The 65,001-nt window shown below is 41.4% G+C and overlaps 2 protein-coding genes across 4 annotated transcripts; both read left to right on the top strand.

The window, feature by feature from the left end:
* Nucleotides 1-13,623: 13,623 nt before the first annotated feature.
* Nucleotides 13,624-16,816, top strand: LOC124144411. Of its 2 annotated transcripts, none has more exons than XM_048402788.1 (2): nucleotides 13,624-13,865; nucleotides 14,178-14,776. In XM_048402788.1, the coding sequence occupies exons 1-2, from the start codon at nucleotides 13,828-13,830 to the stop codon at nucleotides 14,425-14,427; spliced, it is 288 nt and encodes a 95-aa protein (XP_048258745.1). In that variant the 5' UTR covers nucleotides 13,624-13,827; the 3' UTR covers nucleotides 14,428-14,776. The 2 variants fall into 2 exon arrangements, with proteins under 2 accessions (XP_048258745.1, XP_046369735.2); XM_046513779.2 differs by lacking the exon at nucleotides 14,178-14,776 and adding an exon at nucleotides 15,734-16,816 and having other exon boundaries at nucleotides 13,626-13,865.
* A 9,593-nt stretch (nucleotides 16,817-26,409) lies between these two features.
* Nucleotides 26,410-64,783, top strand: LOC124144410 (matrilin-2-like). Of its 2 annotated transcripts, none has more exons than XM_048402787.1 (14): nucleotides 26,410-26,547; nucleotides 28,342-28,401; nucleotides 29,325-29,413; nucleotides 32,722-32,793; nucleotides 34,564-34,744; nucleotides 54,484-54,569; nucleotides 55,819-55,890; nucleotides 56,226-56,316; nucleotides 57,190-57,540; nucleotides 59,187-59,762; nucleotides 61,450-61,515; nucleotides 61,976-62,304; nucleotides 63,260-63,494; nucleotides 64,578-64,783. In XM_048402787.1, exons 1-14 carry the CDS (start codon nucleotides 26,526-26,528, stop codon nucleotides 64,652-64,654), a joined length of 2,307 nt encoding a protein of 768 aa, XP_048258744.1. In that variant the 5' UTR covers nucleotides 26,410-26,525; the 3' UTR covers nucleotides 64,655-64,783. The 2 variants fall into 2 exon arrangements, with proteins under 2 accessions (XP_048258744.1, XP_046369734.2); XM_046513778.2 differs by lacking the exons at nucleotides 54,484-54,569; nucleotides 55,819-55,890; nucleotides 56,226-56,316; ... (4 more) ...; nucleotides 63,260-63,494; nucleotides 64,578-64,783 and adding exons at nucleotides 36,014-36,099; nucleotides 36,439-36,510; nucleotides 37,810-37,915; ... (4 more) ...; nucleotides 42,617-42,851; nucleotides 44,009-44,130 and having other exon boundaries at nucleotides 26,411-26,547.
* Nucleotides 64,784-65,001: the final 218 nt, after the last annotated feature.

Here is a 65,001-nt window from a genome sequence, read left to right as displayed (position 1 = left end):
TAGTAATGGTAAGCCAAGGCCAATATGTGTTCAGTTTATGAGGTTTAAACACAAACAACATGCCCTTGGACAGTTTCGGAAGAAAAAGCGTGAAGAAGGTGAACAAACTGTTTTCTTGAAAGAGGATTTCAGCGAAATGGTAAGGGACAAGCGCAAAAAACTTTATCCATATCTCGAGAAAGCCCGTTACCACATCGGCGAATCAGAAAAGATGTTTATGAGGTATGAAACAATCGTGGTGGCTGGCAGAATATACACATTCGACATGGAAACAGGAATACGTGCCAAGGATGGGAAACCCTTACCCCAGTGGATGGAGGAATAGGGGTGCGGCCAAGGCCAGAGTACATGTAAATTAGATTTTGGAAGTCTGAATGTTTTCTCATGGAATGTTAGCGGGCTAAAAAAGTTTGTAAATAGTGATATTGTGAATATGTTTATGAAATTTGACATTATTGGGTTGTATGAAACTTTTAGTAGATCAGAGACTGAATTCTCAGACTTATTACCTGGATATTCTCACTATGGAGCTGCAAGGAAGTACTCAGGTTCAGGGCGTGTAGCTGGGGGAATATATGTATATGTCCGGAAAAACATTGCCCATTTGTTCCAGAGAATATGCTCAAATTATGCAAATGGAATATTCTTATTGTTTGATTGGACCACTTGTACATTTGACATGCAAACAGTATTTTGTTTCAATTATATCCCTCCAGAAAGTTCAACGTATTACAGGACTGTAGATGAGACAAATGGGATTGAGAGCCTCCGGAGTCAACTAATGACTGTCATATCTGAGTATGGTGACAATATACAGTTTACTGTAATAGGTGATTTGAATGCGAGGGTGGGACTTTAGCAAGATTTTATAATTGATGATGACATCACATACCTGGATGCAGAATATGATACTGACTGTTTTAACATTAGAAGAATATCCAAGGATAATGTTGTGAATTTATTTGGACGATCACTACTATCACTATGTCGAGTGATGGGGCTACACATGCTAAATGGAAGATCTGGAGGATATAGGTGTGGTAATTTCACTTTCATCTCACATACGGGAAAGAGTGTAATAGATTATGTCTTGGTTTCTACAAGTTTGTACAAAAGTGTTTCAGATTTTGACATACTTGCCATACCAGAATCAGATCACCTACCAGTGACATGTAGACTTAATTTAATCCCTCAAGTTAATCCACACAAGACAGGCCAGCAGTTAAAGTCATGGAATAAGCTAAATTGGAAACCAAACTTCAGCCAGCTATATGTTGACAAACTTGTAAATGAAACATGCAACAGCGAGCTGCAAATGACATTTGTAAAGAATCTGGATGATAATGACATTAATGCGGCAGTAAGCAACTTGTCTGAAGTTATTTGTAAATGTGCTATTTTAAGTGGTATGAAATCAAATAAGGGGTCAGAGGGGCGCTACCCTAGTCAGCCCAAGTGGTGGGACCATGAATGTGAGATTCTCAAAGGTGAAAAATATAAGTGTTTAGACAAGTTTAGATTATCTGGTTCTAACATTAACTTCAAGAATTACATTTTATCAAGAAATAAATTTAAGAATGCATGTAAACAAAAAAAAGCCAGATATGACATGGCAGATAAACCAGATGTAATGCGGGTGATAAATAATGCGGGTGTGACCACACGGGACTTATGGAAATTCATCAAACGCTACAACAGGCAAGGGAGGTCTGGCAGTGAAGCAATTTCACCAGAGGAATGGTATAATCATTTTTCATCACTGCTCAACAACAGTAACTTTGATACTGACCCTGACTTCTGTGAACATGTACATAAGTTTATCAGGGATAATGAAGATGACACAGCCTGTTGTGACAATGTTGAGGGTGTACAAGTTTTAGATAAGACTATTACTATGGAGGAAATTAGATCTGTAATTAATGATCTCCCCAATGGCAAAGCGCCAGGACCTGATGGAATTTTAAATGAACATTTAAAAAGTGTATCTCATATACTTTTATCATATATCCACAGGTTATTTAACAAGATATTATCTGTTGGAGTTTACCCATCACAATGGACAGAGGCAATAAAATTTCCTATTCATAAAAAAGGTGAAAAAACAGATCCTGACAATTATAGGGGAATATCTTTGTTATCAGTAATTGGAAAGGCCTTTACCAAAATACTAAGTAATAGACTTGTTGGCTGGTGTGAAGAAAAAGAAAAGCTGTATGAGGAACAAGCTGGCTACAGAAATGGATATAGCACCATAGACAATATATTTGTATTACAATCGGTTATTCAGAAATACCTCTCCAAGTCAAAAGGGCGCTGCTATTGTTTATTCATAGACTTTTCGAAGGCATTCGACAGCGTCCAGCACCATTTATTGAAATATGTACTTTTACAAAAAGGTGTTAAAGGTAAATTTTTCAGTTATTTCATCTCTGTATAGTCAGCTAAAATCATGTGTTCTAGTTAACAAGTCCTCACTGTCTGAGTTCTTTGAATGTACAATAGGAACCAGGCAAGGGTGTATGATAAGCCCACTGTTATTCACCCTGTTTTTGAATGAGCTAGTAGATAATTACAGGTTTAATGATTGCAAGGGTATTTTTGTCAATGAGTATGCTGAAAACATCACTTTGATAATGTTTGCAGATGATATTGCTAATGTTGAAGATTCTGTTAGAAGGTAACAGCACCAGATAGATTGTTTAGCAGGATTTTGCAATCAGTACGGGATGAGGGTTAATTTTGAGAAAACGAAAGTCATGGTATTCCGAAGAGGTGGTATAGTAACAAAAAAGGAAAAGTGGCATTATGATGGTATTCCTCTGGAAGCAGTATCCGCTTATAAGTATCTTGGGGTGTTTTTCACCCCTAAGCTCTCATGGAGTTTGGCAAGAAGTACCCTGGCACAACAAGGAGAAAAAGCTCTGTTTATTTTGTTTGGATTCTTGAAAAAGTCTAAGCTTAACATTAAAGAGTCCTTGTTTCTATTTGATAGGATGGTTTCTCCAGTCTTATGTTATGCATCATGTGTTTGGGGATTTGAAAGTGTCCAAGTTATAGAAAATGTGCACTGCAAATTTCTTAGAAAAGTTCTCCATGTTAATTCAAACACTCCAGCAGCAGTCTTGTATGGGGAGCTAGGACGGTATCCATTACATGTAACAACCATGTTCAATTCAATTAAGTATTGGCTGAAAATATTAAACATGTCCACAAATAGGTATCCTAAGGCTTGCTATCTGATGTTATATCAGTTAGATGGGGCTGGTAGAGCCACATGGGCAACTAGAATAAAATATCTGTTGAACAGACTTGGATTTGGTCTAGTTTGGTTTGAACAGGGTGTTGGTGACATAACCCATTTCCTTAGAATTTGTAGGCAAAGGTTGCAGGATTGTTGGAAACAAACATGGGCACTATCTATAAGTGAAACAAGTAAGCTTTATAATTATTCTATTATCAAATCAGTGTTGGAGCCTGAAAGGTATTTGCACAATATGAAGAGTAAAAATTTAAGAATTGTTCTTAGTCGATTCAGATGTGGTAACCACAAACTGGCTGTTGAAATTGGGTGTTGCTAGAGAGGATAGAGTATGTAAATATTGTTTTGATAATCTGAGTGTATCAATTGTGGAGGATGAAGTTCATTTTATTACATCATGTTACTTGTATAACAAATTCAGAAATATGCTTTTGCCAAGTATTTGTACTAGTAATCTTCGTACTCTAGACAAATTTGAGAAAGTTATGACAGATAATTCTTTGTCAGAATCTTTAGCACTTTATATTGTTAAATGCACGCAGGCAAGGCAGGTTTATCTCATAGGTTAAAGGGAGACAACTCTATATACAGTTTACGAATGCTTCACCTCCTCTTGATGATTATAGTAGATCTCTTCTTAATGATTGTAATTTTTGTTTGTAACTTAAAATTGTTGTGACTTGATTATATACACATGTACTCTGGGCTGGAGGCCTTTATTACAGAATAAAAGAGTCTTGAAGTCTTGATATATATATATATATATATATATATATATATATATATATATATATATATATATATATTTCTTTCTCTCTTTCTCTCTCTCTCTCTCTCTCTCTCTCTCTCTCTCTATATATATATATAAATCATATAAAACAATATACAAAAAATATACAAAATAATCACACGACACGAAGTGGTCTCCATGTTTCATTTTTTTCTTCACAAGTCGACACAGAAGACATTTCTATGGCAAGCCATTCTATTGATAATCAATATTTATTCAAACTGTAGTATACGATACTATTGCAATCGTTATTTATCAGAACAGAGCTGAACTTTATTTGCACTCAGGCCGGGATACTCGGCATACGAGGTACAAATTTACAAACAATATATACATAAGATGGCGGGATGTTTTACGTGGAATATTTTAGTTTTCATGATGACATTACCGAATGTACAGATTGCTTTTATATCACTATTTTGTTTGCAATTAAAGAGTTATTTCAATTTAAGCATATTTTGGTTTTAAACATATGAATTTTGAACACATATTTTCCGTTGGTGTTCGAAAAAAGGACAGAAGAATGTAATGGAATTCATCACCAACATCGCTCATGTTGTAGAGTTTACACGTTCGTTCATTGACAGGGTACCCGTGAAGATCGTGGGTAGAATAGGTCTTCAGCAACCCATGCTTGCTGTAAAAGGCGACTATGCTTGTCGTAAGACTAACGGGATCGGGTGGTCAAGCTCGCTGACTTGGTTGACGCGTGTAATCGTATCCCAATAGCGTGGATCGATGCTCATGATGTCAATCACTGGATTGTCTGGTACAGATTCAATCATTTACAGGCCGCCGTAATATAGCTGGAATATTGCTGAGTGCGGCGTAAAACAACAAATAAGCATATTCGCCTTTTACAGCAAGCATGGGTTGCTGAAGATCTTTTTTACCCCGGATCTTCACGGGCCCCATATAACATGTAAATAGATGTACTTTTCTTAATGTGAACTAATTCACGAAAAAATCGATATTGATAGTAATCTTAATTCTTATTTACATCGATATTTGTGTTACATATGCTTTATGTGTATAAAGAGGTGAAATTCACCAAACCAAGCGTGTCTAGATCATAGAAATATTCAATAAACGATTTCAAACCTTCCAGATAAATGAATTTCGAGTGTGTAGAAACACGATCTGAGACTCTTTGTTTCCATGGCAACGTATGCAACATACGTAATGGGAACGCCACAAGATTGTCTCACTTCAAGTCAGTGTTCGCTTTATGGAGATTATTTAATATTTCGATGATCTGGACACGCGTGGACTGGTTTGGTTTATTTGTTGCACTTAGGCCGCCGTATTCCAGCTATACGACGGCGGTCTGTAAATAATCGAGTCTGGATCAGACAATTCAGTGATTGACATCATAAGCATCGATCCACACAATTGAGATACCATGACATGCATCAACCAAGTCAGTGAGTCTGACCACCCAACCCCGTTAGTCACCTCTTACGACAAGCCAAGTCGCCTTTTACGGCAGATATGGGTTGTTGAAGACCTATTCTAAGCCGGACCTTTACGAGTTTACACGCGTGGGGATTCTAGTGTAGAATAGGTCTCCAGTAGCTTATGCTTGTCGTAATAGTCAGCTAAATGGGTCTACTGGTCAGGCTCGTTGGCTTGGTCAGTTGCATGTCACCGTGTCCCGATGGGCGTTGTCGGTTGCTCATTCTTTCTGTCACTCGTTTGTCCAAACTCAATTATGTACAGGCTGCCGTCAGTTAGCTGGAGTCTTGCTGTCTGGTGTTAAAGACGTGTATCAATGAATAATATCATGCATATAACCATATAATTTGATTTATTACATAAATGATACGAAACTCTTCCTAACTTGACGAACATGTACTATTTTGGACGTCTATGTGTACGTCGTGTGGAAGTATGTCATCATGACGTATCATGTACTATTGACGTATTGTGTCCTCGTGACGTATCATATCTTCTTGACGTATTGTGTCATCTTGACGTATTATGTCCTCGTGATGTATTGTTTCCTCGTGGCGTATCATGTCTTCTTGACGTAATGTGTCCTCGTGACGACTCATGTCCCCATGACGTATCACGTCCTCTTGACGTATTATCTCCTCGTCACGTATCATGTCTTCTTCGCGTATTGTGTCCTCGTCACGTAGCATGTTCTATTAACGTATTATGTCCTCGTGACGCATATGTCCTTTTGACGTATTGTATCTTTGTGGCGTATATGTCCTCTTGACGTATTATGTCCTCGTGACGCATTATGTCCTCTTGACGTATTGTGTCTTCATGACGTATCATGTCTTCTTGGCGTATTGTGTCCTCGTCGCGTAGCATGTTCTATTGACGTATTATGTCCTCGTGACGCATATGTCCTTTTGACGTATTGTATCTTTGTGGCGTATCATGTGGTCTTGACGTATTAGTCCTCGTGGCGCATTATATCCTCTTGACGTATTGTGTCTTCGTGACGTATCATGTCCTCTTGACGTATTATGTCCTTGTGAGGCATTATGTTCTCTTGACGTATTGTGTCTTCGTGACGTATTATGTCCTTGTGAGGCATGTCCTCTTGACGTTTTATGTCCTCGTGACGCATATGTCCTTTTGACGTATTGTATCTTTGTGGCGTATCATGTGCTCTTGACGTATTATGTCCTCGTGGCGCATTATATCCTCTTGGCGTATTTATCTTTGTGGCGTATCATGTCCTCTTGACGTATTATGTCCTCGTGACACTTTATATCCTCTTGACGTATCGTGTCTTCGTGACGTATCATGTCCTCTTGACGTATTATAGCCTTGTGAGGCATTATGTCCTCTTGACGTATCATGTCCTCATAACGTATTGTGTCCTCGTGACGTCTCATGTCCCCATGACGTCTCACGTCCTCTTGACGTACGTTGTCCTCGTCACGTAGCATGTTCTTTTGACGTATTATGTCCTCGTGAAGCATATGTCCTTTTGACGTATTGTATCTTTGTGGCGTATCATGTCCTCTTGACGTATCATGTCCTTGTGAGGCATTATACCCTCATGGCGTATTGTGTCTTCGTGACGTATCATGTCCTCTTGACGTATCATGTCCTTGTGAGGCATTATACCCTCTTGACGTATTGTGTCTTCGTGACGTATCATGTCCTCTTGACGTATAATGTCCTCGTTACGCATTATGTCCTCTTGACGTAATCTGTCTTCGTGACGTATAATGCCCTCTTGACGTATAATGTCCTCTTGACGTATAATGTCCTCTTGACGTATTATGTCCTCATGACACATTATGTCCTCTTGACGTATTGTGTCTTCATGACGTATCATGTCCTCTTGACGTATTGTGTCTTCGTGACGTATCATGTCCTCTTGACGTACTGTGTCTTCGTGACGTATCATGTCCTCTTGACGTATTGTGTCTGCGTGATGTATCATGTCCTCTTGACGTCTTGTGTCTTGGTGACGTATCATGTGTTCTAGATGTATCGTGTCCCATGACCTGTTGTGTCCTCTTGATGTTTTATGTCGCCATGTGGCTGAAATAATGCCGAAATAATGCGACGTTAAATTTCAAATTTTAACTCACTCACTCTTGACGTGTCATGCCCTCTTATCATGTACTCGTGACGCACCATGTACTTAGGACGTATTATGTCATCGTGTCATATGATGTCATCTCGATTTATAATGTCCTCGTGACGTGTTATATGTTCTGGATGCACCACGCTCCTGGTACTTGTCCAGAGTTTAGAAGGCTTCACAGTTGTAGCCCACTGACATACCATGCAGCAGTTTAACACGAATACCCCTTTCAGACACATAATACCGACTCCGACTCCTTGTTTTATCTTTAAAGTCGAGCGCAAGATAGGGTAACAAGTACCATATTTTAAGGTCTTTTAACGATAGAACCACTGACCTCCCGCGTCGCCGGACAGACACTTGGCCACGGCGAAGGCTGTGTGAAACGTCCAAGGGGGCGGTTGGTGGAGTAGCCGAGTTGTTGTAGCGTAACTCGCGTCACACTGAAGACATTAGACTTGCACAAGTCTCTAAGGGAAAAATATTAATTTAACTAATAATTTTAAGATTATATAAATAATACGAACAAGTGGTCCCCATACTGGCATCCTGTACCGTCCGCTTATCTAGACTTGCCTACTTTAAGGATATAATTACTGTACTTAAGTCTACAATGATGGGGTGGCCCCTTCCTGGACCCCCCAGGCAGTCATGGGCTGTTGCATAGGCCCCTCCTGATCCCTTTGACCATGCAAAACCCCATCTAGACAGAAAAATTTCATTCACTCTCTCTCCCATTTCAGAAAAAATGGGCGGCTTCCTCGGCGCGTCAAGGCGACAGACAGTGTGCACCTCAGAGGTTCTTCCAGCTTGCCAGGTGAGCTTCAAACAGTCCAAGGCACCCTAGGAAACTGGCAAAAAATCAAATCCACCTTCTTTTTCTCTCTGTCTTTTTTTAAAGGACTTGTGTAGACTTAAGACCTTCAGCAGGTTTAAAGGCAGCTTTTGGAGCCCTTAAACCTTTCATTGTAGTCTTAAGTCTACAATGATGGGAAGGCCCCTCCCTGGACCCCCCAGGCAGTCATGGGCTGTTGCAAAGGCCCCTCCTGATCCCTTTGACCATGCAAAACCCCATCTAGACTGAACAATTTCATTCACTCTCTCTCCCATTTCAGAAAAAATGGGCAAGAGAAAAAAAATGGGCCGCATGAAGACGGACAGTCAGTAAATCCCATTTCTAACTTGAGAGCAGAATATGAATGCTATGGGTCAATATTTCTAATTTTAAGAGATTTTTGACTATATTATTACTCATGTCCCCTCGACCAGAAATGGGATAACGCCTATAAACTCGACAAATAATGGAATCTTCAGATTTTCTTTTGGCTACTGATAGTAAATAACATTTCAAACCTGTCAGCAAAGCCTGAATGCTATGGGTCAATATTTCTAATTTTAAGAGATTTTTGACCATATTATTACTCATGTCCCCTCGACCAGAAATGGGATAACGCCTATAAACTTGACATATAATGGAATCTTAAGATTTTGTTTTGACTACTGATAGTAAATCCCATTTCTAACTTGAGAGCAGAATATGAATGCTATGGGTCAATATTTCTAATTTTAAGAGATTTTTGACTATATTATTACTCATGTCCCCTCGACCAGAAATGGGATAACGCCTATAAACTCGACAAATAAAATTGAATCTTAAGATTTTCTTTTGGCTACTGATAGTAAATAACATTTCAAACCTGTCAGCAAAGCCTGAATGCTATGGGTCAATATTTCTAATTTAAGAGATTTTTGACTTTATTATTACTCATGTCCCCTCGACCAGAAATGGGATAACGCCTATAAACTTGACATACATGTATAATGGAATCTTAAGATTTTCTTTTGGCTACTGATAGTAAATCCCATTTCTAACTTGTGAGCAGAATTAGTTAGTCATGTGATATATTGTTTAATAACAAAATTTATCTAGAACTCTATGGTTACACTACATGTCACTAATGTTCGAATTTCTTTTCATATGGTTGAATAAAGATATATAACTTAAGTTACCTTCAGTGTATGCATGACCAGATTGTTTAATTCATGTATCTAAATACGTTTTGCATGTACTGTGGTAAAAGAAAATCAACATCGGACATTTTGTATCTCTTGAAATAATAGTGGGGTGGGGCCCCCGGGTAGTAAATTTGGACTCGTCCCAGCTCTAGAATTTATGTACAATTATTTGAGAGAGATGGTTTGATATTTGTGTATATTGGATGTCGCCATGTAATGACCATCGGAATAATAAAGTGATGCCACATTTCTAGTCTGTCTGAGTTCTGCTGAGTAGATCATGAAGACTGCACCAACTCTATGCATGTCTGCCAAGGGAAGCGTGGGAAACTGTGGCTTTCTGCCACAACTCAGAAAGTTGTTGATGTGTAATTTTTATATATGCACAGAATGTCTGATGTGTGACATTATGCTGTACAATGTCTGATGTGTGACATTATGCTGTACAATGTCTGATGTGTGACATTATGCTGTACAATGTCTGATGTGTGACATTATGCTGTACATTTTCATATTGTTATGTGTCAGTTTAGATTCCTAAAAGTAACCCTCATCATCAGTTGGTGTGTCTGTGACCTGTAATAATAATGTCTCACATTTTTACATATTGTGTTTCTTTTGACCATTTTCTAAAACGATTATTTACTGGTAAAGAACATGGACACTTAATACGAACATGGAAGGTAATACAAGTGGTTGTATGAAAGTAACTATTAAACCACTACACAAAGATTAATTACTTGGGGGATTATTCTTCACAGGATTTTTTCAAAATGTTCCTGGGGAGTTGTTTTGGTAAAAATTGGTAAATGACACAAGACAAACACATTTGTGGTTACGCTTTGCAAGTAGGGGGTATTCATGCATTTATCAAAATTGTATATGCCTTCTTTATTATTTCTCTGTAGACATGAAACTATATATGTACATCTTTACAAATACTGCCACATTAAATGTTAGTGCTATATATGTCAATGTTCAAGGTGACATTTGAGGTTATTGGGACACATGGTTGTAATACACTACATACACTTCTTTCTTGTATTAAGTTATCATTGCATGAATGTCCAATCGTGTGTCACAAACTAAAAGCCAATGTGAAGCTTACACAAACATTATTTAGTTCCTACATAGGAGTATCCTCTTCTTTCTTCAGATTTGAACACACAATTTAACAGCAGACAAAATGCATGTATAATTTGATGTAAAGAAGGTGTTCTATTCATGGTAATACATGTGCTTCACATCCTATGTATAGATGTGAGTGTAAAACTAATAATATACACAGATGTAGGGCACAGGTCCTGCTGACTGGTACTAGCATTTGCATGTGACTTCACCCCACCTACAATATAAATATTTGGTTTTCTTAGTAACATTATTAAAAATAAAAGTTGGAAATTATCTTGTCTTCACTATTTTAAAAATCTCCCCCTTTGGAGGCAAATCTCCCCCATTTTGAATTCAAATCTCCCACATTGTCATGATGAGGGGTTGACAGGTCTGCCACATGCAAATGTGTACACTTGGTGCCCTCTACAGTGATGTGACTGGCATTATGCTTATAGCAGCATTAAAACAACTACCTCACTGCTGCCACACTTTACTTTGTTTACGTTTTCACGGGATGTCCCAAACACTTACATAAACTATTGATGTCTTATAAACCAACTGAGACATTTGTACTGTTTAATTTGCCTAACCTGTGCAATGGGTAGCCTGTTACATTTGCACAAGTCTCGAAGGCAAAACTTATTAGTTTTAAATAATAATTTCTAGATTATGTAAAGAGTAAGAACATTTTGACGTTGGATTCATCTAGACTTGCCCACAATGAGTATAGAATTACAAGGAGCCATACTAGTAGCCTGTATACAATACTTCTAATGCATACCAAAAATGCAAAACTAAATTCCAGTTTATTGATTAAAAAAAATGATACTTTATCTGAACCTAACATGAACACCAATATAAACACCAGTTCCAACTGGTAAGACCTGCAAACAAAACAAAAACGAATTCAGTATAATTTTTATGAATATACAATACTGATATTGATCAATCATCTTGTGTGGGGGGGACACATCACTTTCTCGTCCTCTTTCAAACTATCCGATGGGGAATGAAAACCACTGACATTTAACCATATTTAATGTAATGAATATGAACATTACCAGCCTGGATTAGAATTTGAATTTTGAATTTAATGTTATACTGGATATTTAGAAAGTTACCGTGTCCATATTTAGCCCATCCAAATACACCACAACTGAAAACGCTGAAGGAAACAGGGAGTGCACGAGAAGTAGTTGGTATGGAACTTGATATATACGTTGCTATACGGGAGTTATGACACACTGCTAACGAGAAGGAACACTTCCTATTTGAATGCCCAGTGTTTATTTTCCATGAGACAATGGCAAAGTGGAAGGTGATACCGGGAATAAAATTCCTTAAAATTCCACACTTGCTTACAAAATACACGAACGTTTTACAAACATTTTGATTTATTTCCTCTTAGTTTTGCATAAAATAATGATAGTTTACAGATTGAGGCAACAATGCAGTTTACCGGGCGCAGCCCGAGCTCTACCATCCGCTCAATTACCGCGCTATAGACCGCTGTCTCGTTATACCGTTACCGTGCCTCACGCTCTGGTGACTCTCGCTTCACGATCGAACACCCGTTTTCGGTCTTAGGGAAACTTACACATCTTTACAATCAAACACCCGTTCTCGGTAAAGTGCACTACTCCCAAGATTGATAAAGAAGGAAAGTTTCTTCAGGTTCTGCTGTACCGCAAACAATCCAGTCTCACTGCACGCTGTGTGCTGTCACAACACGGAAGTTCGATGCACTTCCGGGTTCAGTTGAGAAGCAGTGCGTACGAATGCGTGTTGTGCGATGCGTTTCGTGTTTCTGTTTTTGAACGGGCACATGAAGCCAGTCATGCAAACGACATAAACTCAAGTCATAAGTAGGTGAATGTTGTTTTAACATGCAACTTTCCATTTATATCCTGATAGCCTGTAAATAAACGAGTGAGTGAGTGAGTGAGTTGGGTTTAACGCCGATTTTAACAGTATTCCAGTTATATCACGGCGTGTCAGCTTAATGTCATTGATTGAAAATTTTAGTAAAGTTATATCGACTTGAAACTATTGTTTGTGTGTATGAGTGAGAGAGTGAGTGAGAGAGTATTACACTTATATTGCGTCGTGTCAGCTTAATGTGGGAGGAAAGCCCGAAGTGATGCAGGTCTCAGACGTTTACCACTTCGGTGAAACCCACGAGCACGGGTATGGTGCTGACAAACCTAGAAACATAATCGGGGCGAACCGGGGTTCGAACCCACAATCATAGATTTCTGGCGTGCCCAAGGGACGCAACTCTGCACAGCGTATCGCGGCGTCTTAGACGACTGGGCCACCCGTACCCCCGTAAATAAACGAGTCTTGACCAGGCAAACATATAAAAGGAAAGGGTACTGGGGATCCGTTCTGCCTTGGTATCTCACAGGAATTTATAAATATTATTCTCATTCATGGCGAGTATGCCTTCATAGTGTGTGTGAGTGTGAGTGAATTTGATTTAACGCTGCTTTTAGCAATATTCCAGCAATATCACGGCGGGGGACACCAGAAATGGGCTTCACACATTTTACCCATGTCGGGCATCGAACCCGGTTCTTCGGCGTGACGAGCGAACGTTTTAAACACTAGGCTACCCCACCGCTCCTGTGCCTTCAGAAATTATGGAAGATAAAGTCTGTTATCTAACTGAACGTTTCAAAACAACACTAACGTTAATCTGATTAGTGGATATGAATAATATACTCGGTATGTTTTGGTGTTTATTTTTAATTTCGGTAGCTGTACATAAACACATCGTACTGTTGTACCCACTTCCTCAAACTCACTTCAAGAACACAGTGTGCCGGTTAAAAGAACACGTTAGTAAAACATACACCAAACATTCGCTCGAACACACCTTGGATGAGTATTTTCCTATTTTTATCCAAATGGAAACTCCAACAAGCAGCGAGGTTTTAGCGAATACCGGAGCAACCAATTTCAGAATACAGTCCTAGATATAAACCTTAGAGGTTTCTGACTGCTCTGAAGTCATTGGAATACGTTGTCACGTTTAAAGATAACGAGTCACGATATTTCATTCTGGAGAGAGCAGACGACACGTCAGGCATGGCTGCTAATATGAAAGGAGGGGCGTGTTTTGACAGGTACGTTCAAATTGATACACATAGACTCGTCTACAATCCAAATTATATTTATTGATATATTTTCAACCAAATTATCAGGTACATCCCGCGTGTATATTCAACACACAAGAAGTATTAATCGTCAATGCTTATGTCATGAATCCTCGCAATTCCTTCGTTCTTCAGACCCCTACCACTCAGATTTCCCGACCTCCCCCCAGACTGACCAACCTCGTCTGTTCCCCCCCCCCCCCCCCCCCGACTGACCAACCTCATCTGTCCTCCTCCCCCACCCCCATCCAGACCGACCAACGTCGTCTGTCTTCACCCCAGACCGACCAACCTCGTCAGTCCTCCCGCCAGGACCGACCAACCTCGTCTGTCCTCCCGCCAGGACCGACCAACGACCAACCTCGTCAGTCCTCCCGCCAAGGACCGACCAACGACCAACCTCGTCTGTCCTCCCGCCAGGACCGACCAACGACCAACCACGTCAGTCCTCCCACCAGGACCGACCAACGACCAACCTCGTCAGTCCTCTCGCCAGGACCGACCAACCTCTTCTCTCTTCGCCCTCTCCTAAAGTTATGTCATGTTGCTTTGAAAACCAATCCAAATGTCACACACGCAGAGAGAGAGAGAGAGAGAGAGAGAGAGAGAGAGAGAGAGAGAGAGAGAGAGAGAGAGATACATATTGTATTGAGACAGTATAATAGGTGTCCCACCTATCCATGTGCTAAAGTTAATCTCATGTATTGAACTCTTGGCCATGCGGCCTTTGATACCGAATAAACTTCTTCGGTATATAAAAAATAATATACCACTGCCATTTTATCTAATATTGTTTGAAGAAATATTGAGAAAAACACATTAGTATGTGATCTGATTGGTTCTGCGTTGGTTTGGTTATTAAACATGTTATTTAATCCTTATTATATCCTTGTTGATCTTCATATATCAATGCCCAGAAGGATACGATTACATGGTCTGCAGACCAAGGGAGATAACAAGCTACAATACATATGCTCAAAATAATAGGACGAAGTCACTTGAGGTGCATAAATCTACACTTCTCTAACTAAAGTAGGCCACGGCGTCATAATTCTTTTGGATAGGCTATCTTCGTGTATTTAAAAAAACTTTATCCGATATACAAACTGCGACATTGAGAAGTTAGCAGCAACGACTCAAGCAATGACAACCAGCCACCCAGGTCACGAGATGGATGCTCGTGTCTCCCACTTTAGTCGACACTAAAGACACTGAGGCTCTCTACCCTGAAAGGTGAGGTGAGGTGAAATGGGGTTTAACGTCGCGTCCAAGATTATTGCACTTATATAGCGTCGTGTGTGTGTGTGTGTGTGGCTGCTTGTATTAGTCCGGACTGATGCCGATTTATAGTGCTAGCACACTGAGATACCATGCCGCAGTTTAACATGGATACCCTACTCAGACACAGTATACTGCCTCCGAGCCGACCAGTTCTTGTTTTAGCCCCTTAATGCCGAGCGCCAGACAGGGTAACAACAAGTACCATCTTTTAACGTCTTTTGATATGACGCGGTCGGGGATCGAACCCCGGACCTTCCGCTCTCCGAGCGGACGCTATACCACTTGACCACGGAGGCGGTCTCTACCCTGAAAGAAGGGGTAGGGTTACAATAAGCCCTGTAGTAACACCCAGCTCACGTCAATCCTTGTTATGTTGGTAATTAAATAGGCCGGGATATAGCGACAACCAAACCGGACAAGACTGACCGACTAACGCAAATGAATTTTTTTTGAAAGAGCAATACATTATTTACATATATCTCATTATATACGGCTGATGACTCTTGCATTTGTTTGGTCTTGACAGTAACACATTTCATTTTTGTCTTCATCACCAGAGACTCAGTTATGAAAGATCTTCAGGAGAAAGGGTATGCCGTGATACCGGATGTTTGCAGTGCGCAGGACTGTGACGTGTACATATCCGAGTACCGTGATTGGCTGTCCCAGTTCGAGAAGGAGGATGGGCCATCTCACCTGCACTCAGTCGTTCAGGGATATGATATTGGTCATTTCGAAAACACCTGGAACTGCCGCTTTAAAGCCAAACCAGTTTTTGCTAAAGTCTGGGAGACTGAGAAGCTCCTAACAAGCTTTGACGGTGTAGCCATATCTTTCCCACCGGAAACTGAAAAATTCGGAATTTATGATACCGGGAAAGCATGGTTACACGTTGACCAACCGGCAAAAAGAATTGGTCTCCATGGTTACCAAGGCGCTCTGTATTTGGAGGAGGCGACTGAAACTGACTTCTGCTTCAGGGTTTTGTCGGGATCGCATAAATATTTCAACGCTTTCTTTGAAGAATTCGAAGACTCCGCCAGGAACGGCAACAGAGTCGATTATTATAACTTAAATGAAGACTACAAATCTTGGTTCCGAGGAAAGGGCTGCGTTACCACAAAGGTTCCTGTTCCGAAAGGAGGGATGGTCCTTTGGGATTCTCGGACAGTGCATGACAATTGCAGACCGGAGAAAGGCCGCCCCAATTCCGACAGATGGCGCTTTGTGGTGTTCGTGTGCATGACGCCGGCCAAGTGGGCTCGGGCCGATGATGTTCCCTCAAAACTCATAGCTTACAAACATATGATGATGACATCACATTGGCCATCTCAAGGAATCAATATTTTTGACAAGTGCGATCCTTTCAATCATCGTGAAATTAAATCTCCGATCGGCGACAGTCTTCCGGAAGTTGCTACGACAAAGGAGGCGAAGTTGTTGTCTGGTGTGATGGAGTACGACTTTGACGACGGTGAACCTAACGGGCCTTCTTGGGAACCTGTTTGGAATGACAATACCAGTTTCTATTAGACATGACCAAGGGCCGACAAAAAGAAATTTGTTCCAGAATTTACTGAAAAAACCCCATAACAATTACAAACAAATTGTTCTCTGACCATGCTGGACATGTGCTCTGAAGGTCTGTGTTACATAGATGTGTATGGGCCTATGTTATATAGGTCTTATGTGTATAGGCCTCTGTTAAATAGACCTTGTGTGTATACAGCTATGTTATATAGACCTTAAGTGTATATGCCTATGTTGCATAGGCCTTGTGTCAAACGGCCTGTGTTAATAGGCCTTATGTGTACAGGCCTTTTGGTATATAGACCTTATGTGTATACAGCTGGGTTATATAAACCTTATGTCTATATATATCTCTCTTTCTTTCTTTCTCTCTCTCTCTCTCTCTAGATATGGGGGCACGGGTGGCCCAGTCGTCTTAGGCGCCGCGATTCGCTGTGCAGAGTTGCGTCCCTTGGGCACGCCAGAAACCTATGATTGTGGGTTCGAATCCCGGTTCGCCCCGATTATGTTTCTAGGTTTGTCAGCACCATACCCGTGCTCGTGGGTTTCACCGAAGTGGTAAACGTCTGAGACCTGCATCACTTCGAGCTTTCCTCCCACATTAAGCTGACACGCCGTGATACAACTGGAATACTGTTAAAAGCGGTGTTAAACCCAACTCACTCACTCACTCCCTCTCTCTAGATATATATATATATATATATATATATATATATTTATAAAGATATTCCCAAAATAATCACACAACACGAAGTGGTCATCTCCATGTTTCAGTTTTATCTTCAGAAGTCGACACAGAAGACATTTCTATGGCAAGCGACTCTGTTGATAATCAAGTTTTATTGAACCTGTAGTATACGATAGTATTGCAATCGTTATTTATTAGAACAGAGCTGAACTTTCTTTACACTCAGGCCGGGATACTGGACATACAAGGAACAAATTTACAAACAATATATACATAAGATGGCGGGATGTTTTACGTGGAAGATTTTAGTTTTCATGATGACATTACTGAATGTACAGATTGCTTTTATATCACTATTTTGTTTGCAATTAAAGAGTTATTTCAATTTAAGCATATTTTGGTTTTTAACAGGAATTTTGAACACATATATTCCGTTTGTGTTTCAAAAAAGGAGCGACCGCCTCCGTGGTCTAGTGGTAGAGCGTCCGCCCGGAGAGCGGAAGGTCCGGGGTTCGATCCCCGACCGCGTCATACCAAAAGATTTTGAAAGATGGTACTTGTTGTTACCCTGTCTGGCGCTCGGCATTAAGGGGCTAAAACAAGGACTGGTCGGCTCGGAGGCAGAAAACTGTGTCTGATTGGGGTATTCATGTTAAACTGCGGCATGGTATCTCAGTGAGCTAGCACTAGAAATCGGCATCAGTCCGGACTAGTACAAGCAGCCACACAAACACACACACGTACATGCACGTCGCTATACAAGTGCAATAATCTTGGACGCGACGTTAAAACCCCATTTCACCCCACCCTCAAAAAAGGACAGAAAAATGTAATGGAATTCATCACCAACATCGCTCATGTCGTAGAGTTTACACGTTCGTTCATTGACAGGGTACCCGTGAAGATCGGGGGTAGAATAGGTCTTCAGCAACCCATGCGTGTTGTAAGAGGCGACTAACGGGATCGGGTGGTAAGGCTCGCTGACTTGGCTGACGCATGTAATCGTATCCTAATAGCGTTGATCGATGCTCATGATGTCAATCACTGGATTGTCTGGTACAGATTCAATCATTTACAGGCCGCCGTAATATAGCTGGAATATTGCTGAGTGCGGCGTTAAAGAACAAATAAGCATATTCGCCTTTTACGGCAAGCATGGGTTGCTGAAGACCTATTCTACCCCGGATCTTCACGGGCCCGATATAACATGTAAATAGATGTACTTTTCTTAATGTGAACTAATTCACGAAAAAATCGATATTGATAGTAAACTTAATTCTTATTCACATAAAACAAATCGATATTTGTGTTACATATGCTTTATGTGTATAAAGAGGTGAAATTCACCAAACCAAGCGTGTCTAGATCATAGAAATATTCAATAAACTATATCAAACCTTTCAGATAAATGAATTTCGAGTGTGCAGAAACACGATCTGAGACTCTTTGTTTCCATGGCAACGTATGCAAGTCAGTGTTCGCTTTATGGAGATTATTGAATATTTCTGTGATCTAGACACGCGTGGTTTGGTTTGGTGTATTTGCACTCAGCAATATTACAGCTTTATGACGGTGGTCTGTAAATAATCGAGTCTGGATCAGACAATCCAGTGATTGACATCATAAGCATCGATCCACACAATTGAGATACCATGACATGCATCAACCAAGTCAGTGAGTCTGACCACCCAATCCCGTTAGTCGCCTCTTACGACAAGCCCAGTCGTCTTTTACGGCAAACATTGGTTGCTGAAGACCTATTCCAAACCGGATCTTTATGAGTTCACACGCGTGGTGATTCTAGTGCAGAATATGTCCCCAGTAGCTTATGCTTGTCGTAATGGTCAGCTAAATGGGTCTACTGGTCAGGCTCGGTGACTTGGTCAGTTGCATGTCACCGTGTCCTGATGGGCGTGGGCGGTTGCTCATTCTTTCTGTCACTCGTTTGTCCAAACTCAATTATGTACAGGCTGCCGTCAATTAGCTGGAGTCTTGCTGTCTGGTGTTAAAGACGTGTATCAATGAATAATATCATGCATATAACCATATAATTTGATTTATTACATAAATGATACGAAACTCTTCGTTACTTGACGAACATGTACTATTTTGGACGTCTATGTGTACGTCCTGTGGAAGTTTGTCATCATGACGTATCATGTACTATTGGCGTATTGTGTCCTCGTGACGTATCATGTCTTCTTGACGTATTGTGTCCTCGTGATGTATTGTTTCCTCGTGGCGTATCATGTCTTCTTGACGTAATGTGTCCTCGTGACGACTCATGTCCCCATGACGTATCACGTCGTCTTGACGTATTATGTCCTCGTCACGTATCATGTCTTCTTCGCTTATTGTGTCCTCGTCACGTAGCATGTTCTATAAACGTATTATGTCCTCGTGACGCACATGTCCTTTTGACGTATTGTATCTTTGTGGCGTATCATGTCCTCTTGACGTATTATGTCCTCGTGACGCATTGTATCCTCTTGAGGTATTGTGTCTTCATGACGTATCATGTCTTCTTGGCGTATTGTGTCCTCGTCGCGTAGCATGTTCTATTGACGTATTATGTCTTCGTGACGCATATGTCCTTTTGACGTATTGTATCTTTGTGGCGTATCATGTGGTCTTGACGTATTATGTCCTCGTGGCGCATTATATCCTCTTGACGTTTTGTGTCTTCGTGACGTATCATGTCCTCTTGACGGTTTATGTCCTTGTGGGGCATTATGTCCTCTTGACGTTTTATGTCCTCGTGACGCGTGTGTCCTTTTAACGTAAGGTATCTTTGTGGCGTATCATGTGCTATTGACGTATTATGTCCTCGTGGCGCATTATATCCTCTTGGCGTATTGTATCTTTGTGGCGTATCATGTCCTCTTGACGTATTATGTCCTTGGGGGGCATTATGTCCTCTTGACGTTTTATGTCCTCGTGACGCATTTTTGTGGCGTATCATGTGCTCTTGACGTATTATGTCCTCGTGGCGCATTATATCCTCTTGGCGTATTGTATCTTTGTGGCGTATCATGTCCTCTTGACGTATTGTGTCCTCGTGACACTTTATATCCTCTTGACGTATTGTGTCTTCGTGACGTATCATGTCCTCTTGACGTATTATGGCCTTGTGAGGCATTATGTCCTCCTGACCTTTTGTGTCCTCGTGACGTATCATGTCCTCATAACGTATTGTGTCCTCGTGACGTCTCATGTCCCCATGACGTATCACGTCCTCTTGACGTAGTGTTTTCGTGACGTATCATGTCCTCTTGACGTTTTATGTCCTCGTCACGCATTATGTCCTCTTGACGTAATGTGTCTTCGTGACGTATAATGTCCTCTTGACGTATAATGTCCTCTTGACGTATTATGTCCTCGTGACACATTATGTCCTCTTGACGTATTGTGTCTTCGTGACGTATCATGTCCTCTTGACGTATTGTGTCTTAGTGGCGTATCATGTCCTCTTGACGTATGTTGTCCTTGTCACGTAGCATGTTCTATTGACGTATTATGTCCTCGTGAAGGATATGTCCTTTTGACGTATTGTATCTTTGTGGCGTATCATGTCCTCTTGACGTATCATGTCCTTGTGAGGCATTATACCCTCTTGGCGTATTTTGTCTTCGTGACGTATCATGTCCTCTTGACGTATTATGTCCTTGTGAGGCATTATACACTCGTGACGTATTGTGTCTTCGTGACGTATCATGTCCTCTTGGCGTATTATGTCCTCGTTACGCATTATGTCCTCTTGACGTAATGTGTCTTCGTGACGTATAATGTCCTCTTGACGTATACTGTCCTCTTGACGTATTATGTCCTCGTGACACATAATGTCCTCTTGACGTGTTGTCTTCGTGACGTATCATGTCCTCTTGACGTATTGTGTCTTCGTGGCGTATCATGTCCTCTTGACGTATTGTGTCTTCGTGACGTATAATGTCCTCTTGACGTCTTGTGTCTTCGTGACGTATCATGTCTTCTAGATGTATCGTGTCCCATGACCTGTTGTGTCCTCTTGACGTTTCATGTCGCCATGTTGCTGAAATAATGCCGAAATAATGCGACGTTAAATTTCAAATTTTAACTCACTCATTCTTGACGTGTCATGCCCTCTTATCATGTACTCGTGACGCACCATGTACTTATGACGTATTATGTCATCGTGTCATATGATGTCATCTTGATTTATAATGTCCTCGTGACGTGTTATATGTTCTGGACGTACCACGCTGCTGGTACTTGTCCAGACTTTAGCAGGTTTCACAGTTGTATCCCACATCAGTTGAACACGAATACCCCTTTCAGACACATAATACCGACTCCGACTCCTTGTTTTATCCTTAAAGTCGAGCGCAAGATAGGGTAACAAGTACCATATTTTAAGGTCTTTTAACGATAGAACCACTGACCTCCCGCGTCGCCGGACAGACACTTGGCCACGGCGAAGGCTGTGTGAAACGTCCAAGGGGGCGGTTGGTGGAGTAGCCGAGTTGTTGTAGCGTAACTCGCGTCACACTGAAGACATCAGACTTGCACAAGTCTCTAAGGGAAAAATATTTATTTAACTCATAATTTTAAGATTATATAAATAATACGAACAAGTGGTCCACATAAAATACTGGCACCCTGTACCGTCCGCTTATCTAGACTTGCCTATTTTAAGGATATAATTACTGTACACACATGGACTTATCATCAACTACATCCTTGGAGCAAGGCTATGAAGACACGTATTCGATTGCTACCATAATTACAATGCGTGAAGCTCATTTTTAGTGTCACTGCCCGTCATATGACTGGCATATTACTAAAAGTCGCGTCAAACAGTTTAATGTTATCACAATACAAATAAACTGACACATGTTATCATCAATAAAAATAATAAACTACGCCACATTCACACTCAAAAGGATGTTCAAAGAGCTATATTATTACCCAAGTCAATTGATCAGTGTGATTTTTATTCTCCTCTTCCTGGGGAATATACTATTATGAGGCATTGTGAAGACGTCCTCTATTTGAACCCAGGGTTCAGTGAGTAAGAGAGTGAGTGAGTTGGGTTTAACGCCGCTTTTAACAACATTCCAGTTATATCACGGCGTGTCAGCTTTATGTGGGAGGAAAGCCCGAAGTGATGCAGGTCTCAGACGTTTACCACTTCGGTGAAACCCACGAGCAGGGTTCAGATGACACTGTAAGAGTTGGTCATATTATGAAATACGCCGTCCTATTTCACGAACTACTGTGAGCATTCATGGACCTCCAACATTGCTTCCCAAGCAGGTTTAACCTCAAGATCAGATAAGATTTTATTTAAGGATTTTGACCTTTCGAGAGTACGCCGCACCTACGGACTAATTCGTCCCCTATCGCTCCTTTCCGTAACCTGTATGCACAATAAGGCAGTCGGTTTATCGGAATAAGGCGAGTGGTAACGTATGTATCCGAGTTGTCATGCGGCTTGTTCCGGGATGACACGAATAGTCACGAACACTACGGAAAATATAGCGTCATGATTTTCTACATTCGTCACCACTCGCCCCTTTCCGTAACCTGCAAGAAGACTCGTCCCCCTATCGATAAATGTTATGTGCAAAATACGACAAACCAATCAGAATGCGCGTATGAATTCAAGTTATTTGTCAACCCAAGACACAGTTAAATGTGTTCAAACATACTGTATTATTCCGCATGTCCAGATCTGCTTTAAATTGTATCTAAAATATATATAATATACGGGGAAATATGTGTGAACCATTACACAACGAGTTGACAATCGTTTTAGGTATGCCCGTTTGCGCAAAGACGGAACCCGGTTGCAAAAATGGCCACGAGAGGGGCACGAGTCTCTATTCGGCTTGTCCCGGAATAACACGAGTTGGTCACGAATGGATTTTCTAACATGCTAGCCTATATTACTTATCAGTGTACGATAACATGTGTGAAATCAAATTCTTTCCACCCGAAGTAAGATATACGTATAAAGTTTTGGAATCTCATTAAAATCAGATCTTAGTTTTCGCTACCGCTAAACAAAGATCTGAGTACATACTATGAGTACATACCATTACGGGTCACGTAAGAACGACCTTTTCTCGAATTTTGACTGACAAGAAATCGACATTAGCCAATCAGAAGGCAGCTTTCTCGAGCTTTACGACACTAGTTTCAAACTGGCAACTACGCTTCGAAACATATTTTGACGTGTTCTCGATTAAAAAATTTAAAAGACTGTCACTTTCATGATCTGGTAAGCGACGCTCTGATTGGTCGGATGAAAGGTTGTTCTGACGTGACCCGTAGTGGGATGTCCTCAGATCTTTGTTTAGCGATAGCGAGAACTAAGATCTGATTTTAATGAGATTGAAAGTTTTGTAACGCCACTATTTGTGAAAATGTTATATCACTTTTGCGTTCAGCATCGCTCGTAGTGAAAAAGCGACAAAAGTGGATTGAGTGGTCAACCTCGGTGGATTGCGTAGCATCAGTTTGGTTGATGATTGGTATGACGCGGCCAGGGATCGAACCACCGACCTTCCAATCTCGGGAAATCCCCGAAGGCATTTGATGATGCTCATAATATCAATCACTGGTTTGTCTAGCCATATAGCCCTGAGTCAAATCTGTCACCGATAAGTCCACATGTCTACCATGAAACGTTTTGAAAGCTTTACCCTGGCCTTGAATGTTGTAACTTTGAAGCAAGAGTCGTATGATAATAATAATAATGATAATAATAATAATAATAATAATAATAATAATTTAAAAGGCCTTGTTGGTGAGAATAACCAAGTTTAATAAAGTGAGTGAGTTTCTATGTTTTTTTAAAGCAATATTCCAAAAATATCACGACATCAGAAGGTTTCACACATTGCACCTATGTTGGGAATCAAACCCCGGGCCTTCGGCGTGACGAGCGAACGCTTTAACCGCTCGGCTATCCCACCGGCCCCATATCTGTTTGAAATGTACTCCGAAAAATATATGTCATGCCTAACATATTTGTACCTGTTCTGACAACACAACGGAGATAATATCTATTCTGGTTCATTTATCAGATAAAAAGGCAACTTCATTTGTTCATGAATGATTAGATTTATTTTTAACTTGGCTATATCTTTAGAATAATGTTATTCTTTGTCGAAATCTTGATTTCAATATCACTATCTCGGAAACCTCTCAAAATACAAATTGGAATATGTTTTAATGTTTAGAATATCAACGAATGAAAAACATGTAGACGTGAAGTTTTAGGAAGGTTGGATGAACTTGCGTGCGCCACGCCGTCATATCTCCTGCTAAGTGAGTGAGTGAGTATGGTTTTACGCCGCTTTTAGCAATATTCCAGCAATATCACGGCGGAGACACCAGAAATGGGCTTCACACATTGTACCCATGTCGGGAATCGAACCCGGGTCTTCGGCGTGACGAGCGAACGCTTTAACCACTAGCCTACCCGACCGCCCCGGCGTCAAGAGAAATACTTCCAATTGTGTCAACCAACATTCCAGTTCTGAAAACCACTCAAGCCTTCTGCATGACAGTTAGGACATAAGAGAAAATATACCATCCATCTCATAGTCTTACATGGTGTCGCCCTTTTTGGATGTCCAGAGAAATAAGGATGTATTGACAAAATAAAAGACGTTGGCATCGAACCAACTGCCAACGGCACATGACGGTATGGTGTGAAATTAACTATAAAATATTTTCAGAATTTTGCATAATGCTTAAAAGTTCAAAATAATATGTATATATTTTGTGTCAGAGCAGGTTACCTACAACAATGTTCATGTTTATAGCAGTAAGACAAACCTTTGACGAGAAAAAACAAATCAGGTAATATATATCTCCTTGTTCGGGGCTCTATATTTCCTAGTATTCCCGCTAGCATGTATTAACAATGTGCACGCGATTGATAAATACTAGTTCAGGACCTAACAAAATTATGAAGAGCCGTGTACCATGGATTGTAAATGCCAGCTCGCGACGGAGCTTGGCGCACGTGCAACAGCGGCAGAGAACTCATTCCTCGTGCATCACGCAAGGGCGACTCACGCAGTGTAAATACAGACAACAAAGAGTTCTGGTTTATTTTTCAAATATTTTCCACAACAGAATATTTTGTCAAAGTGTAAATGTAGGGATGAGTTTTAAGTAGGGGAATATCCTCGTAACTCTCCATTCCTTAAAAATAATGATGTTAATCCCACTACTTGTCGCAACGAAAACTCATCATACCTATTGGAGGGGGCACGGGTGGCCCAATCGTCTAAGGCGCCGCCATTCGCTGTGCAGAGTTGCGTCCCTTGGGCACGCCAGAAACCTATCATTGTGGGTTCGAATCCCGGTTCGCCCCGAATATGTTTCTAGGTTTGTCAGCACCATACCCGCGCTCGTGGATTTCACCAAAATGGTAAACGTCTGAGACCTGCATCACTTCTGGCTTTCCTCCCACATTAAGCTGACACGGCGCGATATAACTGGAATACTGTTAAAAGAGGCGTTTAACCTAACTCACTCACTCTATTGCTGACATTAACAACCTTCAACAGTTATTCAATTATGGTCCAAAATATCGTGCTCAGCCTCCTATCAGTTGGGATGACAACGTTTTTAGATGTGAAGCTATTCCCTTCTACACAAAACTTTCTCACAAAAGCAATTTTTATTGCTTGTATGTCTTCAATAAACCGTTGAAAATATATATTCTTCATACCAATTTACAGTTATTAAATTATGGTCCAAAATATCGCGCAGCCTCCTACCAGTTGGGATGACAACATTTTTAGATGTGAAGCTTTTCTCTCCTACGCAGTACCTTCTCACAAAAACAATTTTTATTGCTTGTATGTCTTCAATTAACCGTTGAAAATATATATTCTTCATACCAATTTGTAAACCATTCTGTGGGAACATTCAACAGTCTGTATTCTCACGTCCCGAGGTCATCAATGTCATTCATCCACTTACTGATATGAGGACATTTGATTTCTTATCACACCTAATTTCGAGTCGATCCCAGTTTCTATGTGGGTCGTGCCAGGTCGTTATTGAGAGACACATTCTTTTGCCCAGGGCAACCATTTCAGAGACTGGTTCTTGTTTATCAGTCTGGAAATATGCTTCTGAACTATGTCTTTTGTAAGTACCTGTTTGAAGAATTATTGGTTTATTGATGATCTTGATATTGAAGAGGTACAGGGATATGTTGTTACTTATTAAGGTGTCTTTTTCTAATGGAATATTTCGTTACTCTCATATTTCGTAACATATGTTTTAATATTCTTGTGTTTATATACCGTATACTGTGGCTGTCTTGGGAGTGATGGACTTAGTTAAACGTTAAGACTCTATTTTTCTCACATGTATCTTATTGCATATTTTTTATTATCATATATATATATATTTTTATAACTTTTTATTTCGGTTGCATTTTTACACATGGGCTATACAATGTAATACATAGGCAGTAAACAAAAGTTGAGGACGGAACTATTGTGTGGGAAACAAAAGATGACAAGATGACCAATATTTGTAGAATTTTATCGATACTATTACTTATGAGAGCTGTGTATTTTGTAAGCATGTAATATTTGTAAATATCTTTTTTTAAAAACTGGAAGTTCGGTACCTTTTTTGAATATCTATATTTAAAAATTACGAATTTGCAAAGTAAGATAATTACATTTATAGGATCGTTGTGTCGCTGATCAAATCCAAGCAGAATGTTTTTTCTTGTTAATGTGAGCTTAACTTGAATCTCGTCTGATAGCCACTCTTCCAGTTTTTGCCATATGGGTTTCACTTTGCTACAGTCTGCCAGTGCATGGGAAACAGATTCTATACTATTTGAACAAAAACTACATGTATCCGAATCAACTAGTCGCATTTTAAAAAGTCTTCTGTTTGTTGGTACTACTTTATACTGGAACCATTGTAGTTCAGTATCTTTTGTGCATCGGAATGGTATATGATTATAAGTATGCCACACGCTTAAATCGAGATCGTTTTCTAAAATATGGTTCAATTTTGCAAATGTTGGTTATTGACATTACATTGTTTCATCAAGGTCTGTAGTATGACTGGCTATTGCCATTCAGTAGTTCAGACAGATATGTAGGTATGAATGGCTTTTGAAAGGTCTACATGTTCTTAAAGTCGACAAAGTGTATTGAGCAATACTGTTTTAGTGCGCTTATTATTCCTCTATATCTATAAGGTTGGTGTTCACATTGTATTTGTCTTTAAACTGTTCATATGATAGAAAGTTTCCGTTTTTGCACAAAAGGTCATTGACATAGTGTACACCACTTTCGCTCCAATTTGGATAGTGAACTTCTTTATTATCTATTCGAATATTTTTATTGTTCCAAATGATTTCTGAGGCTATAGTATTAGTAACTAACTGGCTATATGTAGCCACAGGTGTTTTCTTATTTTAATGCATTATTATACTTGAATGTACTTAAATTGTTTGATAGGCATTACTCAGAACTTGATGGATGACAAAGAAGACACAATTTATGGATAAAAACTTCTTTAATTACTGTAAAAGCAACGTTTCGGTATGGATCCTTATACCGTTGCTAAGCAATCTTGGGATCTATACCGTCGCTTTAAAAGTAATAAATGAAGTTGTTATCCATAAAATGTATCTACTTTGAACGAATTGTAATAGTATTGTGTGCATGATATATTTCAAGGAATCCCTTTTCATTCAATAGGAAATACTTGAGGATATTAAATAATGCATTAAATAAGTCATGATCATCATCATCAGCAGCAGCACCATCATCATCATCATCAGCAGCAGCAGCACTATCATCATCAATATTTGTCATCATTATCATCATCAGCAGCAGCAGCACCATCATCATCAATATGTCAAAATCATCATCATCATCATCATCATCTTTGTAAAATGTCTTCTTCTAGCGTTAGTGGGCCTCTTCAGCTGTGTCCATCATGGTGTCGCTCAACTTACAAACACGACAGGTGAGTTCCAGTTCTTACTGTATCCTTCCTCTTAAGACGTATCTTCTCATACCTATATCTTCATTATGGCATACCCGTGAAGCTTCGGGTTAGAATTGGTCTTCAGCAACACATGCGACTGATGGGATCGGGTGGTCAGGCTTGCTGACTTGGTTGATGGATGTCATTGCCGATCGATGCTCATGAAGTCAATCATTGGATTGTCTGGTCCATACTCGATTATGTACAAATTGCCGCTATACAGCTGAAATATTGCTGAGTGTGACGTTAAGCAACAGACATAATGATGTCTCAATAAAAAGAGATTCAGGGATTCTGGCACAAGTGATATCTTTATTTTATATGGTAAGTGAATCACAACAAGCTTTATGTAACGGAACATTGAGTCCTTTATCATTCTACACATCTGACGTTTACCGTTTCACAGGAAGTCATGCAATACACCGGAACCTGTCTTTAAAACATTAAGTATGATTAGTTGTTGTGACAAATTTATTTGAATAAATGTCCTATACCTTGATGTATGTTCGAAGTCAAACGCTGAAAATATACAAGGGCGTGGTCCAAGCTTTGGTTTTATAACAAGGGAGACCCTGAACGAATATTGATTGGTTGAACATGAAACCATTTCATTGTTGTTTTCAAGATGACACATTTCTAGTCAGCCCATCCAAACTAGACTCGAGTAATTGCAAGGTTGCGGTTAAAGCGTTCGCTCGTCACACCGAATGCATGGGTTCGATTCCCTACAATGTGTGAAGCCAATTTCTGGTGTCCCCCGCCGTGATATTGCTGGAATATTGCTAGAAACGGCGTAAAACCATACTCACTCACTGAAACACACAAATACATTTCCCAACCAACCAAACAAATTTTTTAGGAAATCGTTTTAAAATAGGTTTTCATGTTGTTACTCCTCACAGCACCATCGACCCAAGTTCATTGTTTGAAGTGCGAACGAGTTGCACGCCCTGACGACTGTTTAACAAGTGTGCTGTGTTCTCCTGGCGAGGTAAGACCAATGCAGGCTCAAGCTTCAATGGACCCGTGAAGATCCGGGGTAAAATAGGTCTTCAGCAACCCATGCTTGCCGTAAAAGGTGACTATGCTTGTCGTAAAAGGCGACTAACGGGATAGGGTGGTCAGGCTCGCTGACTTGGTTGATGCATGTCATCAATCCAAATTGCGTGGATAGATGCTCATGATATTAATCACTGGATTGTCTGGTCCAGACTCGATTATTTACAGACCGCCGTCATATAGCTGAATATTGCTGAGTGAGGCGTTAAACAACAAACAAACCAACCAACCAATCAAGCTACAATGATGGTACAAACATACGTCCTTTACACATTGTGACAAACATCTGAAAAGCTTTCTTTTATCAATTACATGCACTCTCTAACATCACCTTTATATAATACCACACGATAGTTTCATACCAGGTTATGCGTATTATAGTATGTACTATGCATGCACTACTTAATACTTTCTTTTTCTCAAAGAAGACCTCGCATATTATATTAGTGACAGACAAACATATAGGCTATGACATCTTTTTACACATTATATTTTCCTCTTCCTAAATTTGTTTTTCTATATCTGATAATCTATGGATTTTTGTATTACCCCATACATTCTGAAATTTGTTTTTTATCATTCCCTGATCATGCATATTATTATAGTGACTATAGATGCGCTACATAATATATTTTCATACCAGATAATGGATACTGTACATACGTTACATAATAACCTCTCAGTCTAACTTATACATACTGTATTTTTGTGAATTACATAATTAAACTTTGGGGGTAAGACATTTAGATAAGTACAGTAAACTACGGTTATAACGAACTCAAAGGGACCAGTAACTTTAGTTTGTTATAACCGTAGTTCGTTATAAGCATATATACAGCATAACTATAGCAAATATTCGGGACAAAAAAATCAGTTCGTTATATCCGTCAGTTCGTTATAAGCGTGTTCATTATAAACGTACTTTACTGTAGTAGGCATCGCAATGGGCACTAATTGTGCTCCCCTTCTTGTGGATCTGTTTTTTTATGCATATGAATCGGAATGTTTGCTCGGATTGAAAAAAAGTAAACAAGGTAATTTGGCCAAGAAGTTTAACTTAAGCTTCAGTATATCGATGATCTGATACGTTCAATAACCATGAAACAGCAAGTTCCCTTCCACTGATTTACCCACCTGCACCAGAAATCAAGGATGCCGGTGAGACCGCTTCATCTGTTTCATATTTAGATCTATGCCTAAATATTCAGAGTGACAAAACGCTCCCCACTTAAGACTTAATGACAAGAAGGATGACATTCCAATAGTCAACTTTCCCTATATGTCGAGCAATATTCCTGCAGCACGAGCCATGTCAACTTTTCACAACTCTTGCTCAGAAGCTGTTTGATAACGGTTACAACATTCAAGGCCTAAGTGAAACTTTCAAAAAGTTTTATGGTAGAAATGTTGAGGATGTTTCCAAATTTGACGCACCAGACAAAAATGATGTCCAATGCAATTCCCGATCTTGACATGTGCCATATGTTCCCGTGATTTTGAAGGTGAACAATTGACTTGCCTTTGTATGTGGTTATGACGGAGATTTCTTATGAATATGGAAAGGGTTTTGTTGCTTTTATTTTAAAACCTTACATTATACCTACTCATGACACTAAAGCTACGTTCAATCTTCTTATACGAAACAATTTTTGAATTCTTCTTACACTAAATTATTTATCCTGTATCAGTGATCATGACTGCACATGATTCCTTCTCTGACCGAAACATGTATGTGACTATATATGTACTGGTATACACGACATATTTCTTGGTTCATACACAGAACAGAATATACTGATCACAACAGATTATACATGTTGTAATGTGCCTTGCATAATGGTATCTGTTTATTTTCATTTCCAACTAAATCCCCACTAGTTACAATTGAAGTTTTATTTTCTGATCCATTCAATCTCATTAAAATCAGATCTTATAATAGTTCTCAAAGATCTGAAGGCATCCCATTTGGGGGCACGTCAGAACGACCTTTCATCCGACCAATCAGTGCGTCGCTTACCAGATTATGAAAGTGACAGTCGGAATGTGACTTCTAACCATGCAATCTCGAAAACTTTAACATGGGGTATTCCGAACGATAGTTACGGGTTTAACGACTGAATCCTTACAATCTAGACCATCTATTAGTCATTCCAGAATGTTTTTTGTTCAGGTTTCAAATTTGTAATCGAGAATTTGTCAAAATATGCTTCGAAGCGTAGTCGCCAATTTGAAATTTGTGCCGTAAAGCACGAGAAAGCTGCCTTCTGATTGGTCATTCCATTGGTCAGTCAAAGTTCGCACAAGGTCGGTCTGACGTGACCCGTAATGGAATGTCCTCAGATCTTTGTTTAGCGGTAGCGAGAACTAAGATCTGATTTTAATGAGATTGTGATCCGTTCATATAATTTTTATCGCTATTTTACCTTTTACGCCTAATAGAATCTGTTTCGGCCGATAATCCAGATTGTTTTTTCTCCGACGTTAATGGTTTTTTGTATTCCTCTTTAGGCATCAAAACAGTACCAAGCTACGTTGACAAGTGCTGTGTTGTGTACATAGTGGTGATAGCTACCAAGCTGTAAAGCGATAGAGTTCGTCAGATTTATTATCAATTTTCAGTTACAAGTTACAATATGATAATAATTGCCTTTGTCTATTTTTTCCAAATCACAACCGACCCCTTTGGGTTCGAATTAGTGGTTGTGCAAATATTATCTTGTTTTCGTCGTTATATGGCTGAAATAATGCCGTTGCGACGTGTAATTTTAACTCACTCGAATTCGTGGTTCTGAATCTTGTTTTGCTTGCGCCTCAACCAAGGTAGTAACCATCATAACCCTTCTATAGTGAGTGAGTGAGTGAGTTGGGTTTAACGCCACTTTTAACAGTATTCCAGTTATATCCTGGCGTTTCAGCTTAAAGTGGGAGGAAAGCTCGAAGTGATGCAGGTCTCAGACGTTTACCACTTCGGTGAAACCCACGAGCACGGGTATGATGCTGACAAACCTAGAAACATAATTGGGGCGAACGGGGATTCGAACCCACAATCATAGGTTTTCTGGCGTGACCAAAGGACGCAACTCTGCACAGCGAATCGCGGCGCCTTAGAGGGCTGGGCCACCCGTGCCCCCAACCCTTCTATTAACTGACTGACGCCATACAAATACATCTCGAATACTCGTATTACTCGCTCATGATAATGTTTTCTTTAATTAATTTAATGTCCTTTTTCTTCTTCAGATATGCATGTCCGAGCAGTATGTGACATCTAACGGGTTTGTGTTCTTTGACCTCGGCTGTAAACTAGCGCCGGTACGTTTATATTTGATTTCAAAACACAAATAAAATACTGTTTTGGGTAAAGCAACAAGATCATAGGTTTCTGGCTTATCTAAGGGACGTAACTCTGCACAGCGAATTGTGGCACCTACGAATGTGGGTCACTATGAAGTAGTACAACTCTATCGCCAGAAAAAAACAACAACAAACAGAATCGAGCCACGATGACACACAATCAGCCATGTCATTCATACAAAGTGCTTCTAACTCTTACCCACTCAGTCACCGAGGCTTCCATAACAGAACGCGTTATCCCAAATATAACATTTGGTACAACCATATCATAGATTGAAATTACCAATGTAAACCTGGGACAAAGATTACACACACAGGTGCAAAAAGGAGTTCCCAAGTTTGGAACCATGTCAATTCATATCACCCCCAGTATGGTGTATGTAGTTGAAAATTGAAATTAAAATTAAAATTTGTCTACTGTTATGTGTCGATTGCTAAATTGAATCAACATATTAACTCAGAAATCTGTACGTAAAAGAATTTAGTGTGAAACCAACAAACAACACATGAATGATATATAATCAACAATTGTATTACACACTTAACAAGGTTAAATCAATACAAATAACTGCACAGCAATTACAATGACAGTATGCAATAGAGTGGTAGTACACAATTCAAAGGCAGTATATAATACAAAATATGATGGCAGTGGTGATAGGAAAACGTTCAGTGATAATAATATTCACCTATCCACAACAGTGGTCAAGCTTTCTAGACAAGTCTCGGCTGGGAATCCGGGGTGATAGGTGATCTTCACACGAAAGCTGGTCTTGATGTTATGTCAGATGAAATGTGAGATGACAGGCACGAGCCCGCTCCACTTACATAGGCTAACTATCCTCCAGCACTTTCCACACAGTGCTTGACCACTCCAGTGTCACTCGAACATCAAGAGTATTCCACATGCTTCTATAACGCTTGATATCCATCCATGCTATTCTTGAAGTTTACAGATAATTCGAGTATCTAAATATTATAACTTCCTCGACGCTGCTTACATTAAATAGTACCACATACCTGACAACTCATTGTCCAAATATAATGCAATAAATTTCCACTGAATCTCAACAAAACAATGTAATACAATTATAATAATTGTTATCAACAAATTACATTGTCATATAACACTATTTAAGCATTACTCATTCCTGCAACCCTGCATTCCGGCCAGGTTATTTTGTATAAAAATAGTTAACAGTAAACGGTTATATAGTTATAACTAACTCAAATGGACCACTGATTTAAGCTCGTATAACCGTAGTTCGTTATAAGCATACATACAACATCTATACAGCAAATCGCGGGGACCAAAATTAAGTTTGAAATACCCGTCAGTTCGTTATAAGCGTGTTCGTTATAAACGTATTTTACTGTAGTTCAGTGAAGAGTGGGGTAAGAACTGAACTTACAACCAGATGAAATGTTGTAAATTTGTGCCGAAAAAAGCAAATTTATTGATTTTTCAAAGATATCTAAGATACCCATCAGCATCTAGACATTAAGCGAGATAATTGTTATTAAATTTTAAAAGTTATAAATAAAACGATATTAATAAAATAATGAAACCATGTAGAATTATTCTTTGAGTGCTAACAAAACGCAAGAACAGTTCTTTTTTTGGATAAAATATCGCTGACTTAAGACCTTTTCAATTGACAACTCATGAAAAAAATCAGCTGAGAAGTGTAGTTTCTTTTGCTTCTCAGTGTAGACTTGCATCTTCAGATCTGTTCAGCGGCCGGGTTCACCGTCAGTGCTGCAGAGATACAACAGAGACTAGCAGGACAGTCTCAGACAACTGGTCAGCCCAAAACTGGGAGGAGGAGGCGACAGAACATTGCAGTCCACGTCTGTGAGGAGTGCTGTGAAGACGACTTCTGCAACAACTACCTCTGTGGAGGCCATGGTGAGTTGACCTCGACCTTGCAGTATTGCCAAGGTTAACACAAAGACAATAATCCACCAAGTTAGATACTGACCAACTTCCTCTAAAGATTTTAAGCTACCTACTGAGACACTGACCAAACGGGGAAAAAACAAAAAACAAACTGTAATTCACTTTTAAAAGGGAATCCTCACAAAACCACTGTAGGTTCGTTTCGCATTTGCTTTAAAACAGTGTATGTTGCTAAGCCTTCTTGGCCTCGGATTAATGTCTTGAAGTTATTTTATGTGCATGCTTCATAAATACGACCCTATCATATCAAGGCTGGATTTAATGGGACCTTATCCATGTCAGTACAGTAAACTACGGTTATAGCGAACACGCTTCTAACGAACTGACGGATATAACGAACCCGTGGGGTCTACTAATTTTAGTTCGTTATAACCGTTGTTCGTTATAAGCATATATACAGAATAACTACAGCAAATAGTCGGGACCAAATAAGTAAGTTCGTTATATCCGCCAGTTCTTTATAAGCGTGTTCGCTAAAACCGTTGTTTACTGTAAATAAAAGCTACCAAACCCTCTCCATATTCAAAAGAAATCTCTGTCATAAACAGACTCGATTGTACGAATCCAACTATATCATGAGCGTGTGTTTATGAATCACTATCAAGTAGTGATGACACCAGGTGTTCGCGAAAAGGCGAGCGTGTGACTGTAACTCCTGTTTGTGTGTTTGGACCCGAGAAGATCCGGGGTAGATTAGGTCTTCAGCAACCCATGCTTGCCGTAAAAGGCGACTATGCTTGTCGTAAGAGGCTACTAACGGGATTGGGTGGTCAGGCTCGCTGACTTGGTTGATGCATGTCATCGTTCCAAATTGCGTGGATCGATGCTCATGGTATTAATTAGTGGATTGTGTGGTCCAGAATCTATTATTTACAGACCGCCGTCATATAGCTGGAATATTGCTGAGTGCGGCGTTAAAAAACCAACCATCAAACCAACTGTTTGTGTGCTTGAGGCCATGGTATAAGTGTGTTCTTGTCTGCTCAAGTTTTATATAACGAAAACATAATACGTGTTCGTGCCTGATTGAAGCCCGCTGCTTTGAAGTGTGTTTGTTTGTTGTTTAACGCAGCACTCAGCATTATTCCAGCTAAATGACGGAGGTCTGTAAATAATCGAGTCTGGACCAGACAATCCAGTAATTGACATCATGATCATGGATGCTTGGAAGTGGATTGGTGAACATAAGGTTGATGTTCCAAAGTTTCCTATTTCCAGATACACAACTGCTGAAGTGTGCTGCCTGTGTCGACATGATGAACATGACCAACTGTGATACAGTAGCAGTCTGTCAGCCGCACGAGGTAACTTGCCTGTTTGTTCCTTGTTTAACACCCTACTTATTCTACGATGACTTGTAAATAAGAGCTATAAAAAAAACCCAATCAGAATACCCATTCCATTAAGTCACCTTACAACAAGCATATGTTGCTTACGATCAATACAATCACCATGGGGTACAAGATCCAAGCTGATTTTCTTTTAAAGTTGTTTATGAAATAACACGTGGAACCTATGGCATCTCCATTGCTATAGTCTGATGACTGAAGGCTCCAAGTAATCCCTATACGGAATCTAGTGTAATCTGCCTTTGGTTCCTCAACACTAACAAAAGTTATGTCTCACCTGTGCTTACTCTACAGGTGTGCTTCATCGAAGAAAGAGTCACAGACACGTTTGAGCTTCTCTATAACGGCGGATGTGAAAGACAGAGGGTCAGTTTCAGTATCAATCTGATTGTTTTTGTAACTATGCAGAAGAGTGAGTGAGTGAGTTGGGTTAAAGCTTCTTAAACAGTATTCCAGTTATATCACGGCGTGTCAGCTTAGTGTGGGAGGAAAGCCCGAAATGATGCAGGTCTCAGACGTTTACCACTTCGGTGAAACCCACGAGGACAAGTATGGTGCTGACAAACCTAGAAACATCATCGGGGCGAACCGAGATTCGAACCCACAACTATGCAGTAAATGATGTTGCTTAAGGCGATGGACACTGTTGAACAGTTGTGCTGAGCAAGAAGTTCCTATTGATCATAGCACAACAAACATGTCTACACATTACCATGCACTTCACAGCTGTGACCGAGGAACGATTGCATTTACGTCAAAGAATCTTGTCAAGGGAATATACAGATTAGCATATAGGCTTCACTATCGAGTGAGGGAGTGAGTTGGATTTAACGCTGTGATGCAGGCCTCAGACGTTTGCCACTTCGGTGAAACCCACGGGCACGGGTATGGTGCATATATATACCTTTTTATATATATATATATATATATATATAAAATAAACGTTATTAAAGTACTGTGAGTTTGGATGAGTAGAGTGGTATATTATGGTTCAATCCAGTCTTGTGACTCAAAGCATGGGTGCCGATGAACACAATCACGCAATCAGACAATATACATACTCGATAGGAGAGTATTTGTGTTATCATATTTAAAGGAGGGAATCATTGTGAAAACTAGCTCCAGGTAATCTCGTGGGTGCCCTATCCAAACTATTGAAGATCGAATAAAAATCTTCAACATTATTTTATGCGAGAGGCAAAAGCTTGCTGGAGGTAGTTTGCAGAGAAACCAGAACGCAAGATGTACACACCAGTCAGAATGTGCTTCGCCTTCAGCAATGTGACATGTTGTTGGAGCACAAATCAGTCAGAATGCGCTTCTCATTCAGCAATGTGACATATTGCTGGTGTACAAACCAGTCAGAATGTGCTTCTTGTTGTGAGAGGCGACTAACGGGATCGGGTGGTCAGGCTCGCTGAACTGGTTGATACATGTCATCGTATCCCAATTGCGTGGATCGATGCTCATGATGACAATCACTGGATTTTCTGGCCCAGAGTCGATTATTTACAGACCGACGTCATATAGCTGCAATATTGCTGAGTGCAGGGTTAAACAACAATCAAACAAACAAACAAACAAACAAACAAAGAATGATCTTCCTCTTCATCAATATGACATGTTGATGACGTACAAATCAGTCAGCGTGTGCTTCCTCTTCAGCAATGCGAGACATTCAAGGAAAACAGACACCACACCGGTGGCGCCATGTTTGACCCCTGCTTCAACTGCTGCAACAGTAGCTTCTGTAATGTCATCTGCCCTACAGGTATACATACAAATGCTTGCTCCCTTTGTACACAGTTAATTTGAATGCTAATTCACCATTGTGAGAAGTGGAAAGTGGGGGTGTTTTTACACCAACACCAGCAGCGTTCTCGGCATGAGCAGGGGATGCCAAGAGGGTGCAACCAATGTGAGGAATCGAACCTGGACCATCGTGATGAAGCAATGATTTGTCAACTAGGTTACACCACCATCACGGAACAGCTATTCCCTTAAAGTCCAAACATTCATAAATCAATGTGAACAATATAATTTTATATCTATGCATCTGCACGCCTATACATTAAACAAATGTACAATTTGGTTACAATAGTTTCAATATTTTAAATATACTTTGGTTTACTGGCTATCAGATATTCTCCCAACTTTACCTCCAACCACGCCTTCATCAACCATTACTTCAACCACAACAATGACAACCACGCCTTCATCAACCATTACTTCAACCAGCACAATGACTACCACACCTACTACTACGCCCACAACTGCACCTACAATGCCAACAACAACTCCATCCACTACCCCTACTGTCACAACTCCACAGACTACGATGGTCCCTTCAACAATCTGTCCAACATTCCCTCCTCTAAGCAACGTGAAGCCAGCTCAGGTTCTGCACAACGCCCTCATCAATGTAGGTGAGTACCTCAACACACAATGGTAAGTATCGTACAACAGATTCTATGTGCACCTGGGGGCACTGGTGGCCCAGTCGTCTAAGGCGCCGCGATTCGCTGTGCAGAGTTGCGTCCCTTGGGCACGCCAGAAACCTATGATTGTTGGTTCGAATCTCTGTTCGCCCCGATTATGTTTCTAGGTTTGTCAGCACTATACCCGTGCTCGTGGATTTCACCGAAGTGGTAAACGTCTGAGACCTGCATCACTTCGGGCTTTCCTCCAACATTAAGCTGACACACCGTGATATAACTGGAATACTGTTAAACCCAACTCACTCACTCATTTTGTGCACATCTTATTAAGGTTAATATTTGAAACATCATTACGTCAGTTGACAAGGTGAATAAACCCTGAATTCCCGACTCAAATATACATGTATGCTGTTGCAATAATTCTAAGGCATAGAGCAAGAGACTCTCATTTTTCATTTTGGAGAAATTATGGATATTTCTGAAATATCCTGTTTCTCTCATCACGTGACATTTCCACTTGTAGATAATAATAATATGTTGTGGAAGTAATAATATCTCATTTCACCCGTCACTCCTATTTAATTGATAAGTTTCATTTTGTTGGGCTAATTACCTGACTGTCTTCAATTTGCCACTTGCTATGTCCATTCTTTCACCTATCAGTGCTAATTACCCCCCCTCCCCCGCCCCCCCCCCCCCCCGTTTGCCCAGTGTCCATTACCAATTACTTATCTATGATAACTTTGGTTGGCTTCCGTTGTCTATTGCTAATCTACTATCAGCGCCAATCATCTGTTGTCTTCCTTTGTTAGCTTCTACCATTTGTTACTTTCCACCTTTTGTTATCTTATTAATTTTGTTGTCCTTACATGTACATATATATGCTCTCTGTCTCATGGCATTCATTCACCTGATGAAGGAGTAAGCATATACTCCGAAACGTTGTGTTCCTCATAATAAAGAAGTTGACATCCTTATATTCTCTTCCTTATCGGCATCACTTCTAAATGCCTTTCAAAGACCTATTTTGTCTTGTTGTCTACTGGAAAATTATTTTTTAGCTCTAATCGGGCCAGACACTTACTTAAATGGAGACAATAGTTCCGTCAAAGTGTTATGTTCACTGCAGTGAAATATCTCAACTCAGTCTTTCACTGAAGTATATAAGAAAGGTTTTCTTCATGATATGTTGTCACTCATCTCAACTGGCAGCACTAACTAAAAACCCTTGAAGAATAGTGAACCCATCATTTTGATTCCAGGATGTGGTGGGAAGGATGACATTGTATTCCTAGTGGATAGTTCAACGCATCTCCTCAACACTCAGGAACATGCCTTTGAGCTTTTCACAAAAGCATTTGCCGACTCTCTGCAAGTTGGTCCAGACAAGGCCCGGGTCGGCTATGCCTTCTATAACAGCAGGGTCCAGGAAGTGCTCCATCTGGACAAAGGGTCCACCCCAGAAATTGTTGATAAGGCTCTTTTGCATCAAGTCTACACAGGGACAACAAACCAAGACAAAGGATTTTTGGGTGCTGCAATGAACCACGTCCTGGGAGATATGTATTCAGGACGATACAGTCGGAGCGGTGCGAAGAAATATCTCGTCATCTTGACAGGGAATGCTATAGATGATATTAATCAGGCTGTGGCAGCTGCTGACAAAGCCAAGCTCCGAGGAATTGACGTGATTGTTGTTGCTGTTGGTGACACCAGAAACATTGAGCAGCAGCTGCAAAAAATTCCTTCCAGTCCCGTCAGCCAGCATTTTCTGCATGTGAAAGATTTTGATAGTCTTCGTCCAGAGATCGAAAATTTGATCTTGAGCCATTGCAGAGGTAAGACCGATTTGTTGAGTCTGTTGTGCTTCAATCGGAAAAAGTAAACTCGTGAATCGTTTTTAGTTTTCACTACCTTACCAATCTCACTAAAGTCAGGTATTTACAGTGATTTGATACTTTTCCTTCAAGATCTGACTAACACATCAGGGAAGTGACGTCAGGTGAACTTTCTTCAACACCAATCAGTGTAGAGGCTCTTATTTCTTGATAAGGTTGGATAATAATATTGTCGGAACAGAACATCTTGAAAACAAAAATAATGGCCCGAATCAAAGAAGAAACACTATGTAGTGCATATTTCACATGCGTCGCGTCTTCCATCAATGATAAAAGTATTTAATTAAACTCGGATTTCCTTTCTTATTCCTGAAACAAACGCAACAATTTCCCCAGGCACTATCACAGGCCGGCAGATTGACAGTAAAGTCAAATCGTTTCAAAAGAAGCCATCTGAAATCCACACAACGCTCATTTTCATGGGCATTTAAGTTTGCTAAGCATTAGCCGAACGTGACTTGCTGTTGTCAGATCTTGATGGTATTGAATCGAAATAAAGCATCTGTTGTTTCTTAGAAAGACACAAAATAGCTCATGCATTGGACATTTGAAAGGCTTGTGTTCTGTAATTTGTTGTGTAGATCACCATGTGCTATATGAGGGTGTCAGTGCCTTCGAGGCTCCATGGGAAACATACTCAAAGTGCACAACATGTTGTTCAACTGAACAACAAGTAGATACATCAAATACTGTCATGAAATGTTGTTATATTATTTCTTGTTGTATGTATGTTGTTGTGTTGAAGGCTACAAATAGTAAATGAGAGTATTGACATTTTGTAGCAAATGGGCGCGCCAGAAGCCTATCATTGTGGGTTCGAATCTCGGTTCGCCCCGATTATATTTCTATGTATCACTCACTTACTTGCATCATATTGTTTGGTTCAAATCGTAAGTTAGAATATTGATATTTTCCAGCAAATGGACCACTGCCAACCATAGCTTCAGACCCTTGTGCTGGACCCAAGCTCCTGAACTTTTTAGGTGAGTACTAGTTATACACAGGTACAATGTTCTGAAACATATCCCTAAACAATGTCCATGTACACACATCACAGAGATATACAGTTATCTAACCTCCTCGAAAAGAGCCGGCATTGTCAACAGAATATTGAATGAAACCCAATTTCAGATCTTTGCTTTATGTCAACGGGTTTCAGAATGTAATCAAGTCGTACATGAACGAAGTTCCTTTTCAGGGTGTGGAGCTCGGGAAGACATCACATTTATCTTGGACAGATCTGGTAGTATTCATTATGACGACTGGATTAAGATGAATCAGTTCCTTGATAAGCTTATTGGAAAGTTTGACGTGTCCCCTGATTCCTCAAGAATTGGCATGATGACATTCAACAATAAGCTGATGGAACTGATTCATTTCAAGGATTTCTCTAACAAGAGACGCCTGCTGAATGAAATCAACTCCAAACTGTCCAACCTGTATCCGACTGGTAGCACAATGACCCATCTCGCCCTGGAGAGGGCTCTGGAGTGGTATCGACACAGCAGCCGATCGGATGCCATCAAGGTTCGAACTCCTCATTCTGAGAAGCTTACAGAAGTCATTGACTTTCCATCATAAAAAAAGTTAGACCAAAGTTACAATCACTCGTGGATAGAGACTGGCAGACAGTCAAACACGTCACAAGCATTTGTCAAATTCGTAGCCGTTCATACTTCTTGAGAATCAATTGAGATATATTTTTGTTATATAGTTATCTACATTTTAACCGGGGACCCAGTCTTCTAGGCCGCCGCAATTCACTGTGCAAGGTTGCGTCCCTTGGGCACGCCAGAAATCTATGAATATGGGTTCGACAGATAGTATGTCAGACAGTATGTATCTTTGCTCATTCAGTCAAACAGTGGCTGGGTGTGTAGATGTTGACAAATCAATGATCATAAGTAAGCCTCGTCTTGGAGATAAACCTTAGAACAGCAGGTCATGGCCACGAAGGGAGACAACTCTGCACAGTGAATTGTGGGCTTTAGATCAGTGTGTATTTACCACACTGATGCTTTAGGTCTTGCCGAATTTAGGAATTAAAAGTTCAGGTTTTTGAAAATCCGTACTGTCCGCATGAAAACTGTACTGTACATGAATCAAATGATTAATATTGTGTTATATGTTACTAAGGTCGTTGTCATCTTCACCGACGGTGGATCAGATTCAAAGTTCGAGACGTTAGCCTCAGCCTTGGAACTTCAGAGGCACAACGTGACCATTTTTGTTGTTGGAATTGGGCATGACGTCGACCTGAAGGAACAAATGATCCTAGCGTCAGACCCGGATGGTGAACACATGTTAAACGTGCAAAACTTTGATGGCCTCCTGCTTTATATGGAATATTTGGCTGCTGTACGATGTCGCGGTAAGAACTGACGTATAAATATTTATGAAAGATGATTTTCTTCCATTTTTATATAACTAAAATATATACTGTGACACTGTCATATAATCATCATCTTAGCCAGGGGGCACGGGTGGTCCAGTCGTCTAAAGCGCTGCGATTCGCTGTGCAGAGTTGCGTCCCTTGGAAACGCCAGAAACCTATGATCGTGGGATCGAGGAAACCCCGAAGTGATGCAGGTCTGAAACGTTTATCACTTCGGTGAAACCCACGAGCACGGGTATGGTGCTGACAAACCTAGAAACATAATCGGGGCGAACCGGGATTCGAACTCACGATCATAGGTTTCTGGCGTGCCCAAGGGACACAACTCTGCACAGCGAATCGCGGCGCCTTTGACGACTGGGCAACCCTTTTCACATTAAATGCGTGTATGTTGTTCTCAGCACGTGGTAAAAAATACCTCAGTTTGTCTCATGATATGATCAGACTCTGTTCAGTGCTCGAACCCAACGCTAATGTATGAAACGTTTCTAGACATGTTATTCTACCACTGTGCCATTTGTCGTGAAAATGGAACTTAGTGTACATCACTTGTAAACTGGGTTAGAAAAGGTTCTCAATTAGGGGCGACAACTGTGCTGGTTTGATGTCATGGATATTTTATTTCTCATGGTTTCAGGGGCGATTGGGTAGCTTTGTGGTTAACGTGTTCGCTAGTCACACCCAAGTCCCTGGTTCGATTCCCAAAAAATGAGTACAATGTGTGAAGCCCATTTCTGCTGTTCCGCGCCGTGATGTTGCTGGAATGTTGCCTATAATGGCGTGGGGCGGTCGGGTAGCCTAGTGGTTAAAGCGTTCGCTCGTCACGCCGAAGACCCGGGTTCGATTCCCGACATGGGTACAATGTGTGAAGCCCATTTCTGGTGTCCCCCGCCGTGATATTGCTGGAATATTGCTAAAACCGGCGTAAAACCATACTCACTCACTCACTATAATGGCGTAAAACCAGCTCCCTCACTCATTCACCCTCTCACTCTAAGGGTTTTAGACGCTGCTTTCAAATGTCTCGATTATTTACGATCACTATGATATGGCTGTGACATTGCTGTCTGCAGCGGAAAACAACATTCACTCACAACGTTTGTGTTGTTCTTAAATATATTCTCCCTCTCCAGATCTTGCCAACAAATCTACGACAGCTGTGGCACCATCTTCTGCAACGCACAACCACATCAACACGGGGTGATTCTGTTAATACGTCGTTACTGTATATACACATTTCAATAAACAGTGTTACAAAAGCTGTTTTTATTTATTTAATCTATACATAGATTTACTACTATGGAATACTAGAAGGGAAATTGTCGCGTTGTCGCCCTTCCAAAAGAAAGCAAAAAGTGTCAAAATTAACCAAAGCGCGACAATGCGACAACGCGACATTTTGTCGCCTTGTTGAATTGTCACATTATCCCGCTTGGAATGATTAGTGCATATTTTAATATTTTAACAAAGCGCGACAACGCGACACTTCATCAAAATGTCTCGTTGTCGCATTGTCGCATTGTCGCGACTTTTAGTAGTTACTGCGTATTTTGAACATTTAACTAAACATGATCTGTGGTTTGAAATGAATGCGGTCAGTGAACTAACTCAGTCACAACAATTATAAATGAGGTGAGGTGAGGTAGGTGAGGTGAGGTGAAATTGGGTTTAACGTCGCGTCCAAGATTATTGCACTTATATAGCGACGTGCATCCACGTGTATGTGTGTGTGTGTGGCTGCTTGTACTAGTCCGGGCTGATGCCGATTTAGAGTGCTAGCTCACTGAGATACCGTGCCGCAGTTTTAACATGAATACCCCACTCAGACACAGTATACTGACTCCGAGCCGACCAGTCCTTGTTTTAGCCCCTTAATGCCGAGCGCGAGACAGGGTAACAACAAGTACAATCTTTTAACGTCTTTTTGTATGACGCGGCCCTGGGATCGAACCCTGGACCTTCCGCTTTCCGGGCGGACGCTCTACCACAAGACCACGGAGGCGGTTAATTATAAATGAGCATACATACGCCCGTTAAGGCGCTGTGAGTTAAAGGGTCGTCGGTTAACTGAAGTTTGAAGTATTAACTCCGATTAAGTATATATGATTCAAATATAGATATCGCAAAAACATTATTATGAAATTCATGAGTGAGTATTGTCTAACGCGAATTGAACAGTATTTCAGTTATGGCATGTCGGATAGATGTGGGAAGAAAGTCGAAAGTCATGAAGGACTAAAACCAGAATTATGAGTGATTGAGTGAGTGAATGCGGTTTAACGCCGCTTTTTAACAGTATCAGTGGTTATATCGCGGCGTGTCAGCTTAATGGAAAAGATGCAGGTCTCAGACGTTTACCACTTCGGTGACACCCACGAGCACGGGTATGGTGATGACAAACCTAGAAACATAATCGGAGCGTACCAGGATTTGAACCCGGTTTCTGGCGTGCCCGAAGGACGCAACTCTGCACAGCGAATAGAGGTGCCTTAGATGACTGGGCATCTGAACAGAAACCACAATACATCATCGTTACCTGCCTTGTCGACCGCCTCCGTGGCCTAGTGGTAGAGCGTCCGCCCGGAGAGCGGAAGGTCCGGGGTGGGATCACCGGCCGCGTCATACCAAAAGACGTTAAAAGATGGTACTTGTTGTTACCCTGTCTGGCGTTCGGCATTAAGGGGCTAAAACAAGGACTGGTCGGCTCGGAGTCAGTAAACTCTGTCTGAGTGGGGTATTCATGTTAAACTGCGGCATGGTATCTCAGTGTGCTAGCACTATAAATCGGCATCAGTCCGGACTAGTACAAGGAGCCACACAAACACACACACGTACATGCACGTCGCTATATAAGTGCAATAATCTTTGACACGACGTTAAACCTCACCTCACCTTACCTACCTCTTGCCACTTGGAAATAGGGGTGAGCCGTGCAAAAAGCAATGATTCGAATCAATCTCATTAAAATCAGATCTTAGTTCTCGGTACCGCTAAACAAAGATCCGACCTTGCGCGAACTTTGAACGGCCAATGGAATGACCAATCAGTAGGCAGCTTTCTCGTGCTTTATGGCACTAATTTCAAATTGGCGACTACGCTTCGTAATATATTTTGACAAATTCTCGATTACAAATTTGAAACCTAAACAAAAATACATTCTGGAATGGCTAATAGATGGTCTAGATTGTATGGATTCAGTAGTTTAACCCGTAACTATCGTTCGGAATACCCCGTGTTAAAGTTTTCGAGGTTGTATGATTAGAAATCACATTCCGACTGTCACTCTGGTAAGCGACGCCCTGATTGGTTGGATGAAAGGTCGTTCTGTCTTGACCCCTAATGGGATGTCTCCAGATCTTTGTTTAGCGGTAGCGAGAACTAAGGTCTGGTTTTAATGAGATTGGGATTCGAATCTGCGATCATTGGATCATGGCCCGTCTGCACAATGAAATACGGTACCTTTAAAAGACCTTTAAAAGACATGGTCAAAATACAAAGGTCAAATCAAGAACAATATTCAAAATATGGCAAAAACACGGGATATACTTATTCTTTTAGCGAACACCTGGTGTCATCACTGATTTTTAGTGATCCATTCATATAATGTTTACCTCTAGTTTGCCATTTAGTCCCAATGGAATCTGTTTCGGAAGATAATTGAGAATGATTATTCTTTGGCTTTGGCGTTTTATATTCTACGATTTGGTTTGTGTGTACGTTTAACGACTTTATATACTAGTGTCATAGCGACTGATTTATGACTACGATTGTCTGAAGTACATTTGACTCCAAAGGCAAATTACCCTGTAGCCATGTCTCCATAACTTAATTGTCATTACGTTTTAGGCGCTAATCCCCGTTGTTAATCCTCACCAACATTTCATTGTATATTGACTGACAGCCAAACTGGGCTACTTTATCACTTCCCGTTAATTACTGTTATTTATAGTATGACATTTTTTGCCTTAATTGTTCATCCCCTGAGTTGTGTCGGTACTCACCTCCGGAAGTCCCATGTCCAGAGCAACGTCATTGTATTTCCCATGTTCAGTACTATATATGTGCTACCATTACACAGTTACTAGGGTGTTAGTCAGGCTTGGCATAGGGACGACCTCGAGCAAGATGTGCCGCTCGTAGGAAACGTCCTGAGGTTGAGCTGGAGCTCCGCTCACCTCTTGTGCGCCTGAGCTGGAAGGTCCGGTCATCGCTGTGTTTGTGTTGTCAGAGCAGGTATTCCGCTCATTGTGCAATTGTTGTTTACTGTTTACATGTTTACTGTTTACATGTTTACTGTGCATTAAGCGTTCCGGGACAGTGATGTCGATTTTGTTCTTAATTCCCCCAAGAGCTAATTCCCCGTCAACGTGCGCGTTGACACTAGTATGTGAAAATGAATAATTTATAAGAATAATTCAAGTCCCTTTTTTTCAAAAAGACAAGATCGTGACAAAGCACGACGTGACATGTAACGTGCATGTATAGTCAGAATGCATTGAAGTTCTTATCATCGCCCCATTTCAAGTCAGCCCCAGTCCCTATGTAGGCCATGCCAGTTGGCAGAAGGAGGACATTCCAGCGCTTTGAGGTTACCATTCCTGAGACTGTTGCATGTTTTATCAATCTGGAAAATGTTTCTAAAACTAGCTTTCTGTAAGTACGCTTAGACTGACTATTATTAAAATATATTGTAATATACACACTGTGTATATATACTAGTATATATATATATTATATACACAATTGTCTGAATTTAACCATATGTTCTATTTATTAATGATGAGAGACATAACAATGGTATACATTTGCAATACTCATTTAAAAGAAGGAAGTAAATGTACAAGGATAAAAGCAGTTAATGTGATGAATTATTCCATTCTCTCTTTGCCTCCAAATTTTGCTTCAAAAATTTTGAAAGAAGCAATGTGTGTGACATGCTTCATTCAACATAATATTGGACATGTGTTTACTGAACTCTTTTCTCCTAGCAATAGCTTCTCTCTGTGCTCATCATGGGGTTAGCAGTGCCGCAAACACAACGGGTAGGTCAATATGTGTTTTATAATTAGTTAAACTAGCAACAACAAGCAGGTTAATATAACCAGTTGAACAGGGTACAGCAACGGCTAGGTGAATACATGTTTCATAATCAGTTAAACTAAGGTTAGCAACGTGTAGGGTCAATATGTGCTTCATGATCAGTTGAACAAGGGATAGCAATGGATAGTTCAATTTGTGCTTCATAATCAGTTGAACAAGGGATAGCAACAGGTGTGTCAATTTATGCTTCGTTTTTAATTGCACTAAGGATAGCAATGGATAGGTCAATGTATGCTTCATTTAAGGATTGACTGTGTATTTTTTTCGGTTCATTGAGGTATGAATCGAAAAGCCGATGTGCAAACTATATGAATCCGCGTAGCGGATTCTTACAAAAGTTTGCACATCGGCTTTTCGATTCATACCTCAATGAACCGAAAAAAATATACAGTCAATGCTTATAATTAAATTCAACAACGTAAAACATGTTTTATCTACAATAGTTTAACCCAAAACAGTTGCATATATGAAAACAGACAAAAATGACGACATTGATAAACATTCCAGGTGTAGGAATACATACAGTGGCGTGACATGAATCAGGTGATCGTTTAATTTATGCACATAACTTGACACGCCTACACAGTCAGTAGCCAATCAACGGAGAGTGGGATTAAAACAATGTTCATTTGACCTGTCAATTAAGGCAAGAGGCGAAAAGAACTGCAACAGTCAGACTGTAACGAACCGGAAGAAAAATGTCCGAGAGAAGGCGGCAGTTTCAAATAACATGGTCATTTACTGCGTGATTCAAACATTACTTCCCTGATTACGGTAAATCACAGTTGGAGAAATGCTAGTTATGAATGAAACCCGAAGACATGAAAGTTGAACCGGGGCGAGCGGGAAAAAAACAGGCGAGCGAGCCTGCACGTTTGCTGTTTCATTCGTTCTCGGCCTTCGGTTTCAAAGGGTAGTTTGGACAATGAATATGCATGAAAGTCGCTAAATGTCCTGTGCATGACGATACACGTGAGCAGAAAGGGAATTCCCTCGACTGTAATATTGGGATTCCCCGACATTCCGAAGTAATAAAAGTAGTGCGCCGCGGTGGGCGTGGCTTAATTTTTTACATTCATTGGGAAATGAATGCAATAACACGTGACCAATTCAGCTAATCAGAATGCAGGAATTTCCATGAACACAACAAAAATTTAATTATAATCAATTGAACAAGGGATAGCAATGGATAGATCAATATATGCTTCATAATCAGTTAAACAAGCGATAGCAATGGATAGGTCAATGTACGCTTCATAATCAGTTTAACAAAGGATAGCAACAGGTGTGTCAATGTATGCTTCATAATCAGTTAAACAAGCGATAGCAATGGATAGGTCAATGTACGCTTCATAATCCCGTGCTCGTGGGTTTCACCGAAGTGGTAAACGTCTGAGACCTACATCACTTCGGGCTTTCCTCCCACATTAAGCTGACACGTCGTGATATAACTGGAATACTGTTAAAAGCGTCGTTAAACCCAACTCACTCACTCACTAGCAATGGATAGGTCAGTGTATGCTTCATAATCAGTTCAACAAGGGATAGCAATTAATAAGCCATATATTCATCTTTTAGGCATATATACATTCAAACGACTTGGGGGCATGGGTGGCCCAGTCGTCTAAGGCGATTCGCTGTGCAGAGTTGCGTCCCTTGGGCATGCCAGAAACCTATGATTGTGGGTTCGAATCCCGGTTCGCCCCGATTATGTTTCTAGGTTTGTCAGCACCCTACCCGTGCCCGCAGGTTTCACCGAAGTGGTAAACGTCTGAGACCTGCATCACTTCGGGCTTTCCTCCCACATTAAGCTGACACGCCGTGATATAACTGGAATACTGTTAAAAGCGGCGTTAAACCAAACTCACTCACTCACTCAAACGACTTGGGGTAGACGGCCAATGTTCCTAAGGAGACCGTTGGATAGCATAATGGCATTGATCTCAACATCATTGGCCAATCCTTGACGGGTACGGTGACGTTCAATGAGCGGGTCACCAATCTTGACCACACGATCTTCACGATCGAATGACAAGCATTGAATACAGGTGACCAGTCCTGTCCCATAACAAAATAATGGCGGTGGGGTAGCCTAGTCACGGGTTTAAAACGTCCCTCGCTGTGATATTCCTAGAAAACATTGCAGCGTAAAACCCAACTCACCCACTCACTAACCGTAACATATTAAACCTTTGGAGACCCCATCATTCCAATGGTTCACCGAACATTTAATACATGTTTTATTTATATTCAAAATAGCTATGTGCATTGTGTCTGGAGAAATCAGGGATCTTTAAACAAAATTGTAGTATAGATTTTAATAATTCTGTCTCCTCTCTTGAAAAAAATAAGCAATTGTACGCTGGACACCCTGAAAAGATTGAGTTGTTAATAAAACATGTTGAAAAAAACCCTATTAAAACAGTAACCTTAATTGATCGGCCCCCCATCAAAAATAAACCGACTCCATTGTCTTGTGGATAGAACGTCTACCAAGAGAGCCCTGGCCGCGTTATACCAAAAGGCGTTCAAAGATGGTACTAGTTTTTACCCTGCCCGGCGGTCGATATTAGGTGGATAAAACAAAGACTGGTCACCTCGGAGAACAATGTGAGTGGGGTATCCATGTTAAACTGCGGCATGGTATCTCACTTACACACACACACACACGCACACGCACGCACGCACGCACGCACGCACAAAACGCACGCACGCACGCACGCACGCACGCACGCACTCACTCACTCACTCACTCACTCACTCACTCACTCACTCACTCACTCACTCACACTGACACACACAATAATTGCAATAATCTTGAACGTTAAACCCTTCTCCACCTTATAATAATTGAGCATCCTCTTTTTACTCCCACAGCGTCGCCAGGACAGGTCCACTGCCTACAGTGTGACAGGGTGGCGAAACCACAAGATTGTACCACAAGCGTCGTGTGTTCCTCCGGTGATGTAAGAACAGTCCTACAAGAACCTAATCAGGCATCTTACTAGAGTAAACTACGGTTAACTCGAAGGGATCACTTATTTTAGTTCGTAATAACCGTAGTTCGTTATAAGCATATATACGCATACGCACGTAAACCTTCCAGATAGAGGTTGGACTCGATCTAAGGGCATACTGTGCAGAGTCGTGTCCCTTGGACACACCAGGAACCTATAATTATGCGTTTGAATCTCGGTTCGCCCCGATTATGCTTCCAGGTTTGTCAGCACCATGAGTTTCACCAAAGTGGTAAACGTCTTAGACCTACATCACTTCGGGCTCTTCACTGACAAGCTAACTGGAATACTATTCAAAAGGCCTTAAACCAACCTCACTCACTGTTACCAGCTACATAATAGTTTTAACAGAGTTAGGTCCCTTAGTTTCCAAGATCCCCTGGTGTGGGTTCGACTTTGCGGCTATGATTCTTGTTTGTTTGCGCCCTGTGTTTCAACCATGGTGGTTAACATGTATGAGTGAGTGAGTTGGGTTTAACGCCGCTTTTAACAGTATTCCAGTTATATCACGGCGTGTCAGCTTCATGTGGGTGGAAAGCCCGAAGTGATGCGGGTCCCAGACGTTTACCACTTCGGTGAAACCCACGAGCACGGGTATGGTGCTGACAAACCTAGAAACATAATCGGGGAGAACCGGGTTTCGAACCCACAATCATAGGTTTCTGGTGTGCCCAAGGGACGCAACTCTGCACAGCGAATCGCGGCGCCTCAGACGACTAGGCCACCCGTGCCCCCTTAACCTCTATGAGATGCATTACTGTGGGCCTTCCTTTCTTCTTAAACATGGCGGTCGTGATACAACAAGTCTAGAATACTATTATAAACCCGATTAACTCTCTCACCATGACATTGGTTCTTATATCTGTCATTATGTATTCTCCAGATATGCATGTCAGAGCAGTATATCACAGCAAACGGCTTCATTTTCTACGACATCGGCTGTAAACAGGAATCAGTGAGTGTCAGATGTATTTTCAAACTTTATGAAGACTTATAACTGTTATGCAGATGTGTATGATGTGGTTTCAAAAAGATGTATCGCATATCTTCCAAAAGATGCCTCTGTGGTATATGATGGACTTGGTAAAAAATGAACTTGCAACCATGAGAATTGTTGTAAATTTGTGCCGTGAATTTTTTTATTTTATTTTCAAAGATAAAATGTCTAAGATACCCATCAGCATCTTGGCATTATGAGAGATAATTGTTATTTCATTCTAAAAGTAATACAGAAATTTATATAAATAAAATAATAAAACTGTGTACAATTCTTTAAAGGCTGACAAAACGCAAGTACAGTTCATTTTTTGGATAAAAGATTGCTGACTTAAGACCTTTTCAATTGACAATTAATCGGCTGAGAAGTGTAGTTTCTTTTGCTTCTCAGTGTAGGCTTGCATCTTCAGATCTGTTCAGCGGCCGGGTTCACCGTCAGTGCTGCAGAGATACAACAGAGACTAGCAGGACAGTCTCAGACAACTGGTCAGCCCCAAACTGGGAGGAGGAGGCGACAGAACATTGCAGTCCACGTCTGTGAGGAGTGCTGTGAAGACGACTTCTGCAACAACTACCTCTGTGGAGGTCATGGTGAGTTGACCTCGACCTTGCAGTATTGCCAAGGCTAACACAAAGACAATAGTACACCAAGTTAGATACTGACCAGCTTCCTCTGTGGTGGCCATGGTGAGTTGACCTCGACCTTGCAGTATTGCCAACGTTAACACAAAGACAATAATCCACCAAGTTAGATACTGACCAACTTCCTCTGTGGCGGTCATGGTGTGTTGACCTCGACCTTGCAGTATTGTCAAGGTTAACACAAAGACAATACGCCACCAAGTAAGATACTGACTAACTTCCTCTGTGGCGGTCATGGTGTGTTGACCTCGACCTTGCAGTATTGTCAAGGTTAACACAAAGACAATACGCCACCAAGTAAGATACTGACCAACTTCCTCTGTGGCGGTCATGGTGTGTTGACCTCGACCTTGCAGTATTGTCAAGGTTAACACAAAGACAATACGCCACCAAGTTAGATACTGACCAACTTCCTCTGTGGCGGTCATGGTGTGTTGACCTCGACCTTGCAGTATTGTCAAGGTTAACACAAAGACAATACGCCACCAAGTTAGATACTGACCAACTTCCTCTGTGGAGGCCATGGTGAGTTGACCTCGACCTTGCAGTATTGCCAACGTTAACACAAAGACAATAATCCACCAAGTTACGTACTGACCAACTTCCTCTGTGGCGGCCATGGTGAGTTGACCTCGACCTTGCAGTATTGCCAACGTTAACACAAACGTTTCGGAGTATATGCTTACTCCTTCATCAGGTGAAGTTTATTATTTGTAGTTTATCTTTTTAGTTGCATATGTATCCTAATTTTGAAAGTGAACGGGAAATGGTAAATATCATGCCAACCTTTTAAACATATTCCGTGAGTCTGTCAAACAGAAGTGCCGTGAAAATCTTCGACATGATGTTCTCCTCCATCAGGACAAACCTCCATGATACAGCGGCTGCTGTAGTTGATGCAGACGCGAGCTACTGCTCCACCTATCTATGCACCAGGGTCCTTTTGCACAAAGCGATCTTAGCGCTAAGACTATCGTAAGCCTATGTCAAAGTATGGGAGTTACGATCATCTTAGCGCTAAGATCAGTATGTGCAAGTGGGCCTAGATCTGACCTCCCAGTCACTAACACATGTGTTCAAATTTGAAAAAATAAAACACTTGCGTGGTCAGAGATTTGAATAGGACCCGGACTTGGTTGTTGCTGTGGAGGGCTGATTGACAGAACAGAATAGATGGAACACGTGTATTATACCACGAGGGGACCATGTTGAACAGACCGCCTCCGTGGTCTAATGGTAGAGCGTCCGCCCGGAGAGCGGAAGGTCCTGGGTTCGATCCCAGGCCGCGTCATACCAAAAGACGTTAAAAGATGGTACTTGTTGTTACCCTGTCTGGCGCTCGGCATTAAGGAGCTAAAACAAGGACTGGTCGGCTCGGAGTCATTATACTGTGTCTGATTGGGGTACTCATGTTAAAGTGCGGCATGGTATCTCATCGGGGTAGCACTATAAATCGGCATTAGTCCGGACTAGGACAAGCAGCCACACACGCACGCACGCAGGCCCGCAGGCCCGCACGCACGCACACACACACACACACACACACACACACACACACACGTGCATGCACGTCGCTATATAAGTGCAATAATCTTGGACCCAATTTCACCTAACCTCACCTCTGTTAAACAAAATAAAGCTCACGACAATAATTCAGTGGTTTGTTTGTAAGTTTAAATAGTTTTCGATCTCCCTCGTCCGTCCATCGCAGGCTGGCAACAAATGGGCCACGAGCCACCATGTCCCTTAAAAAGAACACTTTGCTCTGTCTGTATTTTTAAAGTTATTTCCAGTAATGCCTTTTAAAGTGGGATATAAAAATGATCAAAGAATATGCACACACTACGTTACAGAAATACAACATCTGAGGTGCGCTGGATGTGATGACATTAAGAACATGTCAGATTGTGACCGAATAAAAATATGTGACCTCCATGAGGTAAGTACAAAATATGAGGTAAGTTTAGAATATACTGCCTTGACATTACTGTTGGTATCTCGCATTCAGGGGCGGTTGGAGCGTAGTTGTTAAAGCGTTTCAATAAACTGTACTTTTAAACCTTAGCTTGGCTTTGTAGAAAGTAATTCAATTAAAGGGGCGGTCGGGTAGCCTCGTGGTTACAGCGTTCGCTCGTCACGCCGAAGACCCGGGTTCGATTCCCGACATGGGTACAATGTGTGAAGCCCATTTCTGGTGTCCCCGCCGTGATATTGCTGAAAAATTGCTTTACACATTGTATCCATGTGGGGATTCGAACCCGGATCTTTGGCGTGACGAGCGAACGTTTTAACCACTAGGATACCAACCATCCCTGATACCCATAACGTTGTCTCTTTGGAAATATTGTTTGAGCATTTGGTGCTGTAACCACACTATGTATATACACACTGCTGTAATAACATTTAATCAACAATTTAGAGGAATAAGTCTGACAACTAGAATATTGTCGAGTGCAGCGTTATAAGTAATGAGTGAGTTGGTTTAACTCCACTTTGAAAGTATTCCAGTTGTATCACGGCGTGTCTGCTTGATGTAGGAGGAAAGCCATAATTGATACAGGTCTTAGACGTTTACCACTTTGTCAGACCCATAAGCACAGGTATGCTGACAAACCTAGAAACATAATCGGGGCGAACCGGGATTCGAACCACGATCAGGGGTTTCTGGCGTGCCTAAGGGACGCAACTCTCCACAGCGCCTTAGATGACTTGGGCACCCGTGCTCCCGTTACACAAAGACTAAACACACAACATTTGTAGCACAGGGGGATGCAAAGTAGCCCCTTAATCACCCCGAGTGAGTAAGTGAGTTTGATTTTACGCCGCTTTTAGCAATATTCCAGCAATATCACGGCGGGGGACACCAGAGATGGGCTTCACGCATTGTACCCATGTCGGGAATCGAACCCGGGTCTTCGGCGTGACGAGCGAACGCTTTAACCACTAGGCTACCCGACCGCCCCTTAATCACCCCGATATTTCGTGATGTAGTATATTCTGTGGCTCTTGTACATACGTATATTATATGCGTGAACTACACGTCAGTTCAATGAGCTGACGCTTTGTTTGTTTGTTTGTTGTTTAACGTTGCTTGTATGGCGTTAAACAACAAACAAACGTCAGCTCATGAAAAACAGATCCTAAACTGGATCAGTTGTGTTTATTTTTATCAAGAATTTACATTACAGGTCTGCTACATAGAAGAAAAAATCACGGATCAGTTCGAGCTGGTCTACACCGCCGGATGTGCGAGAGAGAAGGTTAGTTGAAATATCTGCTTTTATAGCAACGTGCACTATAACCAAGCAGCCGAAAGTGTCAACTTATATCCCGCAGAGTTGCGGCCCTTACTCGTACCAGGAGCTACTGTTCACGGTACGCCAGATTCCAGATTGTGATTCGCCTCCATTACGCATTCATAATAGGTTTGTCGGCACCTTACCGCTGGGGGTTTCACCTGCCTCATGCCAGTTACTGAGGAAGTACAAATGATAGCTTGTAGCTGTACTTAAACTCTACCAGAAGACGCTCATGTTTTTTTGCTTTATTTGAAATCTACATTTTTGATTTATGGATGAACAATTTATCGTTTCAGCAATGTGAGATCTTCAACAAAGAACACACCGTATTTCATCCCTGCTTCCACTGCTGCAATACAAGTTTCTGTAATGTCATTTGTCCAACAGGTGAGTTAGTGAGTGAGTTGGGTTTGACGCCGCTTTTAACAGTATTCCAGTTATATCGCGGCGTGTCAGCTTAATGTGGGAGGAAAGCCCGAAGTGATGCAGGTCTCAGACGTTTACCACTACGATGAAACCCACGAGCACGGGTATGGTGCTGACAAACCTAGAAACATAATCGGGGCGAACCGGGATTCGAACCCACAATGATAGGTTTCTGGCATGCCCAAGGGACGCAACTTGGCACAACGAATCGCGGCGCCTTAGACGACTGGGCCACCCCTGTCCAACAGGTAAACATACAATCGGTTGATTCCTTTGCTTCCCGACCCGTGAAGACCCGACCCGGCTAGAATAGGTCTTCAGCAACCCATGCTTGCCGTAAAAGGCGACTATGTTTGTCGTAAAAGGTGACTAACGGGATCGGTGGTCAGGCTCGCTGACTTGGTTGATGCATGTCATCGATCCCAATTGCGTGGATCGATGCTCATGATGTTAATCACTGGATTGTCTGGTCCAGACTTGATTTTTACAGACCGCCGTCATATAGCTGGAATATTGCTGAGTGCGGCGTTATTCAACAAACCAACCAACCAACCAACCTTTGCTTCCCTGGCTAATCTGCTAATCTGCGGTTTTACACTCATCAGCAATATTCTCGGCATGAGCAGGGGATACCAAGAGGGGGCTACCAATGTGAGGAATCGAACGACGACCACCGTGATGAAGCGATGATTTGTCAACTAGAATGCATCATAGAACAGCCATTTGTTTTATGTTTGAAGTTTACAATAGTTTCAATATATATAAAATATATGGTTTTGCTTCCAACCTCTTCTCCATCAACTATTACCTCAACCACCACAACAACAAGCACAGTCGCACCTACTACTTCGTCCACAACTGCACCTACAACGTCCACAATTGCATCTACAACGTCCACAACTGCGTCAACAACGCCCACAACTGCATCAACAACGCCCACAACTGCGTCAACAACGTCCACAACTGCATCTACAACGCACACAACTACACCTACAACGCCCACAACTGCGTCTACAACGCTCACAACTACACCTACAACGCCCACGACAACATCGACTCCAACCACTTCCCCTACTATCACAACTACACAGACTACGATGATCCCACCAACAATCTGTCCAACATTTCCTCCTCTGTCCAATGTGAAGGCATCTCAAGTTCTGAACAACAGCCTCATCAACGTAGGTAAGTATCGTAAGATACTTGGGCCTGGGTACCTGGATGCCTGGTCTTATCTATATCACGGACAATAGATAAAAAAACAAAACAAATGAAGGAAAAAATATCAGAAGATGTTGACCTTTTCGTGGTTTTAAGGGGACATTTATACCCAATAACAAACGGGGAACAAGGAACGGGGAACTGGAGATCAGAAACGATGCCGAATGTGGATTAGTGGGGTATATTGTTTCATGTTTGTTTGTTTGTTTGTTGTTTAACGCCACACTCAGCAATATTCCAGCGGTCTGTAAATAATCGAGTCTCAACGAGGTCACACAACGTGACCGCCGGATCCGCATCGTGGTTGTCACACCAGGCACTGTAATGGGCATCTTGCTGCCCCATAATCACCATGGGGAAATGTGGATACTTTCACACGTGCAGATTCGGGTTATAACAGGTCTTCAGCAACTTATGATTGCCGTAAAAGGCGACGAAGACTGTCGTAACGGGTTCGCGATCGACTAACGGGATCGGGTCGTCATGCTCGCTGAACCAATTGCGTTGATCGATGCTAATGATGTCAATCACTGGATTGTGTCGTCCAGACTACATATTCCGGGTCGTACCATGGATGGACCTCTGTGTCAAAACCACACGCATGGCGAAGACGGTGATAAAATGATCGAGCAGCCCCATCATGTCGCTTAAGATACTGTGTCTGTGCCAAAGCTGGGCATCCACTCACAATGTGTTGGACAGTCTCATTAAATTCATTACATAATCTACATTTCATATTTACATTCTGATGCAAAATCACACATTGACGGTTTCGAGTTGGAAGTGACTGGTCCTGAGCCGCAAACAGAAAGCCTTCTGTTTCACTTTTCAGGCCAGGCGGCTTCATCCAAGTGAAATACTCTGCAGGATTGCTGATCTTCTCAACACACTGCACATAAACTCGATGCAGTGGTCATTCAGAAAGCCTCTCCTCGAAAAACTGAGTCTGGGCCGATTTGATACGGCACTTCGCCACTATAGCTGGAACATTGCTGAGCGCGGCGTTAAACAAACCATTATTTTGTCTGTAGGAGTTAAACCAGTTGATTGTCATACAATCGACGCCGTGATATAACTGGAATACTGTTAAAAGCGGCGTTAAACCCAACTCACTCACTCACTCATACAATCGAAAACTGATTCGCCTTCTGGAAGCTCTTTTCTTTAGTATGCTTCAAAGCAAAGATGTTTTAGGCCTACACTGAAAGATGGTAGGCCCTACTTGTTGTTACCCTGTCTGGCGGTTGGCATTAAGGCGCTTAAACAAGGACTGGTCGGCTCGGAGTCAGTATACCGTGTCTGTCTGGGGTATCCATGTTGAACTGCGGCATGGTATCTCATGGGGCTAGCACTATAAAACCGGTACAAGTTCGGACTACTACAAGAAAACACGCACACACGCACGCACGCATGCGCGCACGTACGCTCACGCGCATGCGCGTTGATATATTAAGTTCAATAATCCTGAACGCGTTGTTTAACCCGATTTCAACTCACCTTTTTTACCAAATCGTATGCGTACTTATTGACTTAATAGCTCTACCACTAATATTATTGATTATTAACCCACTGTTGAAGAATATCTGCACCAACAATTCCTTTCTCTCCAGGATGTGGTGGGAAGGATGACATTGTATTCCTAGTGGACGCATCCAGACATGTCGACGAGGATGATGAACATGTCTTTGAGCTTTTCACAAAAGCATTTGCCGACTCTCTGCAAGTTGGCCCAGAGAGGGCCCGTGTCGGCTATGCCTTCTATAACAGCAGGGTCCAGGAAGTGCTCCATCTGGACAAAGGGTCCAACCCAGAAATTGTAGACATGACCCTTTTGGGACTTGCCCGTTCATCGAGTGATGACCAAGACAAATCATTGTTAGGTGCTGCAGTGAACCACGTCCTGGGAGATATGTATTCAGGACGATACAGTCGGAGCGGTGCGAAGAAACACCTCGTCATCTTGACAGAGAATGCTATAGATGATATGGATCAGGCTGTGGCGGCTGCTGACGAAGCCAAGCTCCGAGGAGTTGACGTGATTGTTGTTGCTGTTGGTGACATCGGGCACATTGAGCAGCAGCTGCAAAAAATTCCTTCCAGTCCCGTCAGCCAGCATTTTCTGCCTGTGAAACATTTTGACGGTCTTCGTCCAGAGATAGAAAATTTGATCTTGAGCCACTGCAAAGGTAAGACCTGTGAAAAAACGAGGTGTCGATTTTAATTCTTGTTGAGAATGTCAAAGGGATACATGGAGAGGATTAGACATTTCATTGTCTGTTGGGGCCTCTGATCTTCTTGAAATAGGTTGCCTCAGGTTTTAGACAAGGAAAATAAATGTTCAATTGATGTACTGAATATCCTGAAAAAAATGTTGTGAAAAATAACATTGATCGCCTCATACATTTATACAGAGAAAAACAGTGACCACACAATATAGTGTCTCGAACAAACAGTCCCACTCCGGTCCTAGCATGCCGTGCTGTTGTGTCACAATAGGCAATACAACTGAATAGTTCTTAGTAGGACCTTTGGACCGACCCCGTGGTCTAGTGGTAGAGCGTCCGCCCGGAGGTCGGAAGGTCCGGGGTTCGATCCCCGGCCGCGTCATACGAAAAGACGTTAAAAGATGGTACTTGTTGTTACCCTGTCTGGCCCTCGGCATTAAGGGGCTAAAACAAGGACTAGTCGGCTCGGAGTCAGTATACTGTGTCTGAGTGGGGTATTCATGTTAAACTGCGGCATGGTATCTCAGTGAGCTAGCACTATAAATCGGCATCAATCGGTAACCAAGAGTACGTGTGTTGCCTCTGGATACTATCAACAAGCATCCTTAAAGTGCAATGTGGAGGCCCGTGACCCGTTTGTCAGTGACCCATTCGTATCATTCGCACTACTACCATATGGAATCTATTTCGGCGAATATTCTCTGACGTTAACGTTTTGAATACCGTTACACTGGACATAAAGCTTATAGAACATATACCTTCAAGTGTTTGTAAGGCATTTAGAGTGAGTGAGTTTTGTTTTACGCCGCTTTTAACAGTATTCCAGTTATATCGCGGCGTGTCAGCTTAATGTGAGAGGAAAGCTCAAAGTGATGCAGGTCTCAGTTGTTTACCACTTCGGTGAAACCCACGAGCACGGGTATGGTGCTGACAAACCTAGAAACATAATCGTGGCGAACCGGGATTCGAACCCACAATCATAGGTTTCTGGCGTGCCCAAGGGACGCAACTCTGCACAGCGAACAGTGCCGTAGCCAGCCGGGGGGCGGGGGTGCAGTTGCCCCCCTAGATTTTGTATAGAAAGCAGTTTTATTTGAATCAAGTTGGGGACAAGTGATACTTATACAAATATTTACCCCCCTGCCAAAAAAGTTTACTACGGCCTTGGCGAATCGCGGCGCCCTAGACGACTGGGCCACCCGTGCCCCCGTAAGGCATTTAGAAGTGATACACAAAAGGAAGAAAATTTAGATGTCAATTTCTTTATTATGAGGAACCTCCATACATTCTCTCCCCTAACATATACCTCCATGATACAGTCATACCTTTATGGCATCAGGGGGCGCGATCCGATGTACCAAATTGCGTCCCTTGGGCACGCCAGAAACCTATCATTGTGGGTTCGAATCCCGGTTCGCCCCGATTATGTTTCTAGGTTTGTCAGCACCATACCCGTGCTCGTTGGTTTCACCGAAGTGTTAAACGTCTGAGACCCGCATCACTTCGGGTTTTCCTCCCACATTAAGCTGACACGCCGTGATATAACTGGAATACTGTTAAAAGCGGCGTTAAACACAACTCACTCACTCACTTTATTGCATCATATTTTTGGGTTCAAATAGTAAGTATGAATATTGATATTTTCCAGCAAGTGGGCCACTGCCAACCATAGCTTCTGACCCTTGTGCGGGACCCAAACTCCTGAACTTTTTAGGTAAGCATTATTTAGACAGGTACAATGATCCTGAATATAGACGCCGAACACCCGAGTTCGATGCCCGACAAAAGCGGCGTAAAACAATACTCACTCACAGGATATATTCCATCTTTAACGTTACACTTCAAAATTAAAGACATTCTTCCTCAGCATAATAATAACATAATAATGGGCCCGTGAAGATCCGGGGTAGAATAGGTCTTCAGCAACCCATGCTTGCCGTAAGAGGCGACAAACAGGATCGGGTGGTCAGGCTCGCTGACTTTGTTGATGTATGTCATTGTATCCTAACTGCGTGGATCGATGCTCATGTTGTCAATCACTGGATTGACTGGTCCAGACTTGATTACTTACAGACCGCCGTCATATAGCTGGAATGTTGCTGAGTGCGGCGTTAAATAACAAACAAACAAACACATTATAATTGGATAGAGTCTCCTCCCTTTGTCCTTTTCAGGATGTGGAGCTCGGGAAGACATCACATTTATCTTGGACAGATCTGGTAGTATTCATTATGACGACTGGATTAAGATGAATCAGTTCCTTGATAAGCTTATTGGAAAGTTTGACGTGTCCCCTGATTCCTCAAGAATTGGCATGATGATATTCAACAATAAGCTGAAGGAACTGATTCATTTCAAGGATTTCTCTGACAAGGGACGCCTGCTGAATGAAATGGACTCCAAACTGTCCTCCGTGCAAACGGATGCCGGCACATATACCCATCTCGCTCTGGAACGGGCCCTTCAGTGGTATCAACATAGTAGCCGATCGGACGCCATCAAGGTTCGAACTCCTCATTCTGAGAAGCTTACAGTTTGTTTGTTTGTCTGTTGTTTAACGACCCACTCAGCAATGTTCCAGCTATATGGCGGCAGTCTGTAAATAATCGAGTCTGTACCAGACAATCCAGTGATTGAAATCATGAGCATGGATCCACGCAATTGGGATCGATGACATGCATCAACCAAGTCAGCGAGCCTGACCACCCGATCCCGTTAGTCGCCTCTTACGACAAGCATAGTCGCCTTTTACGGCAAGCATGGGTTGCTGAAGACCTATTCTAACCCGGATCTTCACAGGTTGTTTGCGTTTATGGAGGTAAAGACGTAAAGATCAAACCTTACCCGGGGTTAACTTGTGTGCCTCCTTAAACGCCAAAATACCAGTCGTATGCAAATCAGTGACATCATTCAGCGCAATAATGCAACACAAGCCCCGCCCTTTATACATCACAACCAATCAGGAAACAGTTGTCCGTTGGTAGGCGTGGTCTTATTTTCGATTTGTGGAAACTTCCAAGCGCAAGAAAATTGCTTTGTTAGCCAATCAAATATCAGGAATCACTTGCAATTTATTTACGAACAGATGATTTGGGGGTTTGTCCGGTTGTCGTCAGGCTGCTACTCTTATATGACATGTTTTTATAATGGAGGATAGGTGCGAATTGCTGTAATTCTGTCAAACCATAGATCATATGACTAATCGGAATTAAACCTAAGATCAGCAGATCCTGCCAGCTAAGGGATGCAACTCTGCACAGTAAGTTGTGGTCTTTAAGAACAAAGTGTTTGTACCATTCAAAGGATGTCTATTGTAACTTGTCTGGTTGTTTTTAGGTAAAACATGTTCAGTTCAATTGTTTTAGTGCGTTGCCATGTCTTTAAATTACCATTCTTCTGCCCTCATACACCCAGGCATCATGAATCAAACGACTAATTCCGTGTTATACGTTACTAAGGTCGTTGTCATCTTCACCGACGGTGGATCAGAAAAAAAGTACGAGACGTTAGCCTCAGCCTTGGAACTTCAGAGGCACAACGTGACGATTTTTGTTGTTGGAATTGGACATGACGTCGACCTGAAGGAACAAATGATCCTAGCGTCAGACCCGGATGAGGAACACATGTTGAACGTGAAGAACGTTGATGGTCTTCTGCTTTATATGGAATATTTGGCTGCTGTACGATGTCGCGGTAAGAACTGAAGGATAATTGATTAAAAAAAATTTAAAAAATCTTTCAATTTTTAAAAACTTAAATTTACACTGAGGCAATGTCATGTTTGAAAATAATGTTTGCGATTCATTGAAGACATTTCTTAAATCTTTTCTACATAACATCGCATACTATGTTGTCCCGTGTTATGTGTTTCCCTCATAGTGAATGAAGTGAAGGATATATTAGTTCCTTTCAGTATAAAAACTGAAAGATGCGCCCGCGGAATTATTACAATATTAAATCAACGTTATTTTAGTATTCTTCTTCCATGCTGCTTTCTGACTCTGTTTTTTTCACCAATCTGATGGTCAATTGAAGTTTAGAAGTACACCTGTATTGTCATGTATCTATAGTGTTGTTCCTACTTTGAAGATTGAGTATTGTAATTGCGTGTGGTGGACTTCACATGATTCCTCTAAGAATTTGAATATGTTGCTGTAGTTAAACAGACCCGTGAAGATTCCGGGGTAGAATAGGTCTTCAGCATCCCATGCTTGCCGTAAAAGGCGACTATGTTTGTCTTAAAAAGGAGACTAACGGGATCGGGTGGTCAGGCTCGCTGACTTGGTTGATGCATGGCATCGATGCCAATGGCGTGGATCGATGCTCATGCTATCAATCACTGGATTGTCTGGTCCAGACTCGATTATTTACAGACCGCCGTCAAATAGCTGTAATATTGCTGAGTGCGGCGTTAAACAACCAACCAACCAACCAACCAACCAACTGTAGTTAAACATCTATAATTGTATAATTCGGTCACATATCTTCAGTTAAAGGCTGTTATAAGTAGGTACCAGGGTAGAATGTTTCCGGGTAAGAAAATAGGTCCCCGGGAACCTTTACTTGTGAGATGCGCCAGAATGGATCGGGAGTGACTTGGTCGATGTTGTGTTAACATACTCCGGCGGCGTGGGCGCTTGCTCATAATATTAATCACTGAATTGTCAGGTCCACACTCGGTTATTTACAGGACGGGGTTATAAAGCTGGAATATTGCTGAGTGCGGCCTTAAACAACAAACGCACACATATGTAAAAGTTATCATTCCTTTTTCAGATCTCTCCAACAAATCTACAACGACTGTGACACCATCTTCTACGGCAACCAACCACAACAGCCACAACGGGCGGTAAGGGCGTGGCATAACGTCTACACCACAAAAGCACATTCTTTGACTGTCAGATGCTTCCAGTACTCAATAAACATTATCCAGTACTCAATAAACATTATCCAGTACTCAATAAACATTATTGTGAAGGGTGTGTACATGTGTTTCCTTCAGATAAACGTGTTTATCATCCAAAACTGGCTCCAACAGGAGATATCGCTTGGCTGCAATGAAATTACATCACAATGGTTTGCAGACCATTGTGACGTCATTGGTTACCATGACATCACAATCAAATGACATAACAAATGGCTCTGCTACTGAAGCTGTTTTCAGGACTTTTTACACTGAAGACACTGCTAATTACTGTCT

Source organism: Haliotis rufescens, unplaced genomic scaffold (assembly GCF_023055435.1).
Source record: "Haliotis rufescens isolate VD_foot unplaced genomic scaffold, xgHalRufe1.0.p SCAF_29, whole genome shotgun sequence".
Lineage (NCBI taxonomy): Eukaryota > Metazoa > Mollusca > Gastropoda > Lepetellida > Haliotidae > Haliotis > Haliotis rufescens.
Note: the sequence above shows the minus strand (reverse complement) of the source record. Positions and strands in the feature narration are given on the sequence as shown.

What these genes read in the sequence shown, in the direction of transcription:
- LOC124144411 (XM_046513779.2), top strand. Translation starts at nt 13,828, where the DNA reads ATGGCTGCTAATATGAAAGGAGGGGCGTGTTTTGACAG. An exon ending in GGAGGGGCGTGTTTTGACAG is followed by an intron (nt 13,866 to 15,733) that starts GTACGTTCAAAT and finishes CTTCATCACCAG; the next exon opens with AGACTCAGTTATGAAAGATC.
- LOC124144410 (XM_048402787.1), top strand. Translation starts at nt 26,526, where the DNA reads ATGCTTCTGAACTATGTCTTTT. An exon ending in GATCTTGAGCCACTGCAAAG is followed by an intron (nt 59,763 to 61,449) that starts GTAAGACCTGTG and finishes GATATTTTCCAG; the next exon opens with CAAGTGGGCCACTGCCAACC. An exon ending in CAAACTCCTGAACTTTTTAG is followed by an intron (nt 61,516 to 61,975) that starts GTAAGCATTATT and finishes TGTCCTTTTCAG; the next exon opens with GATGTGGAGCTCGGGAAGAC.